A 72,089-nucleotide genomic window follows, 5' to 3' on the forward strand; every position below is an offset into this window, starting at 1 on the left:
CTCAATCGACCCACAAAGATTAGAAAAGAGCGTAGAAGCCCAGTTGACTTGAATACCCTTTGAAATAGTCGTCATATAGTTGAAGAGATCCTGACTATATAGATGAAAAGAACTTGCTCTTCCTTGCAGAGCCTTCGCAACGATGTCGTTCAAAAGAATAAAATGCGGCTTGAGAACCTTCTTACTCTCATTCAGCCTGATTTCTGAACCGTCGGTTGAGAAAACAGTCTTCATCTCCGTGATGGTTTCCGCTGGAAGATGAAGATTAAAAGTGTGGCCCTCCGATGGAAGTTCAAAGAACTCTGCATAAGCCGCTTCATCAAAAGAAATAACTGTTTCGTTCACAGTCGCAGAAATGGAATCACCAACCATGGTCGCTGACTTGAAGAACTCCCGAACTTCCTTCTCATGGAAAATAAAAGGACCGCCGAGATATTTTCCGAGGCCGAAATACTCCAAGGATCGGAACATATCAACCACTTCCTATTGATCGAAAGAATACACCGAGGGGAAATCTACTTAAGATTCCTAAGCTTCTTCATCTTCTCTTGCCATGAAATAAGCAACTTCGTCATCATCATTGTCACTGGATGATGAGTCAAAATCATTATAGTTCCATTTGTTCTTCCCGTCGCCTGCCAACAAAGCCTTTAGCTCCTTTTCGTCGTCCTTCTTCTTCTCATCACGCTTCGGCTTTCGACATTCCGATTTGTAATGACCTAAAATACCACAGTTAAAACACTTAACATTAGATTTAGATTTCTTATCGTCATTGGTATTTGAGGAGCTTGAGTTAGAGTTGCTCTTCTTCATGAATTTTCCAAACTTCTTCACGAAGAGAAACATAGCATCGTTGCTGAGCTGTTGGGCAGCTGTCTTCACATCAGGGGCAATTGGTGGCTCTTCTGCAGTCACCAAGGCTTTGGTAATGATGGTTGATGAGGGTTGATCTTCTTCAATCCTTGAGTTCAACTCGAACTCATAGGCCTTGAGATTAGCAAACAGATCGAAGAGCCCGATCTTGTTGAGGTCTTTGGATTCCCTCATTGTCATCGTCTTTATGTCCCACTCCCTTGGTAAAGCTTGCATAACCTTGATAGCAATCTCCCTATTGTTGTAGGTCTTGTCAAGAATGGATAAAGTGGAGATAAACTTGCTGAACCTTGCATCAAACTCATTCATTGTTTCTCTAGGACGCATTTTGAAGCTGTCGAACTGCTGAGTGGCAACCATAATTTTGTTCTCTTTGGTCTGCTCATTGCCCTCACACAGTTGAGTGACTCTGTCTTAGATCTCCTTGGTAGTTTCATACTCGATGATGTAGTTGAACATGTTGTCGTCAAGAGAACTATACAGAACGTCCAAAACCATGTTGTTGAGGTTATTCCTCCTCATATCTTCGCTGGTCCATTCGGATTTTTCCTTTTCGATTTTGCTGGGACCATCTGTGATAACACTCCACATGTCATCATGAAGAGAGGAAAGATGAGCACAGACTCTCTTTTTCCACACAATATCGTTTTCTTTTGAGAACGTAGGGATTGCAGTGGCACTGGCATCTTTGGATATGGTCGACATTCTTGGTGATAGCTTGAGAATAGAAACATAGCTCTGATACCAATGATAGGATCAGTGTAATCAATAGAGACGGGGGTCTAACTATTGATGACAACTTCTAGAAAATGGTTTAATAGAAATGATGTTAGGGATTAATATCACTTTCTATTCTCCACAAACCCTTGCAAACATTTGAAGTGATTCAAGTGCGGAACTGTTTTCTTAGGTTTGAAGCTATGAACCAATGAGAGAAGGAAAGACATAATGTAAATGACACAACAAGTTGTTTATGAATGTTCGGAGCAAAACCTTTCTACGTCACCCATTCTTCCAACCACTAGAAGGATTCACTAAACTTCTTTGAATCAAATACAATTTACTAGCTAACTAACTATTTAACAGAACATGCTTTGTTCAACTTACAATATGATTAAGAGTATTTCTCAGCTAGACAAATTTTGATTCTCTCTTGAATTTTAAGATGTACAAATCAGTAAGTGCAAGAGTATAAGATTGATAGTATGTAAGGCGTGTACAAACTTGTTAAAACTTGTCACTCGTACCTCAACCGTTGTTCTTGAGGATCTATATATATAGTCAGGACACCAACGGTCGAATCTTCTAGATGGACATGTGGCACGCGCCCATTGGTAAGCCTTCATAGTAAAAAAATACAGCAGGCTCTGTGCACTAGGATCGTGGCCGTACTAAACTGGTAGTGCACCGGATATTCTTCTGGAACTGTCCTTTACTAAACAATTAGTGGGAGGAATATTCGCGTACGTGGCGTTCATTCATTGGATACAAATATCTAGCATACCGGTCTGCACAGATGAGTGGAGTAGGAGTAGCGTACAACTAGTTGATTGTGGGTAGACGTATTCTAACTTCAAACAACTGCTGAAGCGAGGCATTAGACGTGCTCCATTGGACCACCAAGTCTAATAGAATTAGACTGCACGTCTAACTACGTATTTGTTAGACTGCACATCTAACTAACAACACGTCTAATTAGCCTATTTCAGTTTATGTCTAATTTAGAATATTTTGATGCACCTGCACAAAAACAATTAGACGATTAACTTCATTCTTAATCAAAATTTTACTAATACATCTTTAAAATAACGTTAGTCAAACTAATTTGACCCAATAACGCGGTTTTGGCTATAACAATAAATCTATATTTCGGTTATACCCGATTATAGATTTATTTTAATTATAAAATCTTAAGGGTTTGTTTGAAATTAAATTTTTCTTTCACCCTTTTGGTTTTAATTTTGAATTTTTTTAATACACACAATATTAAAATAAATATGACAAATATTTTGCTATTTTATATATATATTTTTAAGGTTAAATAAAAAAATTATCGGGATAAAATGGGTACCTCATTTCGTCATAAATTATTTATTTCAATCCATTGATTTTTCTAAAATTATTTTAAGATAAAATGAGTACAACATTAATCCCAAATAATTTTATTTTTTATTTTGACCATTTTCTTGTTGAAATAGATTTTAATTATCACAATAATTAATCTAATTAATTATTTTAATTCAGTTTTGGACTTGGGTTAATTATTTTGATTTTATTTATTCATAAATAAATTTAAAAAATTATTTTAATTTTATAAATTATGTGTGTAGATTTTTAGTACTTACGATTATGACAAAGGGAAATGATCACCAAAGTAGAGTGATCATTTCACTTGTTGAATGAGACCAAACGATCAAGAAATGACATTCCATCTTTGAAAAATCAAAGGAGAGCCAAAACGACGTCGTTTTTGGATGCGCGCACGGTCGCTAAGCGTTCCATCAGTGTACGCGTCTTCTTCCGCTGCAGCGGGCGACGCGGGCAAGTCTTGGGCATTGAATGAGGATCTAGAGCCTATCCAAAGGTTGTGGCTTCTACTGCAGCGCTTCTTCTAGATTTTCGCGACACCCGATTACTGATATAATTTTTATTTAACCTTTAAGGGTTTGTTTGAAGTTAATTTTTCATTCACACTTTTTGTTTTGTTTTTTAAATCATTTAAAATAAATATGACATATATTTTGTCAATTTTTTTAATATATTTTCAAGTTAAATAAATAATTTATTTAGGATAAAATGGATAAACATTTATCCTAAATTATTTATTTTAATCTCCTTTAATTTTTCTAAAAATAATTTGAGATAAAATGAGTACAAAATTTATCCCGAATTATTATATTATTTTCTTTGGCCATTTATTTAATTAATTATGGTTTAATTATTACAATAATTAATCTAATTAATTGTTTAATTAGATTTTGGCATTTGGTTTTAATTATTTTAATTTTATATATTAAAAAATACTCAAAATAATTATTTTTAAATTTTATAAATTGGGTAGGTAGATTTTTAGAAATAGTGCCCCTCTCGAATCAAGTTTGATTACAACAAACTGGTTTTGAAAACACATATTCGAGTATGACATTTAACACTAAGTCTTTCTTATCCAATTTATATTATTGACGGTGATAGGAAGATATAACATGTAGTGGGTTGATGTTGGAATGACATGGTGTTGTTGTGTATAGCATTCATCGAGGTGTTTCCAAGCATTGATCAAGGTTCTTTCTTTGGTGACTATACTAACAAAAATAATTTCTTGAATCCTGTTTCACATATCTCAACAAACTATCCATTAAATTCATAAAATAGAGATAGGAATTTATTGAAAAAATAAGTCCTATTAAGTATGAATATCAATAGATTATTCAAGATAGTTATGTATAAACAACTAAGATTGATGTCACTTAATGAGACATAAAAAAGAACATGAAAGTTATAGTAACTTTTCATGTGAGTTACTAACAATTAACATCTTAGGGTGATCATATGTACATGATCGTGGGACTATCAACATATAGGTTTGAGTGAAAGATAATGAGCTTGTCACAGTACTTACTAACAAGTAATGCTTAGGACAATCTTATACAACTGATTGTGGTACTATCTATTTATAAGTTTGTCGTGTGAGTTAACAAACTTGCCACGGAGGTTACAAATAGGTCATGCTTACGCTGATTATATATATATGATCATGGTACTATTAATAGATAGATTTATCTTGTTTGTGAATTAGGAAAAGTACCTATTTGAGAATTAGGGTTTTGATTGGATACCTATTGAGAGATAGAGTTTTGGATACCTATCGAGAGATAGGGGTTTTGATACCTATTATGGTATAGGGTTTTGGATACCTATTGATGTATATGGTTTTGATACATATCGAGGGATAGAGTTTTGGTGGATCATGTACGAATGATCTCTCATACTTATTGATATGTAAGGTTTTTGGATCTATTGATAGATAGGAGTTTTTGATGGAATCATGTACAAACGATGCCTCGTACCTATCGACATATAGGGTTTTAATGGATCATGTACAAATGATTTCTAATACTTATCGACATATAAGGTTTTTGGACCTATCAATAGATATGAGTTTTGACGAAATCGTGTACGAGCAATATCTCGTACTTATCAATAGATAGGGTTTTAATAGATCATGTACAAAGGATCTCTAGTATTATTCGACAAATAAGGTTTTTGTATCTATCGACAAATATGAGTTTTTGATGGAATCGTGTACAAACGATGTCTCGTTCCTATCAACAAATAGAGTTTTAATAAATCATGTACAAATGATCTCTAGTACTTAGCGACAAATAAAGTTCTTGGACCTATCGATGGACATGAGTTTTTGTCGGATCGTATAAAAACGATATCTCGTACCTATCGACATATAGGGTTTTAATTGATCATGTACGAATGATCTCTAGTACATATCGACATATAAGGTTTTTGGACCTATACACATATAGGATTTTGACGGAATCGTGTACCAACAATGTCTCGTACCTATCAATAGATAGTGTTTTAATGGATCATGTAAGAATGATCTCTAGTACCTATCGACATATAAGGTTTTTGGAGACTCAATTTGCTTATTTTCTTTTGCAGTATCGGTCTTGGCTATTGCCTTTTAAGATAATGTTTTAACATAACCTTTTTTCCCTTTCTTTTTCCAAAATGACATTCACAGCTAATTGAAATCCATCTATCAGTGGTTTCAAGTTTTATTCATGAATAAATGACTCATGTTTTTGGATAAAATGACACTTTTTTATTCCCCCATTTCCTATTGTGGTCTTATTTCGAGATTGATATGAACTTTGATTCTTCTAAATGAATCATGACGTTTTCGGATTCAAAATGTGTTCGGGTTAGGCTTTGAACACCTCTTCTTGTCCTTTGTGAAGATTTTTCTTTCATCAAGGAATCATATTTCTTTTCCCCCAATTTTTGAGATATCGGTTATAAATTCGATCGCGTGTATAACGATTATTCGAAATCATAACTCTCGAAGAAGATGGTCAAAACTTCGATGTTTTGACAAGAGTGCAATTGTTTTTAGTTTATTGGCCTTGAACCACATTTCTTAAAAAGTTACTCATCGTAAAATATTTTTTAGAGAGGTTTACCAGCATTCTACTTCGGGTATTCATTTGCCATTTTTTTTTTGACTCTGGTATATATCTGTAGAATTGGTATATCTTTGTCTTTGTCGTAGCAATCAAGACAATAGTCTAAATGAGTAACGGATGATGATTTCAATAATTCAACCTCTTTGAGCTGTTTTTTAGTTTTCAGGTGTATCTAGTAGAATTGGTATATTCTACTCTTTTCATAGTAATCAAGACTAGATTTTGAGTGAGCACGAATGGTGATTTCAATATCTCAACCAACCATAAAACATTTTTCTATTTTTTAGAGATTTTAGGGGTTTATTCCGGTTTTCTTTTTGGCATTTTTGTTTTTTTGTTTTTTTTCTTCCCAAAGCATCGAGTTTCAAACATCTATTTTCTTTAAAAAGGAGTCATGATGTGTCATTTCTCAATTTGTGACTCTTGGCCTTGCTTTGTGGGTTTTATTCCAGTTCTTTTTTTCAAAATCCTTTTATGGAAGGTTAATTTTTGGATAATTACTTACACACAAAAAAGAGCTTATGATCGATATCCTTTCAATCGGGGTAATTGTGAAATCCTCATTTTTATTTCTAAGAATATCACTCATTTGGAAGCGATGTTGTTTGCTTTTCCTCTACTTGTTTCCTAAAATATGTCACATATATTTTAGGCTCAAGAACATATAAACTATAGGTTTCGCAGTTTTGATTGCGTCTTGGATTCTTTAATATAGGGCCTGGGTAGCTTCACAGAGCTCCTAGGATAATTATGAACATCATCCTAAGGTGTCATTCGATCAGGATGATGATCCATTCAACCAAAATAGTTTTGAAGTGAAAATTGAGTTTTTGGTTTTAATGAAGTGTAAGGAGTTTGAAAATAAATTCCTTATGTTTCATATGATTGATTGGAACCAAAATATGAACACTAACTATTCGTTTTGACCAATTCAAGAACTTGAAATTTTCATAAAAAAATGAAAATTTTGATTTGATCAAACATGATCGGGATGGATCAAATATGATCTAAATAGGTTACCAACATCATTAGAAACATGTTGGGAAGCTTTTTGGGTTGCTTTTCTTGAGCAATAGCTCAAATTCAAATTCATGTTGGGTAGCTTTTTGGGAAGAATAGAAAACCCGATTTTGAATTTTTCAAATTCAAATCTGGAGATTTTTTATCAAAGATGGTTGTTGTTCTTATTCGCCTGACATCGTGAGGAAGACGAAAACGCGGGGAGAAATAGTGATGTTTCGGGCTTTCACGTTTGAGCATTAAAAGAGAGCCTAAACAACATCAATTTTGGATGTGCGCGTGAACACTGAGCGTTCAATTTGTGTTCTGTCAGCGCGCAGGCGTTTCGTTCGCGTTGGAGGAGACGACGTTAGAGCAATCGTTTGGTGATTCATTAATTCGCATACGCGTCTTCTTCCGTTGTAGTGGCTGACGCGGGCAATTCCTTGATGTTGGATGAGGATCTAGTGCCTATCCGAAGATTGTGGCTTCTGCTGTAGCACTTCTTCTAGATTTTGGCTACACCCGATTATTGATATATTTTCTTACATAACCTTAAGGGTTTGTTAGAAATTGATTTTTCATTCACCCTTTTGACTTTGTTTTTTAAATCCTTTAAAATATACGAAATATATAAAATAAATATGACATATATTTTTCCAATTTTATTTATTTATATTTTCAGGTTAAATAAATAATTTATTTGGGATAAAATGAATATAACATTTATCCTAAATTATTTATTTTAATCCACTTTGATTTTTTCTAAAATTAATTTGAGATAAAATGAGTACAATATTTATCCAAAATTATTTTATTTATTTTTTTTGGCCATTATTTTTAATTAATTAGGGTTTAATTAGGTTTGGGACTTTGGTTTTAATTATTTTGATTTTGTTAATAAAAAATACTCAAAATAATTGTTTTTTAAAATTTATAAATTGGATAGGTAGATTTTTAGTACTTACACTTGTGATTCGGTAATATTTATAAGTATTGATTGTCTTTATTGTATGGTTCAATGTGATACATCTTTTTTCTATGGTAAATTACATTTAGTTTTTATAAAAAATCTAGAATCAATAGTTACAGATATAATTCAAATATTTTTCCGACGTTTAGCCACCATATTTCTTACAATTTGCTCAAGCTTGAACTGTTTTCATTTTATCGGTGGACGTACACGAGATCTTATATTCAACGAGTTGTTAATCTCTTCGCAACTCTACTATCATCACCCTCCAATGAATGAATTTCATTAACATTCATTTGTCTATGTTTTGTTTCTTTCAACATCTCCTCTATAATCAATAAACTCTCGTCATTTTTTGACACAAAGTCTAAGACTTAATTCCACATAACACGCGTCATCATAAATATTGGTGATTTCTTGATACTTGTGATTAAAATCTTTGCTTAATCGGTTAAGAACATACTTGCCCAGAACTATATGTACTTTTAGTCGAAAAACAACATAAATCAACTGTGTACACAAAATTCCTCGAAACATAAAAAGACGACATAAACACTTCATCTTATAATGTGACTCGTTATAGTGCACCCAAAATATAATGTCTTTTCCATTTACATCTCCTTTCCCAAAAATTGTCTCGACCATTTTAAACACAATAGTAAACCCTTCTTGCATCACTAGTGAAGTGTTATATTACATCAAAAATCTAATTTCATCGTGAATATCTTATTGGTGTAGACATTTTGAAACCACTTCTCAATTGAATGAGCATTAATTACCGGAAATCAAGAATTGTAAGGCATAAAATCAAAAGATGTTTCCTTTTCAGTCTTGTTTTCCATGACACTATCATAATGTTCAATAAACTGTATCAAGGTTGTTTTGAAACGAACGTACCTACCAAAAATGTATTCATATTCTCACTTTTTGACTCGTTGACATCTTAATCCAAAATTTATCTTTCATAAAAGCTGACAATGATTTGACAAATTTCATATAAAGAATTCAACCCATCATTTCTCCTAAATTGAATCTTTCAATGAATTTATTCTAGTTACTCTCACATTAGTTAGAAGTCAATGAATTATACATAACAGTCTTCAACTTTTTCTTTATTAACTTATATTTGATATTAATATTAAACTTGGATGATTATTTTATCATGAAATGCCAAAAACATAAACGATAATGGGTGTTCGAAAATACTTCAAAAATGATAATTACTGTTATTTTACATTGATCAATAATAATATCTTGTGGAGCTCAACCTCCCATGTTTGTTGGTCATGATTTGAATAACCAAATAAAAGTTTCTAAATCTTTTTTTGAAATCAAACCACAACTAAGTAACACTGATTCACCATGATTATTTGCTCCAACAAACGGAACCAAAGGCATATCATATGCATTAGTTAAATAATTAGTATCAAATGTAATAACATCCGAAAAATACTCATACGGGAGCCCTACATCTTGCATTAGTACAAATATATTCATATTCGACTATCATAATCTACATCAATCATATAAAAGAAATTTGAATTTTTATTTAGCATACAAAAAAAATAATTATTTAATGTTTCCACATCACCACTCCTAAGTCTCAATCAACGTGCTTCAACCATATAATTTTGACACTTTCTCTCATCAAATGACAAATTTATAAGTCATCACCTTCAACAATAAGTGATTTAAAACTCTTACTCAATGTTAATTCTCGTTTGGTCATTCAACTCTTATTTTCTCTTTGTTTTGAAATCTAATACTTCGTTACACCTAAAGTATCTTGACGTCCTTGGACTTAATGGATGATTGTGTTCAAGTTGCATACTTGTAATTTCAAATAAGCCATCATTTTTAACTATGATATTAACATGTGTTGTACAATCCTTTATGCTAGAAGGTCTAGGATAAAATATGTTTTTCTTTACTAACAAGCTTATGTTGTTTAGAGCACCCAAAATATCATGGACTTCTTTTTTGAGAAAAGCATCCCAAACTGTCAAGTTTTAATTTGATTGGTTGTTGACAGATCACTCAAACCTTGCCCATCACTCTTATTTAATGGCAGGCTTGAGTTGTTTGTTTCTTGTTGCATGGTAGCTCCAAGTCTACACTAAAAAAAAGTATTTATGTGAAATATAGATGCACCTTAAATATAGAAGGAAATTCTTTATAATTATTAATGCACCCAAGTAATGAAAATGAAGGTAGAACATGCATAATGGAATGAATAAAAATCCATCATTTTTTCTTAGTGAAGTAGGTACACATTTTGATAATGAAAATAAACATATATTATGCATTTCTAGTCATGTAGTTTTCATAGTGTTTGTTCTTTCATTTCATCTACATTATTTTTTTCTAAATTCTTCTCAAATTCATGATTCTCTTTACTCAATCAAAGAAGAATCTCAACTAATATTGTTGAAGTTTATACCATGGTTGATAATGTATTAAAACACACTCAAAGCATTCATGAAAAATCGAAAAGAATTGAGGCTTATTGATTCATTATGGACAATATGAATTGAGGAAGAAAATTCATGACGATATGGATATATTAGTAATTTGAATTTTGAAGCTATTAAAATTGAGAAGAAGATTAAATTGAAAAGCTTGGAGATTCATTGTCTTTAAATACGATTCATTGTTTTTAAATATGAGAACTTTGTAGATTAAAGTAGAAAGTATTGAGTTTGCAACTGAAATTTAATTAGATAAACTTAAAGAGCTTCAAGATGTACAATATGTTGTTCTTAAAGATGTTCAATTTTTAAAATAAATTATTGTTTAATGCATTAAAAAAAAACTCAATTCCAAAATCCTATCAACAAAAAATAGTTGAATTTGGAAATAGACAGGAAGATAAACTTCTTCAAGGACAATAAAAGATCCACACATACTTTTCAAATCGGGCAGCACTAGCGGCGAGATCGGCTAAGGTGGATGATAGGTTCGGAACGGTGGAGGTCAAAGAAAAGGAAAAGAAGCGGTGGGCACGAGGAATATCGGAGAATCAAGGATGTTGTTGACGGGATATGAGAGGTCGAATGACAAAAGTTGTTGACGGAATAGGGAGTTTTGAGTGTTAAATTGCGAAGAACAAACCAAAGAGATGGAGACACAGAAAATTTTGAAAATATTTGACACGCCTGCCAGGACATTCCCTCAATATTACCGACATCATTTACCGCTCTTTATCATTTTCCAATTAAGTTCATTATTATTTAGAAGGAGTTCAATATTCTGGAGAAAATATTGATAGATAATAGATATATTAAAAAAATAAAGTTGCCTGATAACACCCTTATCTTACTAAGGGCTTGTTTGGATTGGGTTATTTGAATAACCTAGAAAGAGAAAAAGTAATGATGGTTGATGATTTTGAGAAAGTGATGATTATATTTGGTAAAATGACTTAAAGGGTATTGATATATATAAATAAAATAAAAAAATAACAATTTAAAGTAGATGGTATTTTAGTATTTTGGTTAATGAAATGAGTGATGTGAATAGTGAGAAGTAATTGATTGGAAAACTGATTTTGTATAGATTAAATAAAAAACCTTTGAAAAACAAGGCCTAAGAGTCTTAAAAAAATATATATATAATATGAAGTTGGAGGTTTGTTTTATCTAGGGCACATGTAGAGAAAGCAATTTTCAGGTTCCTTATTTTTGTATAGGCATCAATCATGTTTCATATATTAATAGTTATTAGCTACTTGTACTAGTATTGCTACAAATGTATATTTTAGCTAGCTTCTGGCTCTTAATTTATATATGGAAATTCTTTTTATAATTTCTAAGCCATCCATCCATCCATCTAATGGTATTGGGTCCTATTATCTATATTACTCCAAACAAGATTAATTAATTTGGTTTAATAGAGATTATATGGGGGTGAAAGAGGATATATTTTATTTTAAAAGTTTATATAAATAATTTTTAAATTCCTTTTTGCTATTAAGTATCTAAAAATAAAAATAAGAAAAATGAAAATAAAAAAGCAATTGTCCCTTTTAAAAAGGTGTCCTAGATAGAGATAGATTGTGATTGCAATATCTCTTTGTGTTCTCACTTGCATGATGGCTACGTATATTAATTAAGTAATTAATATATATAGCCTAGATCACACACTTGCATGCAATTATTATATTATTATACATTTTCAAATTAAGTATTCTTTATGGAATTTAAATTATCCAATTGTGTTTAAATATTTAATATTTTCCTAAACTTGAGTTACTTTAGAATGTTTGATTGATGTAGAATTTAGATTTATAATTCAAATAATTATTTATACTTTAAGAATTAATTTATCAATAGTAGTATTAAATTATTTAATTTCATTCTCTCTCTTTTTCTTCTCATTTCTCTCCTAATTTTTATATCATTTTATTTAATCATCAATTAATTATATAATTTATTAAATTAACTATTTATACACAAATATTATAATAATAATAATAAAGAATAAATTTAAATTCTCATTTTTTACACATAAAATATACAAATTTAAATATATATCTATTCACCTTATATGTATTTAATATTTAAATAATATTATATTATTTTTATAAATAATTAATTATAATTTTTTTTAGATAACATATCATAAACTAAATATTAAAAAATAAATAAATAAATAAACAGTTTAGAGATTTCCCCTTGAAATTATTTTAATTTAATTAAAATTTAAAATTATATATTAATAAAATTTTATAAAAACTATTATATTCATATAATTTATTTTAAAATAAAATATTTTTTAATTTAAATAATTTATTAATAATTAAAATTAAGTTAATACAAATTCAAATAATTTAAAATAAAAAATATTAAGTTTATAAATATATAATTAATTAACTAGTTATATAATATTAATGATTTATAAAAAAATATTTAAAAAATAAAATAATTAATAGTTTTAAAATATATATATAATTTGTCTAAGCCAGTTAATTATTAAATATTATTATTATAAATAAATAAATAAATAAAGTTGAATAAAACTAACCCAATACAAGCTAAAGCCGTATATTGTTGTAATATGTCATTATACATTAGGGTTTGTTTGATGTTTGGGGTGGGGATTAATGTGTTTTAAAAAAATTATTTGATATTGATTTTTTTAATTGGTTATTATTAAAATAGGAATTCACTGAAGTGACTTAATATCACATATTTCATTTTTACTTAAATTTTTTTTAAATTGAATTAGAGTTAGGCCGGATTGGATTTTTGAACAAATTTAAAGAGGGAAAAAGTAATGATTGGTGATAATTTTAAAGAGATGATGATTAGGGTATTGATATATATGAATAAAATAAAAAATAATAATTTAAAATAGAAGGTATTTTAGTATTTTAGGCCTTGTTTGGATTGGGGTTATTGTAATAACCTAGAGGGGGAAAATAAATAATGATTGATGATGATTTTGAGGAGATAAAAATATTTTTGATAAAATTACTTAAAGAGTATTGATATATAATAATAAAATAATAAAATAATAAATAGTAATTTAAAATAGAAAGTATTTTAGTATTTTGAGTAATGAATTGAGTGATGTGATTGATGAAAGGGGGTGAAAAGATGTTTGAATGGGTTGGGTTATTTAAATAACTCAAACCGAACAAGACCTTAGTTAATGAAATGAGTGATGTGATTGTTAAGAAGTAATTGATTGGAAAATTAATTTTGAATGAATTTTTAAAAAAAAAAAACTAAAAAGAACCGGGTCTTAATATTTGAGAATATATCTTCTTAAATAATAAAATAAATAAAATAAAAAATTCTAAAATATTTAAAACACATATAATAGAGTTTGTGTAATATGTTGATAGAATAACTTTAAGTATTAGTTTATCTAATCAATTATTTTCAAACACTTTTTACATTTAAAACATAACAATTATGTTATACTCATTTTATTTATTTTAATTTATTTCGTTTATTTTTAAGTACGTTTAATAGGATTCAATTTATACTCAATTTATTCATTTTAACTTATTCGTTAGAGAAGAAAAGTAATGAAAATTTTTAAATTTAAACGCAAAATATATTTGATTATAATATTTTTACTATGAAACAAATAAAAATTGAATCAAACTAAGCCTATAGTATTTAATTATATAATTTAGTAATGATCAGATGAAAGCTGGAAGAGAAGGTACTCGGGTCTACCTAACATATATAATAACAGAGTAAGGCTAGTTTGGTTTTAACAATTTGATTAAATAAATTAAAAAAAAACATGTAAATGAATTTTGTTAACTATAAAACCATATCAGACATACTTAAAAAAATCAGAATCAAACTAACCCTACAACCTTTTTAATAAGTGGGTCAAAGTTTTCATAATATTCCAATTTTAATATTTTTCTCTAACATATTAATATTGATTTGATTTATACCACATTTTGGTGATAATTAAAGACGTGAAATCACTCTCTTCCTTTTTAGAGAGAGAGACGTACTGTGAAAGTGACTGCTTGTTTACTCTCTCTCACACATTACACATTATTGTGTGTGAGAGATAAGAAGTAAGAAAAAAAAGTAATAGTACTGTACGTGAAACTTGGGAAAAAGCAGATTCCAAATTATATTATTCTCAGCGTTTTCCCCCACGCACTGTTTTCTTTTTTGTCTATTATTTTTACAAAGTTTATGGTTTAATTTTGTAAGAACTTTTAAATTCAGGGGCTAAAACAGAGAAAGTGAAACCCAATCCATTCTCCATATATATTCTTCTTCTTCCTCCATGGTCTGAAAACCAATACTTGGATCAAGAAAGAGAGAGAGAAGGAGATTAATGGAGTACTATAGTAGCAGTGATCAAGGGTTTTTGGAAGAATTAATGGCTTTGAAAACTCATGATCCTTTTTGGGAATCAACAACATTACACCCAAAACCTGATTTCATCTTCAACAATGAGAATGGATGGGGTGGTTTTGATTCTTTAAACCAAAACCCATTAATAACCAATAATCATCTACCTCATTTCTACAATCATGTTCAAACCAGTCTTCATCAAGATTTCTCATCCTCTTTCCCTCTAATTTATCATGATGATCATGACCATGACCATTCTATGAATTCACTCACCACCAAAACTGAAACCCATCCTTTGATTCCAACCCATGATTATGAATTGGCTGATCTCGATTATTACCCATTTTCCATGCCTGAAGATTTCGACCCATTCTGTAAAACTGAGCCGGTTCAAGCACCCCAACAACAGACTGATTTAGGGAGAAAGGGAAAAGTGAAGAAGATTGATGGGCAGCCATCAAAGAATCTCATGGCTGAGAGAAGAAGGAGAAAGCGTCTCAATGATCGTCTCTCCATGCTCAGATCGGTTGTTCCAAAGATCAGCAAGGTATGTCTGTCTGTCTGTCTTGCTGTCTTGTTGTTACAGTATTCTCAAGCGAAATTTGAACTCCTTTAAACTTTTTTTGTGGATGAGCAGATGGACAGGACATCTATACTTGGGGACACCATAGACTATATGAAGGAATTGATAGAGAGAATCAATAATTTGCAGGAGGAAATTGAAGTGGGTCCTGATGAACAACAACAACAGCAACAACAATTCAGCTGCATCTTCTCCAAGGACGAATTGAAGCCCAATGAAGCATCTTCCTCCTCTTCCTCTTCAACCTCTTTCATGATCAGGAATTCACCTAAGGTCAGTCAAAAACTACAACAGAAAACAGAAAAGAGCAAATTAGATTCATTCTTCTTTTTTCTTAAACCAGTCAGTCACATTTCTTAACAGTTTGATGTGGAGAGCAGCAGTAACAAGGAAACAAGAATTGAGATATGTTGTGCTCCAAAGCCAGGATTATTGCTGTCAACAGTCAAAACACTTGAAGCATTAGACCTTGAGATTCAACACTGTGTCATTAGCTGCTTCAATGACTTTGCATTCAAAGCTTCTTGCTCTCAGGTAAAGTCCATTTTACATTATTTTAATTAATTGGGTTTTTTTGGGAGAATTTCATTTTCATATATCCAATCATGTGCAATGAGAGCAGGAACTGGAGCAGAGTGGAATAATGAGCTCAGAAGACATCAAGCAAGCACTGTTCAGAAATGCAGGATATGGAGGAAGGTGCTTGTAATTCAGTTTTTATTTTTTGCCACTGTTGAGAGTAAGAGAATCAGGTCAGGTGAGGTCTGTAGAAGGAGGAGTCTGGTGCTCTTTTTTGGTTCAAAATGTACAACAATAAGTGGTTTGTAATATTTTTTTGGGTTAAAATCTAAATATATATATGTCAGATTCTCTCTAGGACCATTTTCTGCTATTTACCAGATTCAAGTGCGCACATGCCATTTTCTGCTATTTACCCCTTCTTCTTCACATGCTTCAACAGAACCAGAACCAGACTACTTGGCTAGAGTCTCTGGAGATACAAACACTCACAGAGATATTCTTCCCATTTACAGTATTTCCTATTCAACATGGAATTTCTTGGAATGCTCAGCCAAAAATAAATTCATCTTGCACAAAAAGACCAAACTACCCTACCTCTACTCTAATATATATAAATCCTATTTGACATTTTTTTAATCAAATAACCCAAGATCAAACAAGGCCTAACAAAGAGATAAATTAGGGTATGAATGCAAATGATGCAGATAGAACCAAGGCCAATATTTTAAAATAAAAGTCAAGTTGCTTTTTTCAAAGGTAGGCACTTTTCAGCCCCCCAAAAAAAAGACAAGTGAGTAAGCTGCTAATAAGCTACACTCTGATATAGCTCACATGATGATCCCCTCAAAAAGTTTTACCAAGAAGTTTGTGCCCTGACCCTCATAAAAAGAAAGCTTATTTGGCTTGTCCTGGAGCTTCAATTTCAAACCTCTTCCCCCAAAAAACCGTGTTCATTCTCATCATCATTAAACAAACAATAAAAACAAACAAACAAAACAATACAATTTTGTAATCTGTTTGTCTCAAACTCTCAATTAAGTTACAAGAATTGTCCTCTACCTATACATCTACCTCTTCTTATTCATATTTAATGTAAATGAGGAGGTAAATTAATTACCGGTGCAAGGATTTGGCTTTGTTTTATGAGTTTTGCTCCAGTTTGGCTCGAATCTTTTGTTCCAAAACAGATATCTCAGTCTCAAGATTGAACATTCTGTTCAATGCGTGCATATTATCCAATGTCTCGCTAAGAGTTATGTTGTCACTCCCATCGCATCTCAGATGTTGCATTGGACCATGAAGCAACTTGTTCACAATCCCTCTACTAAGATCATCCACAGCCTTCTTACTCTTCTTCGGTATATCCTCCCCAATTTTCGACAAGCATTTCTCCAACTCCCCAACCCTAATTCTCTCTGCATAAGCTCTCAATTTCTTAATTGTTGGTACTGTCTCCAACGAATCCCTCCAAGCTTCAAATTGCTTTAATTCTTCAGTAATTATCACCTGAGCTTCCATCGCTTTCCTCAACCTATCCTCTTTATTAGCCGCCACAACCTCTTTAAGGTCGTCCACATTATAAACGCGGCAGTTATCCACTTCACCCACGCACGATCCCACGTTTCTCGGGACCGATATATCTACGAATAGCCTAAGACCCCCCACTTCTTCACAAACTGGAGGAAAATCCTCAACATGCTCTTTCAAAAACAAGACTGTTTCCGAAGCAGTGCTTGTGAATATTACGTCTGCTTCTCGAGCACACGATAACATTTCGGTTAGGGGTTTGTAGATTATCTCGACGTCTTTTGTCATCTCGTCTCTGATGGCTGCGACTCGCTCTTCTGACCTGTTGACAACCACCATTTTATTGCATCCTTTTGCAATCAAGTGTTTAATGACCAGCTTTCCCATCTTTCCTGCACCCACAACCAGCATCCTGACACTTGAATGGCAGGACTGTGGGAGCTTCATTAAAGCTAACTCGACTGCAGCAGAGCTAACCGAGACTGCACCCGATGCAATGTTTGTCTCGGTTCTGACCCGTTTTCCAACTGTGATCGCGTGCTTGAATAGCCCACTGATATTCCTTCCGAAGCCCACAACTCCTTGTCCGACTTTAACTACTTGTTTGACCTGAGCTAGGATTTGACCTTCGCCCAGGACGAGTGAATCTAGCCCTGCCGATACTTCGAATATGTGATGTGTTGCGTCATTGTTGTATAGCAAGAACCGATGCTGACAAAGTTCTGAAACAGGAATGCCGCTTGTCTGCCAAGTGAAAAAATAGATTATTTGGGTTAAATGATTAAAGTATGTTTAGTAGTTGATATTTTAAAATGTTATAAAAGTAAAGTATACGTTTGGTTCAGGTGGAACTGGAATTAGAGATCCAAATCCAAATGATTTGTTGGTTTGTTGGATGATTTAGAATAAAGAATTGTAATTCTAATGGAATTGAATGTATATGATTTTTTAAAGTTTCAATTCCATCATTTTCACTTCAAAATTGCAATTCTATGGTTTCCTCAAACATAACAACTGAAATACACTTCAATGCCAATTCCAATAGATCACAACTTCATTTCTCGTCATCCAAACACAGCTAAATTTATGATTTGAATGATGATGGGATAAGTAAAATCTAAATAGCCCTTCATCTGCCTAAGTTTGTTTCTTCTTAGAATTGCCTAAGTTTGTTTCTTCTTAGGATTCCTGAAATAAAACCTAAGACTACTGTTGGATTGATGTTATTGGAATTGAAACTGAAACGGAATTACAATTTAATTCTTATGTTTGGAGAAATCATATAACTGTAATTCCAAAGTAAGAATGGTTGATTGAACCACTGGAATTGTAATTCCAAGTCAAACTCCTTATTTGAAGCGATGAAACAAACAATGAAATTGTAATTAAACACCCAATTCGAATTTCACCATAACCTAACATAGCCTAAATGGGAATGAATGAAAGAATGCATACCTTTGACATCCAATCAGTGACTTCTTTCACTCCACGATGTTGAGACAAGGCAACAACATAAATTTCCATCCTGTTGCAGGTACTAAGTACAGCAGCTTCCTCTATGTGATTCAAATTGCAAAGCTCGGCAATAGCTCGAGGCCATTCTGCTTCTGGAATAGCAAGCTTTTCCCGCATCTCAACTGGTGTTGTATGAATACTAAGACCAATGACAACAATACTGCTTCTTTCTTTAGTATATCCTGTTCAGGATTTAGGGTTTTAGCAACAAAGACTAACAACAAATGGAGGATAAAATTACTTTCCATTAGGGTTTTAACGAATGTAAATTGCTTGAATAGATGAAAGATCTCATCTTTATGTGGATACAAACAACTATTAAGGAATTGAAACTCACTGTCAACTGCAGAGGTCTTGAGCTGCTCGAGAGCAGATAGACTCGTTGAAGAAGGGAGTGATACAGAATCATCATCGGAAGCAGCCTCGCATCGGATCGGCAGACGACCGCGGCGGACGAGAGGTTTGGAAAACAAGCGAATTTGGGAAGAAATAGATGGCGATGGTCGCGACGGAGACGAGGATGCAACAGCAAAAGCAACAGCAACAGTAGAAGAATTGCTGGAAAGAATAGATTCAAGTTTGACACCCGCGAATGCAGTCGAAACAGCCATCGCTGCTGATGCTTACGATGATTAAACCGGTAACAACAACTCCTCCTCCTCCTCTTCCTCTTCCAGTAATCGATCAGTAGAGAATATAAAGAGAGATTCAAAAGCTTGTTGTGATTGGCGCACGTTTCAACATCATGGATCGATTATATATTTGTAAAGATAGCGAGAGAGATAAGGCGAGAAAGAGAAGGAGTTGAAGATGTGATGCAGATTGGTTTAAAGAGATTTTCATTTCATGGCCTCCACAAGCCCATAATCATAAGACTTGTCTTCCTAACTGCCCCATTTTATCATTTATTACACTTCTTATATAAATGTTATATATTAAATAAAGTTTTTATTTTAAGATTCATGTTTTTGATTTTATAGAAAGAAAAACAACTAATATACTTACAAGAATGAGCATCTACTACAATTTAATGTGCACAAATTCTTTTTTGTATTTTTGTTCTTGTAGTCATTTGACTAACTTAGAGTAATTTATTTACTATTAAAATAAATAATATAAACTAAACATTTTCCATATTTGGAAAGTAAAGAATAATATTTTTTAAATTATATCAAATTTACAATTCAACCCACTTATCTTTAAATATTGAATAATGGGATTAATAACCTAATATGTTTAAAATTAGGGTAGACAATCTTGGAACCGACATGAAAATAAACTTAGACCGAATACGAAAAATTCAGGTTAGGGTAATGTATTTCTTTGTTCGGGTCAAAATCAGGTCATTCTGATTAATAAACGGATCAAAGTTGAGTCGACTTGAAATGACACAAAGTAGACTCGATAACCCGTTTACAAGTTTTTTTGTTTGTTGAGTTTTGTGTTATTTTTTCCTATTCATTCACTCATTTTTTTTTTGTAAAACTTTTTATTAGCGAATTTGTGATTTAACTTCATTTTTGCTATGTGTTGATGTCATTTTAATTTGAAACAAAGAGATATGAATTAATTACATTAGATTTTATTTGAGTTAAGTTAGGTGAATTAGGTCAAACGGGTCAAGTTCGGGTCAATCATAAATAAATAGGTCAGGTTTATGTTAAAGATTTTGACCCAAATTACTAAATAGGTCATGTTAAGGTTAGTATCGTTCAACCCGTTAACCGACTAATTCAAATTTGTCAATCTGAAACTGACTCAAATTATCACCCTATTTAAAATATAGACAAATTTTATATTTATTTGTATAACTCAAAAAGTAATGACATTCACGTCAAATTAAGGCGTTATAAGACCATCTCTAATCCTATGTCATTCTCATATGGATAATGGGTTTCAACTCCATCCTATTAGCAAAGGCAAACTCAAATTCAGTTTTACAACATTTTCTCCCTTATAAAAAACATAAATATGTGTGGCTACTATTCATAAAAGCATGATTTTGTTTAAAATTTTAAAAGACCCTTAAAATTTAAACAAGTTTTAATTTAGATATTTAATTTTTATATAATTTATTTTAAACATTTAATTTGGTCTTTTAACTTTTAATTAAAGTGAAATTTTATATTTAGTTTTTTATATATAATTTATTTATATGTTTTATTCTTTTTATCCTATATTTTTACTAATATTGTTTACATGTCATAAATTTATAATAATAATCAATATTAATAAAAATAAAATAAAAAATAACTAATCATGTTTCATTTTATTTTAATAATGTTTGTTTTTTATATAATTTTTTTCTGGAACAGTGTAATTTGCGTTTATTTAATTATGTTAAATTTTTTTTTATGTATATAAATTATTGATATATAATTAATTTTATCATAATTTTTTATAATGAGTGTGGGTTTAAAAAAATATTGGAATTTAATTTGTAAAGTATATAAATATATAGGTAATTGAAAAAGTTAAAAAGTTGGTATATGATTGAATATTCTTAAATTTTTTTTTTTAGTTTTAAATGAGTTTTTGAATTAAAGATAAATTAATGTTTAATTAAATATTTATTCCATTTTGAGTTTGAAAATGAGTTTTTGAATTAAAGATGGTCTAGGAGAGAATCAAATCTTTAGTATTTTGTAAAGAAAAAAAAAACTCATTTAGACGTATATATTTGTATAACTATCTTAGTTAAACGTATGAACTAATACAAATTCACTTAAACATACATATTATTAAAAATTGGTTCATTTATTTAGTCTATATTAATAATGGTAGTTAATTGTTTTTTAAAATTTTAATATTTATTAGTTCAATATTTCTGACATTTTTTTTATTAATTAATTAATTTATTTATTTTATTATTTTTTTTTTCTTTTTGTCTATTTTTTTATTAATTAATTAATTAATTTTTTTTATTATTTCTTCTTTTGTTATTAAATTATTATTTTTTATTTTTTTATTATTTTATTCTTTCTATATAATCTAAATTATTTTAAAATTAGTTGATCTCTTTTTAGGACTAATACTTGAATATTATAATATATAAAGTAATTCAATGTTTTGATATTCTAATATTTTTATATTTTGTTCAAGTATTTTTATTAAATAACTACTTGTATAATTTTTTTTCAAGAAATTTTATTTATAATGGTGCAAAATATTCTTCCACAAGTTGAACACAGATTATGTACTCATCATATTTACTCAAATTTGAGTAAAAATCATATGGAAGGACAAATAAATATATTGTTCTATAAATTAACTAATTAAATATTATAGGAATATTGAACTACTTTATAAATTACAATATTCTTATTAGTTTCTAAAAGATACCAAAATAATTTAAAAATAATCTATGTTAATATAATAAGAAGCAAAATAGTAGAAAAAATAAAAATAATCAAATAAAAAAATAGTAAAATAAGATAATTGATTAATTAATAAATAAAAAAAGATATAAAAAATAGTAAAATGAAATAAATGAATTAATTAATTGATAAAAAAAAGGAGAGAAAAAATGAATATTAAATTAATAAATATTATTTTTTTTTTTAAAAAAAAATAACCATGGTTACTAACATATACTAGATGAACCAATTTTTAATATTATGTACGTTTAAATGACTTTTATTATCTCATATGTCTAACTGAGCTAGTTGTACAAGTACATATGTCTAGTTGCATTTTTTTTTCTTTTGAAAATCACCTTTTTCAAGTTGAGTTACAATAATAAATTCGTCAATTTACAATGGATTCCATCCACAAACATAAAATTGATGTTGACTCGTTATCATTTAACTATTGCATTTATCATATATATAAATCACTTCAAAATAAACTCTCTTAATATTTTTAATTTGTAATAAGTCTTTCAAAAATCAATTATGGTATGTTTGAATTAATGGAATTAGAATTGGCATTGGAATCCCAATTCCAATTCCAATTCCATGAGATTTGACATTGAATTACAATTCAATTCCTATGTTTATAAAAATTATAAAATTGTAATTCAATCTCAATTCTTATTTGGGAAAATTATAAAATTGTAATTCAATCTCAATTTCTATATTTGTAAAATAAAATATAATAAAAATAAAAATAATATATATTATCTATTTTATTAAAATATTATTTTGACAAACTAATTAAGATATTTTAAGGGTCAAAAGATTTTTTTAAGTTTCGATTTTCATTGAAAATATACAAATTTAATATAATAAAATTAAAAATATTGGTTCGACATTTTAACTTTCTAAATTCAAAAATAAAATATCGGTTCAAAATGTTAACTTCTTGAATATGTTTTCACGTTTTTGGCACGTTTAACACATTTTTAACATATTTAACACGTTTAACACGTTTTTGACATGTTTAACATGTTCAACACGTTTTTTACACGTTTAACACGTTTTTGGCATGTTTAAACATGTTTTTGACATGTTCAACACGTTTTCACACTTAAAACACATTCCCATACGTTTAACATATTTTTCACATTTTTGGCACGTTTAACACGTTTTTGACACTTTTAATACGTTTAACATGTTTTTCACACGTTTTGACAAGTTTAATACGTTTTTCATGGTTAACACATTTTTGACATGTTTAACATGCTTTTCACATGTTTAACACGTTTTTCACACGTATAATATGTTTTTTAAGCTTTTGACACGTTTAATACGTTTTTGGCATGTTTAACACGTGTTACACATTTTTGGCATGTTTAACACGTTTTTAACATGTTTAACACGTTTTTGGCACGTTTAACATATTTTAACAAGTGTAACACATTTTTGATACGTTTTATATATTTTTAGCACATTAAACATGTTTTTCACGTTTTTTACATTTTAACATGTTTAACACGTTTTGGCACATTTACTACGTTTTTGGCACTTTTAACACATTTGATAAGTTTTAACATGTTTTTGGCATGTTTAACAAAATTTTGGCATATTTAACACATTTTGGCACGTTTAACATGTTTTGACATGTTTAATAACACATTTAACACGTCTTGTCACTTTTAACACATTTTGGCACGTTTTATACGTTTTTGAAATGTTCAACACGTTTTGTCTCGTTTAACAAACTTGTGAAACATTTAAAATTTTCGGTCCGTTTAATTTATTTTTTCTTCGTCTAATATGTCTTTGACATTATTATACGTTTTTTGATCCGTTTAATATAATTTTGTTTTTTTGATATTATTTTAATATTTTAATTACTAAATTAGTTGAAGAAATAATATGTGAGATTAATATGAATTATTTAAATAATATTTAAATCATTCATACTAAATAAAGTCTTGAATATGGTAAGACCTGTTAATTTTCAAATATAAATTAATTCATTAAATGGACCGAAAATATTAAATGTGTCACAAGTGTGTTAAACGTGCCAAAAACGTGAAAAATATGTTAAATGTGTCAAAACGTATTAAACATGTAAAAAACATATTAAATGTGCCAAAAACGTGTTAAACATGCCAAAAACATGATAAACGTGTTTAATAAGTGAAAAATGTGTTAAATGTGTCAAAAATATGAAAACGTGCAAAAAAATATGACAAATGTGCTTAATGAGTGAAAAACGTATTAAACATATCAAAATGTGAAAATGTATTAAACATGTCAAAAACGTGTTAAACATGTCAAAAATGTGTTAAACATGCCAAATATGTGAAAAACGTGTTAAACATGACAAAAATGTGTCAAAATGTGAAAAACATGTGAGATATGTCAAAAACGTGTTAAACGTGCCAAAACGTATTAAACATGTCAAAAATGTGTTAAACGTGTCAAAGACATGAAAAATATGTTAAATGTGTAAAAAAACGTGTTAAACATGTCAAAAACATGAAAAATATGTTAAATATGTAAAAAACATGTTAAACGTGCCAAAAACGTAAAAACATGTTAAACATGTGAAAAATGTGTTAAAGTGACATAAACATGATAAACGTGTTAAAGTGACAAATAAATGTGTTTAATGTGTAAGAAGTTAAACATGTCAAAAACGTGTTAAACGTGTCAAAATGTGTTAAATATGACAAAAATGTGTTAAACGTGTCAAAAACGTGAAAACATGTTAAACATGTCAAAGTGTACCAAAAACGTGTTAAATGTGCTAAAAATGTGTTAAACGTGTTAAACGTATAAAAAACGTGAAAAATATGTTAAACGTGTTGAAAACGTAGAAAACATGTTAAACGTGTCTAAACGTACCAAAAACGTGTTAAATATGCCAAAAACATGAAAAACATATTAAACGTGAAAACATGTTAAACGTACCAAAAATGTGTTAAACGTGTTAAACGTGCCATAAACGTGTTAAACGTGCCATAAACGTGTTAAACATGTCAAGGACGTGTTAAACATGTCAAGGACGTGTCAAACGTGCCAAAAACGTGTTAAACATGTCAAGGACGTGTTAAACGTGCCTAAACGTGTTAAGCGTGTTAAAACGTATTAAACGTGTCAAAAATATGTGAAATGAATTAAAACGAGTTACATACTTATTAAAACTAAAAACGTATTAAACGAGTCAAAACATGTTAAATGAATAAAATATTTGTTAAATGAGTTAAAAACGTGTTGAATAAGTAAAAATAAATGGAATTACAATTCCGACCTAAAAAAATTGAAATGGAGAATTATAAAATTACACTATATTGAATTTTATTGAAATTCTAATTCCAATTCATAATATTAAAGTATCTACCAAACATAAGAATTTGAATTGAAACGTCCAATTCCAATTTCAATGTCAATTCTAGGGTTACCAAACACACCATTATAGTTGAAGTCTAACCCTATAATCTTCAAAGTAAACTTAATTAACTATAATGTGCGAATCATTGTGGAGAATGCATTTATCATCATGTTCTATTTTATTTTTCGTTTTACTTTGGAGAATTTTTACCAAGTACCGTTTATAAAATATTAAAAAAAAATTATGATACAATTATGTAAATGAATTTTTAATATAATATATTATAATATATTAAAAATTTATATTATTATAAAGAAATAAATTTAAACTCTTATAAAATATAAAATATATATATATATATATATATATATATTTGTGATGGTATATATTTAATTATATTTGGTACTGTCCAAGGTAGAATCAGGATAAGATCGGGATGGAAGACACAAATATCATTTCCGCCTCATCTCCATTCCTAGTCAACTACCGATCAATTCGAGACAAAAATCGCTCTTAACGGGACAATTCGAATAAAAATTTACAAAACGAATTATAATTATCATCCTTAAACTTAGAAGCTACACCCAATCCATTCTTTATAAGAATATATGTTAGAAGAAAAAATATCATAAAACTCCAGTCTTATTTCACCAAACCAACTATTGGCATATGATTTGAATCACTTGCATATAAAATTGAATTATCTATTTTTCCTAGTAATTAGTACACTATGTAGTGGAAAACGATTTAATATATTATTTTCCAAATAATTAAATTGGAACTGGAGCTTGAAATTTGAAAATAGAATATAATAAATTTTTACAGAAACAAATTTGGAAAAAAGAATATAATAAATTCTTATAGAAACACTTTTTGTATAAGATAATTCTAAAAAAATATTTAGTTATACATATTGTTCAATAATATTTTTTTGTTTACCTCACTAAGGTAGTTTTAAAAGATAAAAAACTCTTTAAAGGAAAAGGAGGTGGAAGTGATGTTTACTACTATATCAAAAATAGTATAGCTTTAAATGAATCCAAATCCAAGGTTAACCTTTTTTTACATGAAAATACAAGACAAATTTTAAAAAATAATTAATTATACATATATTTGTACAATGACCTTTTACTAATATATCAAAAATAGTATAACTTTGAATGAAACCACATACAATGCTAACCTTTTTTATTCCTAAAACCAACTTGCAAATTTAGGGTAATATCTTCTTCAATAATAGACATATGAATAGCTTTCCTAAAAGACAATAATAATATCTCAAGCCAACTCTCAAATTGAACCACACCATAATTATTATTCCATATTTGCAAAGTCCACTAAAATCTCACATGTTCAAGAATTTAAGAGCATATACATCTTATATTAAACAAATTTCCATTACTTTACAATAAATTTTAGTATGCCAAGTCTTCTAAACTTGGGAAAAAGGATCCATGAATACATACAATATAATGATAGAAAATCTAAAAAAATACTATATTTAGTCAAGATAGATGCTTACATTATTTTATTATTAAGTTAATTGTTTATAAACTAGGGTATATTTTTTAATTTAGTGTCACATAAATTCATAAATAAACTTACCCTAATAAGTTATAACGAAATGACATTTCTGTCACTACGAAGATTGAAGACCGCCTCTCTTTAGTGGGCTATTTGAGCCCTATTTTAACACGGAATGATTTTTTAATTTACTGTCACATAAATTCACAAATAAGTTTCCGCGTAATAAGTTTCTAACGAAATGACATTTCTGTCCCTACAAAGATTGAAGACCGCTCTCGTTAGTGGGCTATTTGAGCCCTATTTTAACACGGGATGACATATTCGAGCCTTCGAAAATTGTCCAATGAATTATTCAAACAACAACACGAGAGTTAGTGGACTATTCGAATCGAATTTCGAATATTATCTAATGGATTATTAATGGAGCCCAAGCAATGACCTAATTGAGCCCCATATTTTATTTTGATGTGAAAAATAAGGATAAATATGCATATACTTGAAAAATGTATAGTACTTATTGCAAAAAAAAACAATACCTTTCACCATTCTTGTTCTTGAGAGTTCAATTGGTTATGTAAAAACCCTCATCGGCTGGTTCCTTCTTCAAGCTCCAGAATCTGTAACTCCAACCGCGGTGGAGAGAGAAAGGGGGATAGCGAGTCGATACATGTGCGTTTCTCAACCCTAAGGATGAAATCCTCGTTTACTCTCACATCAAAACCCTAGAAAACACAAATCGTACTTTCTCATTGTATTCCCCTTATCTACAGTTGCAACAAGGGTTATTCTCGCCTGAATAAACATGTCTGGGCATGCGAGGGATCATGCTTTGTCTCTCCTCGCTGCAGCCAATAACCATGGCGATTTGGCGGTGAAACTCTCTTCTTTGAAGCAGGCTAAGAATATTTTGCTTTCAGTCGATCCGTCACTTGCTTCAGAACTTTTTCCTTATTTGCTCGAGCTTCAATATTCTCCGGAGAGACTCGTACGGAAATCCCTTGTTGAGTGAGTTTAAGCTACAATTTTATGCGTACCTCTTATGCTTTATTGTATAATTTCCCTAGTAGACACCATGCATTATTTATACGAAAATTAAGAATGTTTCTAGGTTAGAAATCTGTTGTTGTGTCATTCATTAATGAATTAGAGATTGAAAGGTGGTTCGTTTGATTACTCATCCTAGTAAGTTAGTGCTGAATCTTTTATTCCTAAGAGTACTTTATTTTTGTCTGCCTCTGGGGGAAACATGAACTTGTTCACCTAATAAATCTTCTAATGAAGAAGGTTTTATTTTTCTTTGATAAAATCGAAAATTATTTACTGAGACTAATTATAATCATCATGAACCATAAATTATCTGTTCACATTAGATAAAGTTGAGCTGTACTTTTCCCAATCTACCTAGGGGTTGTTTGTAAAAGGGTGATTTTGGATTTCTTAAATCATATTGTTTAGCCTCTAATTTGATTTATTATAGAATTTATGGTTTAAAACCAAACATTATCAAGGTTATGTTTTGATGTGCATAAAGAATTATAATTAAAATTTTATAAGAATTGGAATTGAATTACAATTCATTCTTATGTTTGGAGAAATGATAGAATTGCAATTCCTGAGTGGGTATGATGAAATTGGAACTTAAAAAAGTTATATACATTCAATTTCATCAGAAGTATAATTTTTATTTTGGAAAAAGTGAAGACACTTTTTCATTAATCCCCAGTTTTGCAGAAGCCTCACACACCTGGGTAGAAAACCAAACTAAATTAGTTCAAGTTATGTGTAGCAACTAGAAGGGGATGAGATAATGAATGCTAGAAGAGATGAGAAACGATTGTCCCAAGTCCTTAGATGAGGAGCTCAAAGAACTTTTTGTTATAGTTTAATATTGATAATCCAAATGGATATTAGAGATTAGGGTTTACAAGTGAAGAAGGGGATCGGATATGGGAGAAATGAGGTGAGACTAAGAAGAAGGGGATGTGATATGAGAGAAATGGGGTGAGACTAAGAAGAAGGGAATGAGACTCAAGAAAAGGAGTGGTGAGGGATACTACACACTCTTCTATTCATTTCATACATAATTGTGGCTACCTTAGGTTACAATTCATTTATATAGTGTATATTAACCTAAGGCTATAATCCTCTACATGCTAGTCTGTGGTCCTTCCATACACCCTTGATAACAAGTGACACTTTCATAGCAGAATATGAAAAAGATGAGAGATGAGAGTCTTTCTTTCAAGTTTCAACTATAAATTCATCATAATTATCTATCCCTTATATATATACTTCCACTTTCATATCTAAGTGGGCCTAAACTAATTACATAAAATGACCCATGGCCTCGTGGAATATAACATGTGACATTATGACAAGGGTTGTCATAAGTTACAATAGAAGGCATCCAGAAATCATAAATCATCAAAACAGAAAAGAGTGCAAAACAAGAAGAAACAATCTAGGAGATCCATTGGAATTATAATTCTTATTTCAATTCATTAGTTTATGTTATTAAACAAACAAAGGATTTGGACCCCCAATTCCAATTCTGTCCGAACCAAACATAGCCTAAGGTGTTTTTCTGAACATCATAAAATCATTTTAAAATGTACACAATCCATTTCCTCTCTTGCCAAACAAAGTGCGTTCTCAAAAAAGAAAAAAAACTTGTAGTGAATCAAGTAAATAATTCAATTATGGTGTTTAATTAGCTCAGTAGAAAAACACTAAGCCTTTTTTCAGTTGAATGCTGTGAATATAGTCATGGAACATAGCCCATGTATGAATTTTGTTGTATGAGAGTCATAGATAGTCTTTTTCATTTTCCATGTCCTTATTTACTCATCCAAACTTTGAATGTAAAAATGGTTCTGAGGTTCTTACCAATGTCAATGCTAGAAAGAAAAGAAGAGTTAACCCCAATAAAATGGAAGAGATATAACAATAATAAGGATAGAGATCTAAATATGATTTTAAGCATTTTTGTGAACATCATTCTAGCCAACCTGATCATTCATGGATTGTTTACTAATATGATATATTTATTAAAATAGATTTGTCTTTCTTCATTCAAAATTTAGTAGTTATTTTTGTATGAAACTGAGAAGTGCCTCATCATAGTTGGTGCGTTTTTGGTTGCGAAGCAAACTTATACTGTCTAAGTATGCCTTATCATTCAAACATCTGCAACCTTTAAAGTCATGTACTTTTTTTTTTTTGTATATATCTAGATTTTCCATGTTTTGTTGAATGGAAATGCTTTTTATAGTTATAGTGTTTTCTTTCTTGAATATATGCATCACATTACATCATCTTTGCTATGGGATATTTCTTTTTGTCATAATCATCTTTTCTTTTATTTGCACATAACCTTCTTCATTGACTTGATGGTGCTTGAAAAAAGTCCCTATCAACTTGACCTAGAGCCCAGGTTCTTGGTTTCTATAAGTTTCTTTATTTGTATAACCTTGTTGTTTTTGATGGTGCTCGGGAAGAAATTCACATGGATTTTCTGCTAGAGTTTCATGAGATTGCGAAACAATCTTTTGTCTGTTACTTTCATCAATTTTTGTGAAAAAAGCAGATCCTATTATCACCCAAATATTTTTTTACTGTTCATGGAGATAATATTCCTACTCCGTAATAAGGTCCACACATCTTCAAATTATATGTCTTTTCATCCACTTTGTTAATTTATCATGTTTATTTATGTGAAATTCCCCACTTCCATCTCTCCTCGTCTTTCTAGGGACTTAGAGGTCATAGTTAAGAGTCTTGTTAAAATACATGCACTATGTACTCTGGCATTAGGACCTGTAGGCTGTAGGTATAAATTCCTTGCATTGGTGTACTCCCATCCTTTAATTGTCCAACCTCATTCTAATATTTTGACCTTGTGGGCAGAGTTGTGGAGGAGGTCAATATGAAGGCAATGGCACACTCATCAATATTAGTTCGAGCCTTATTATCATTTTTAAAGGACAACGATCCCACTGTTGTTCGGCAAGCTATTGTTAGTGGCACTAACATCTTCTGCAATGTTTTAGAAGAGTTATGGTTGCAGGTTTGTGCCTCAATATATTTTTGTGATACCTCCCTTTGGGCTCTATTTGTTTCTATTCCAACATTTAGGTCTGCCTATTCACTTATGATATTGTTTGATGGTTTAAAACATTTATTTGGTACTACATTTTGGGATATTTTTCAACTCATTTTATGTTCAAAACCTGGTTTTGTATTACTGAAAAGTGACCCTGTATTATGTTTAACATTTGTTAGTTAATGTGCTATTATGCTTACAATCACTTGAAAATGACTATATATAAGTGAATGAAAATGAACCCACTCAGGGTAGCTCAAGTGGTATCTTGAACTTAGAGGTTGAGGTCTCCAGTTCAATTACAATTGAAAGCACCTTCATTGAGGGGGTAGGGGGTGCTGGGATGTTGCGCTAGCCTCTTCCAAGGGAAAAATCCTGGTCTAAAAATAAAGAAAAAGGCATAAAAATGAATGATGAATATATCTATATTTTTTATAGATCATCCAACCTCTAAAAAATGCTTGTTTTTAACCCTCCATTGGAGAAGAGCCTTGTCTTAGCAATGAGAGGTCTGGCTCGTCACAGCTTGTTACTTATAAACGGATATCTTAACAAGCGACTAATGCCTATGCTTTATCTTTCCATGGAATAAGTTCATAGCTGCTTTTGCTGATCTATATTTGTCATGCTAATTGTTCCTTCCTATGGCCACATCTGTACTTTTGATCCTAACAAGCAGGTGCCTGCACGAGCTGCTTCTTTTCTAAGTTCTTTTTATTGTTGTGTTGCTTTTTAGCTGTACTTTTTATTAACTAGGTTTTGTATTTCTAATCTACAGCTTAATCGGCGTGGCTTTGTTGAGAGGTGGCTTGAAGAACTTTGGACATGGATGATTAAGTTTAAGGATGCTATTTTTAGTCTATTGTGGGAGGTATCACTTCTTCTTCTTTTATTTGTTTGTTTCTTTCTGTTGTCTAGGTTTAGCGTTTCTTAAGAAGTATTGTTTCACAAAAAAAGTTGCTTGCTATTGGTAAACATGCCTTCATGATGAATGTTTATATATCAGTTGAGCCAAAGCCCGTGGGATGTTTTATATCTCACCATGCACTTTGGATTTGGATGGGATTCAGACTCGAATATGTGATTTTGAAGCTTCTCCTATATACTGGACATGTGCATCAATTTTTTAGCTGATAACTTGAAGTTGTCATCTTACATAATCTATGCAGATGTATGGGAGATTTTACCTGCTCTTCAACTCTATGAAACACATGATACTGTTGATAGTGATATTAAATAAAATTTTCAGCAATTTGGGTCAGCTGCTTTTTGCCATACAAGTTGTGAATTGTTTGCAAATTCCTTGATGTTCTGGAATCTGTTAATGTTGTATATAATATAATATGCTGTACTTCACTTTTAGGTTAAATTTTACCTTCGATATTTGAGTAATCAGTTTCTTGGGTTTCACAATGTAGGGAAATTTTGTTGGTACAAAGTTGCTGGCACTAAAACACATGGAGACATATATTTTATTTTTCACACCAGAAACCATTGATTCAAAAAAGTCAACTCTAGAAGGTAATTGATTTCAACATCAAATAAGAGGTTTATGTTTTTATGTTGCTTTTGGTTGGTCAATGTGTTTGAGCACATTTTTTGATGGGCAACTTTTCTATCTGCCATTCTTCTGCAGCAACAAAAAGAAGACAAATTTTTAATATTTCATGGATGATGGGTGGCCATCGACATTCTATTTTGGATCCAGCTGCTCTCACATCAGATGCAAGTAAATTTGTTGGGATATTATTAGATATGATGCAATCAGCCAGCAGGCTCCCTGGTCCCTTGGCAATATTTGTTTCTAATTGGTGGGTTGCCCTTTTCCTTTCTGTTGATCTCTTGAATAATTATCTGTGTTTGCTGATGTTTTTATGGCCTTGACTTCTATATAAAACTGAAATAGAAATATTTTATTTCCTCAGTAAGCAGTAAAAATCCATTAACCAATGCTAAGTGGTGATAGTCGAAAACTACTTTTTGACATCACTGTCTTGAAATTTTCAGTATAACTTATCTCAAACTCGTGGCCTCCGAAATGGAGGCTGGTATGTAGAGCATATATTAGCAGTTATCCTTTTTGATTGATTGATTGATGTGTGGATATTGGTTCTGCATCCATTGGGTCTTTTTGTTTTTTTCACTCTCATTTACTGGTCTCCATGGAATACAGAGACTAATGCTTTAGAGTATAGTTTTCTTAGATCACTTGAGATAATCCCATTTTTAGGCCAGTTATAGTCTAGTGTCTCTCTTTCTTTGCTCTCACTTGAGATAATCATCAATCATGTGCTTAACTGTATCCTATATTGTCAGGTATCTTATCTACATTTATCTGACCCAGTTTTGCTAAATGCATTTTCTTTTTCCCATCATAAAATTTCGGAGTGCACGACAGCTTGAGAATAGGCTGCAGCACAAGTTTTGTTGTCTGTTTGTGGTATTATTTGCAGCAGGCTGGCAGGTGTACTTGGGAAATTCTTGGCATTGCTGAATCGTGGTTCAGATAAATGGGAGATAGGAGATATCTGGGCACTGCTGAATTGATGCCAACACCATTAGACAGTAGTAATATTGACTAAACAAATTTGTGCTATGTAAACTATCTGAGGGACCATTTACTTGGTTGTCATGTAGTTGTAGTTTGCTAGTGCTTCATTACAGTTGTATTGTTTAACTTCACAGACACGCTTGCACATTTATTCTGGAAGTTAATTGAATCTTTTTTGTTTTGCAATCCAATATCCAAGTAGGTCACAAATAATTTTCTATTTCCTTTGAATCTTCTGCAATATAATCTGACCATCCTCCAATTTAGTCTTTTTAAAAAGAAACTCCTCATCACAGATTAGCAAGCAGGTCGCTGACATCTCACAATGACAAAAAGGGATTCTGTAACTGGCTAATTTAGTTGAGGAATAGTTACAAACAATCATTTCCATAGTTGATTCACATACGCTCTCTCTTTCACTCAGTTTCAACACTCCTTTTAATGTCGCTGAGACTCCGCAGTTTGCTGCTGTTGTTTAAGACGCCAAATTTGCATACGAGAGGTAGTGTTTATGAATCGATTGAATGACAGGGACGAAAGAGAAGGTGTATCATATATAAAGAATCCGTCCCAACCATGGTAACAGCCTAACAGGGATATGACATTTGTACAAGAAGTAATGTTATTTTGTGAAGATAAGTTAACACACTTCAATGAGTATCATATGTGATGGCTTCTTGTCATGAAGTACCTTTTTAGGACTTGGTTAAATCGAGTAAGGGATGATTATTAAGGAAATAAGACTTGTATGATCCCATTCGCATTTTTTTCTGTTAGATGAGAGAATGAATAGGCAAGCCTATTAAGGATGATTGATTTTTGTTAACATTACTAGCATTAGAACATTGATCTTGGTCTTTGCATTGCTTTTAACTCATGTTTGTCCACCTTCTACTCCAAGTAGGTTATCTACTACTATGTTTAATAGTCGAGTGTCATATAAAGCTTTAGAAGTACTGCAGCTTCTCTTAACATTTGCACAAATGAAGAAACACATATCTGATATTCATTTGAGCATTGTTGTTTTTGTAGAAGTATTTTGTTCATCAAATGTGGACATTCTGTAGAGATAGAACAGATATTAAAGAAACTTGATTGTATATATAACTGTTCCTTGCATATATTCCGATGCTTGTATTGGTGGATCTTAAAATTTTTCCCTGCTGCCTTTTCCACTCATTGATCCTTACTATTCTCCTGGATTTGTTGTTGATATCAACAGTACCTTAGAAAGAATTGCATCGAATAGGCCTTAGGATAACTTGTTTACAAGTAGATTTAATGTGGAGGTTTATAAGGGATCTCTTTTTACATTTACGTAGATAGTCACATAAGAGCAGGAAGTTGCTGTTCTTTGCTAGTTCAATTGTCTTTTGTCAATGTTATATAGGCCCTACTTAAATGAGTGCTATTCAGATGCATGGTCATATGATGCTGCGAGGAGTCAAGGGTAGGCAATATCTGTTCTTGGTAGAATGTTGGTCAAGTGCTTAGTTGAACAATGATTTTGATAATGATGAGCATGCAAGTAACTCATCTGTGTAGGGGATTATATCGAATCCGACAGAACAAGAAAAACAAAATTATAACTCATCTGGATCAATGAATATCATCATGTCTCTTAGTACATAATCCTAAGAGAATTCTTGTGATTTTACTATGCCTAATCTCATCCCAGAACTAGAATTTATGTACAATTTCATGTAAAAGCACTACACCGATCTACAACATGTTATGTGTTCCAAACATGGACTTTAAAGAAATTGAAATTCTGAACATCTTTACTCCTACTCCCTTCTCTTCTTGATGGATCATCAGATGCATGCTTAAAGGTAGAATCCCATTCTCTTGATACACTTGGAAATTTGCAGAGCAAGAAATTGACGTTCCAAACTAGTATGAAGGAAGACTTTATTTTATGAATGTGAGAATAATGCCTATCAAACCCATCCTGGATAGCTCATATGACAATAGGCTTGGACTAAGGGGCTTGCCACCCTGAAGTTTGAGGTTCAATTCTGTTTGAAAGTACCTGGACTAAAGTGAGGTGTCATGACGGTGCTTTGCTTTACTAGCCTCCCCGAGGATTAGTAGGTGTGCTTAAGCTGACCCCGGACACCCAGTCTTAACAAGAAAAAATAAAAATAAAAAAGAATCATTCCTATAAAAACAGTCTCAGCATTTTGTTCCCTTAATTCTACCTCCTGAATAATTATATTTTACCAATTGTAGTCGTAGCGCGGGACAACAATATGGTTTTAGTCACCGCATACAAGGACACATATAATTTTGGTTTATTTGCTTTGAATCTGTTGTTTTTGTTCTATATCCATGTTGTAGTTGTCTTTCAGCTATTAGACACTTTCTCTAGCCTGTATTGTTTACGACCATATTGATTTATGATTCCTCTAACACCTAGATATTTCAGTCTTGCAAGTATAGGAAGAAAGAGGCCACTGCACTATAATGCTATACTGTCTAGAATGCTTGAGCTCAATCAGAACCTTGAAACAGTGAAAGGAGGTCATATTGCCAGTTTCCAGTATTCTCTTCGATCTGCTTTTCTGGGATTTCTTAGATGTACTTATCCTCCTATTTTAGAGGTATATTTGATTCATTGATCTACATTTAAATCCCTTCTCAGTTTTTAAAGATTCAGATATAGAAAGAGAATCATTCCCTGTAAAATATGCATTTTATCCTTTCCTCACAATTTGCATGTTCGTCCTGTCAGTCTAGAGATAGATTGATCAGAGCACTACGAGGGATGAATGCTGGGGAAGCTGCAGATCAAGTTATTCGACAAGTTGAGAAAATAATGAGAAATAATGAGCGTGCTTCACGAGATACCAGACTGGCAAAGGTAATTCACCTGCTTTTGGTTTATTATTGGTGTAAATATTTTGGGCTTTAGCATTCAAGATCATTTCATCTGGTTTTATGGCTCCATATTAGTCATTCTTGTCTACTCTTTAATGTATGTTTCAGGAAGATCAGTTAACAAACCAGCTGCTTCCCGGAGGGGATGTTGTAAGGAAACGCCCTTTGCCAATGGAAAATGAAGAATCTGATCGTGTTAGTGGTGTAGATTTGAAAAAAATTCGTCACAATCTTAACACACAAGTGGTGCTGCCTCGTCAAACAAATGGATGTATGCAGGATTCTGTTTCTAATGGAGTATCTCAGAATATCCCGACAATGGGAACTGCTATGAATCTTGTTGAGCAAATGATTTCCATGATAGGAGCTTTAATAGCTGAAGGAGATAGAGGTGCTGACTCTCTTGAACTGTTAGTATCACAACTGCCTCCTGAGGTCATGGCTGATATGATCATGGCAAACATGAAGTACTTGCCTAATGTTTCTCCTCCATTATCAAGAAATTACACCACGCCATTAACTCAGCATGGTATCCAAAGTTTTTCTGTCTTGGCCTCGACACCTATTGGGTCCACAAATCCTTTGTCAGCTCAAATAGTAGCACCTCCTTCATCTGCCATTAGCACATCATCCTCAGGCATAACACATTCAGTGAATATCACAACAGAGCCTAAACGTGATCCACGAAGGGTAAACTCATAAGCTACATTTAAGCCTTTTCGTTGTGCCCTTATATAGTTTTTATTTTGCATTGTATTAACATTGTATTAACATTTTACTAATATATTATGTATTTCATTTAGCTGGTTAATGATATCTGGCATTCAAGTGTTCTTTACAAAATAAAAATTCAGTAACTATTACAGGAACCCCGTCGTCTTGATCCACGACGTGCAGCTGCAGCCGCAGCAGCACCTGCTGAAATCCTACCAAAACCTATTAAGGATGTCATCACTTCAATCAAATGGGACTCCACTCCATCAGTCCCAGTGGTTATTGATGCTGAAATTTCTTCATTGCCTCCGGATCTCAAGGTAGTAGAAGTTGATGTACCGATTATAGAAAATACTGTAGTTTTCGGAGGTGACCAGTCAATTCCAAATGCTGAAACTTCGAGTGAACTCATCAAGGAGATTGTGCCTGTTCTGGGTCCTAATGTTGATTCATTTGCATTACCCCATGTTGATGAAACTGACGAGGAAGTAATGCAGCAAACTTCATCAGACATGGTGGCAGAAGATGATTCTCTTGATATGTCTCTGATGCAACCTAATCTCACATCTCTCTCTGATACAAGTATGAGTGTTGCTGAAGAACCTCAGCGTGATTTGCCGCCGCTTCCACCATATGTAGAGTTAACAGAAGAAGAGCAAAAAAATATTCAGTCATTGGCTGTTGAACGTATTCTCAGGTCATATACTGGTTTACAGGGAACAAATTGTTCTCAAACAGGCTTGGCGTTGCTTGGTCGATTGGTTGCACAGGTAGGGTTTATTTTTGAGTTCTTGTTTAATTAGAACTATTTGGCTGCATGCATGATGGATGTTTAAATCATGTTTTGTTCCTACCAAATCCCCATGATATCTATCTTCTTTTGCATTTTTTACTCGTGAATTAAAACTGTGTTTTCCTGATGATTGTTTGTAGGACAAATTGAATAACTATTCTATTTGACTTTTACATGGCCTTGAAGTGGGTTTCTCAACTCATTATTCATGTGAGAAGATAGGTCATTTGTATGTTTAGCTTCACTAATCTCGTCTTGAAAATGAAATGCATAATGAATCCTAGAAGTATTGCATAACTGCCTACTAACTGTCTAATCTGCTTTTCTTGGATTCCTTTTACTGTGATTTATTGAGGTATCCTCTAAGATGTGCCCAGAAGACACCACCCCGGATTTGGCAAGACTTGTTTTACATTATTGTATTTCTGTAATCTTTTGACAGGCTTTCATTGGATGTTAAAATAAAGCTATATGTATCGCTACGATTGTACTCATGCACCCATTTGGTTGACATGGATTACTCTCTTTGATTGTTTTGTTTTTAATAAGAATTATACTAAAAATAACAAGGGACACATCAGTTTTATATGTCTGTCCAGAATTGAGTTGTTTATTAGGCATCTTAACTTGTGAATGCTTTGAAAAAGTCTCTGATCTTGCAGATTGGTACTCAAGATGAGATTATCATTCTGATGCAAAAGCATGTTGTCTCAGATTACCAAAGCCAAAAGGTATTTGCTTTATTGCAGCTTCCTATCTTAATTTGCATTATATTAAAGATATAGCATGGTCACATATAACAGCTGTAACATAAAATCCAACTTAAAATCTTGTAGTGGAAAGATCTTTGGTTGACTAAATTGAATCATCACTTAGCAGCTAATTTGTACTACTGTGTATATACTGGTAATGACATTATTTGTTGTTGCTTGTTCAAATTGGTTTTGATCCATTTTTCTTAGGAATATGGATGGAATTCTTAATAATCCAATAAGTTTTGAATACTTGCCAAAATGAGAGTTTCATTTGGTGGTCAACTTTAATTTGTAGAGGTTATCAAATATGGCAACAAACAATTGATGTTTAGTTATTTCATTATATCACATATCTTGCATGCTTACATGATCTTTTGTCTACGGGCACGTGAATAAGATTATGGAGCAGTAGAACATTGACTGAAGAAACTAAGTTTTAATAAGAATGTGTGGCTTTCACTGTGCAATTCATTTGCTTTATCTCTGAAGAAAGACAAGCTTTCATCAATGTTCTTGCTGGAGTTAATAGACTTTAAAATTCTATATCATGTTTTCTTTGGATTTTTTTAGTAATAATTAATGGATTTTTTTTTTGTCTTCAGGGACGTGATCTTGGCATACATATCCTTTACCATCTTCACACACTCACTGTTTCTGACCCATCTGAACAGTCCTCATTTGCTGGTGAAATCTATGAGAAATTCCTGCTTGGATTGGTGGGCTTTTTATTTATTTTTCATTATTAAGATTGGTGGGATCTTTTAAAGATGGCTCTTGGTAGTATGTTAAAATTCTACTTATGTATGCTTTCTTGTATTGCAGGCAAAATCACTGTTGGATACTCTTCCAGCAAATGATAAGTCGTTTAGTCGGCTTCTGGGTGAAGTTCCATTTTTGTCTGACAGCTCATTAAAACTGTTGGACGATTTATGCTCATCAAGTTATCAATCAAGTTCTCTTCACGAAGGCGACCGAGTAACCCAGGGTTTGGGTGCTGTTTGGAGTTTGATTTTGGGCCGTCCACCCAATCGCCAAGCTTGCCTGAATATTGCTCTAAAGGTAGTGTGGAAATAGTCAAACTATATTTATTTTATTCCCTAATTTATTTCTATATATATATATTAGAATAAATTAGTTCAGATATTCTAGGGATTCAGATTTACCCTCGTTGAGGAAATTAGAATATAATAGTTGAGATATTTTAGGGATTCTAATTTATTTTGATTAAGGAAAATCAACTCCACACTTGTATAAATTGGTATCCTGTTATGAGAATAATATATCAAAAGAATATATTTTTCTCTCCGTCTAAGAATTCCATGCAGATTTTCTACTTCTGGACATGAAACTGCAATAGAAGGAAATCTCATGATTTGGTTTGAATTATATATGGATAAAACATAATCTGGAAGCCTGAAGTGTCATATTAAATGCAAACATAAATTATCTTCTTAACTAGCTTACTTGCAAATATGGTTTTGAAGGTCGAGAGAAATACCTGAGTAAACTAATTCTTCTTACCCCATTTTAGAAGGCTTAAAATTGAAAATTCTGAGCTAATATTTAAGAATATAACATTACTTGTAATATTTAAGAATATCATTATCTGTAAGGTTGGGAGAAATACCTGAGTAAACTAATTCTTCTTACCCCATTTTAGAAGGCTTAAAATTGAAAATTCTGAGCTAATATTTAAGAATATAACATTACCTGTATGCAAATAGTAACTGGCGTTCCTTTTGTATATTTCATTTTTATCTGGTAGCTTGAGGAGCATGTGTCCACTAAATGATTTCTAGAAAAGGTAGATAGATACGTAGGAAATGTTCTTGTGACATGCAAACCGGTCAAGGGAAGTATGCTTAAACCCCAGTTGAATTCCTTTTTGTTTGTAGGTAATTTTTCCTTTGGATATGATTCTTATTGCTGTAATTTTTTATGACAGTGTACAGTGCATTCCCAAGATGACATTAGGACCAAAGCTATACGTCTGGTATGGAGATTTTTCATATATACACCTGAACTGAATTTTCATTTTTCTGGCAGAAGAGAATATTTATTTTCATGAATGTGAACTCACTGTTACTACAACTCTTAGTCGATATCCTCTTGAAACATAATAAATGTCCAAATTTATTTCTTCTGTTGTTGAACAGGTGACGAACAAACTCTATGTGCTAAGCTACATATCAGAGAATATTGAGAGATTTGCAACAGACATGTTCTTATCAGCTATTGATCAGCGCACTTCTGTTTCGGAGTCTTGTAAAGAAATTTGTCCTGAGAATAAGCCAGATAGGGAGGTATGTACTTATTCCTTGTTACATCTCTATACTTGTAGTTTCTTCTTCTTGCGCTGTGATAACTCAGAGTTCTGAATCTTTGCGCCTTCTCATAAAATCTGGTTACCGTTCATAGATTTTAGTTTCTCAGGCCTTGGGTTTTATCCCCCATATTCTGTTTTGTGCAGATTTGCTTGAGTTTTGTGCATACGAGTTGAATTGTTTTGAATGAGACTGATGTAGTCTTTACTTGTTTCGAAAAGAAAAATTCATAAAACCTTCAGAAAATGCAAAGATCGCATTGCCCACAATTATTAGTGTAGTTTTGACTTGATGAAAATGTGAAATAATGAAACATAAATGTTTTTGGGTGTTTGAATTCTGATGATGGGTTCTTTAAGTAGTTGTATGTTCATTTACTTTTTTATGAACATCAAGCATTTGCCTACTATGTTTAGCATTTGCTTTTATTTCTGATATTAGATTCCAAGTTTAGGTGGACTGACAACACCATCCTTTGGGGTGTGGATAGAAAAAACATGTTATTTACTTGTTTGCTCAAATATTTCAGCAAGGGGGGAAGGTAACATCAGTTAGTGGTTCACAATTTTCTGAACCTGGAAAGTCAGTGAAGGGTGAACAAGCAGGCCCCGAAAGTGAATCTTCAGATTCATTTGCTGAAGCCCATCGCCTTATTTCTTTATTCTTTGCTTTATGCACAAAGGTTTGTGCATTACTCATTATATCTGAACTATTTATCTTTCCAACCCTTGTTGAGATTATTTTGTACCATTTTCTTGTTCATCTGCAGAAACCTAGTCTTATTCAACTTTTATTTAAGAATTATGCACAGGCTACAAGGGCTGTTAAGCAGGTATGTACACAAGTATGATCAGTTTAGACTCTGGAGTTATTACTTTTGGTTGATATTGTTCTTGCATTTAGATCTTCCTGTGTTATATCTCATTTGATATGGCATTTGGTGAAATAGGAATACCAGTATTGCCTATTTTGTCATACCTTATAAAAATCTAAATGTCAGATGTACCAGTAGAAGAGTAATTTTTCTTTGTGTATATGACAAGCCTTTTCAACCTAGTTGTCTTAACAAGTAAATAGCCCTTACTGGTCATTATATTTTATAGCAAAAGGCATAAACTACCAAGAGCACATTTTGGTTTCTTAATTTTAGCTATGCTGCAACACATTTTTTTTTGACATCCTTGGAGGGTTTCATTATGGTGCAGGTTGTCCATCGCCATATTCCTGTTCTTGTAAGAACACTGGGTTCATCATGTTCTGAGTTGCTACACATAGTATCTGACCCCCCTGAAGGAAGCGAAAATCTGCTGATCCAAGTATGCTTTTAATTCCTTGGACTTCTGAGAAGAAAAGGATATCCACAACCTATTATCTACATCATTATATTGCTTGGATTATTGAAACCTTTTTTTATATATATTTTATAGGTGCTGCAGATCCTATCTGAAGGATCAAAACCTTCTCCTGATCTCATTAACACTGTAAAACAGTTATATGAAACTAAAATCAAGGTTTTTTTCTGGTGAACTTACTTTGTTCCTCCTTCTGGATTCTATTATTACTGATCTATTTTCTTTGCAGGATGCTTCTATTCTCATCCCAGTTCTGTCATCCTTTTCAAAGGAGGAGGTGATTGTCGTGTTTTTTCCCCAAGATTTCTTTAGTTGCAGTTTCATTGTTCTTTTATGGCTTGTTTGTTTGAAGATTGGGGATATTTAGAATGTGTCATTGGTATGCCTGTAAAAGCTTACATATTGTTATATTAATTAAAATCATTTTTGGTGTCAGGTTTTGCCAATTATCCCATGTCTTGTGGACCTTCCACTAGAAAAGTTCCAAACAGCTCTTGCTCATATATTACAGGTGATGTCATCTTCTTATTTAAGGTCAATGCCATTGAGTTTTTCTTTGGCTTGTTTTCACAAAGGATTGTATCTTAGATTATGTGTTTATAGTTATCTAGCTAAACATCGTTAGGTACACATGTTGTCGGTGCAATTTGTTATTATTGAATTGCACGTCCATCGGAGATTGACTCTCTATTCTCTTCTATTTGCTATTATTGTAAAAATTTCATTGTCTTTTATTGACTTCTCTTTCAAGGATTCTTGGCATTACCTAAAAATATTTTAATAGACATTCCTAACTGTTGATAACATTTTGCATCAGGGTTCTGCCCATACTGGTCCAGCTCTGACACCAGCCGAAGTGTTAGTTGCAATCCATGATATAACGCCCGAGAAAGATAGCCTCGCACTTAAGAAGGTAGGTATTTGTTTTGGCTCTTATTTATTGGATACGATGAAAATCTGCACAGAAGCCCTTCACCTCATGTGATTTTTATGTTGAATGACGTTACTTTACCCTTTTTCTGTTAAGCACTCTGTATCTTTAATTAGTTGCTCCAGTCAATCTTTTATTGATACAACTGGGTCCTTTGAGGATTGTTTCTTATGTAAGTATTTTTTTTTTATCATATCTCAGATTACAGATGCTTGTACAGCTTGTTTTGAACAACGTACGGTTTTCACGCAGCAGGTTTTGGCAAAAGCCTTGAATCAAATGGTGCGTAAGATCATCATAGATAGGAATGGAGCACTTTTGTACATTTTGTCAAAAGCTTATGTTGGTTTGAAAATCTTATTTTCAGGTTGAGCAAAGTCCTCTACCTTTGCTTTTTATGAGAACAATTATTCAGGCCATTAATGCCTTTCCTACTCTGGTAACTAACTATTTATTGCATTTTTTTAGATTAATTAGAAATCAGTATCCGGCTTCAAAGAGAGGATCCAAATACTATTAGAATGATAGTGAGTTTTACTTATATGAGTAATGGGGTTTTCCAACAGGTTGATTTTATCATGGAAATACTGTCGAAGCTCGTCACTAGACAGGTATTGTTAACTGAGGATTGTTGTGACTGAGTTTCATGGGTGTATTGGTATGAAGGAATGATTTATATATTTTGCACACATTGTAGATTTGGAGGTTACCAAAATTATGGGTGGGATTCCTTAAGTGTGTGTCTCAGACTCAGCCTCACTCTTTTCCAGTATTACTACAGGTACTACTTACTATTAATTACTACAAGAAGTGAGATGGTTTTTGAATGATTTTGTAATATTCTTATGATTTAACTTATTTGCAGTTACCTGTTGCTCCACTGGAAAATGCTCTGAACAAATATTCAAATTTGAGAGGCCCCCTTGTGTCATATGCCAACCAGCCTGGTGTGAGAAGCTCAATTCCCAGGCATGCCACCCTCAATTCAACCTATATATATACCTTTTCAATTATTTATTTATTTATTTGAAATTATGGATATTTTGATTTCAGACCAACTCTAGTCCTACTTGGACTTTCAAACGAATCACAGGCGGCAGCCGAAACATCTTCTTCGGTTCATGGGACAGCCACAACATGAGACGACAAGATTGGCCTGCCCCTAAAGAGTCAATAATCCAGATCTTGGAATTGAATTGAATTGTTTGTATTTTATAGATAGATAAATTTAGATAGCTCTCAAGAGTTGTATTATATGCCTTTGGGGGTTGGGTGGGTGGAGGGGATGGTTTTGTTGTCTAGGTATTAGTGAGTTATTGATGTTGATTTTGCATAGTTTAAATCAATTACCTTTTTTACATACATTCCTTCACCTTCACCTTGACATAAAAAACCCATATATGCTCCTCTTTTTTACATGTTTTTAATGTTAGTTCTAGTTTTAACCGTGTCGAGTTATTTCTTAAACATAAATGAATAAGCAAAACCAAGTATGTCTGAAATCGATGACAATGGGAATTAACAATGCTCTCTGTTACTAGTTACTACAACTACTTGAAAGAATAGAAATATTTTCAATCATGAAAAATGATCAAACCACAAAATTAAGTGATGATGATGCTGAGTGATCGCTCTCCAAGATGCGAATCGTCAAAGAATCGAGAGATAGACGTCTGTCTCTGATCGTGTATAAAACCCAATCATAACCAGTTCCATCCAATAAACTGCTGCTGCCCTGTTTCCTGGTGCTCTTTTGAAATTACAACACTCACTATTAAACTGTTGTTGCTTTACTTAAACAGGGATGATCATATCAAGATTTTTCCATAATTGCCACCCTTTAGGATAGCCAAACCCTTGTCCTGGATCCAAATGAAGATGCCAATTCATTATCCTCCAGCAACCACCAGCCAAACCCTCCATTTGTCTCTCGTCTTCAACCAATTGCTCTATAAATGTCGTCTCCTAAAAGAAACAAAACAACAAAAAAACACTTAAACTTACCTTTCAAAGGGGGAATCCAAGAGATGACTCAGTGTACCTGGAAACCCTCTTTCACCGTGTCAAGTTGGCGAATCGGTTTTGAATTGGGACGTTTCCATTTCTTTGGATCATCCCATAATATCGTGCTATTGAATGCAAACCCCGACATATCAACATGGAATCTACGCAGTCTTCTGCTTTTTTCATTTGTATGCCATCCAATCACTTTACTTACATTGCTGCATACAGGACCTTCCAACATCGCCTTGTTCTTCCCTTCTTCAAGCATTGCAACAGGCCATGTACCAAACCGGCTACACAATTTCACAAACAAACACAAATCTCAACAACTAAACCCTCATCAAAGTTTTGCTAAAACTAATAATTTGAAGATTGAATCAAACAAAGTAAATGGTGGATTTGATTACCTTATTCCTCTTAGCCTCTCAAACAACTCGAGTGAATAGATATTATCATCGTCTGCGAAATAAACAATCCCATCAAGTTTGTGTAGCTGAATATGATCGAGAGCTTTATTCCTCTGATGAACACCTCTATCCTTTATGTTTGTCGAATTTTGAACGGAAACTAAGTGTCTATACATAACACCGCTGTGCCTAAGTATCTCAGCAGTTTCCATTGATTGAGAATTCATCTCAACGACAATCCAAACAAGTGGAGGTGGAACTAGTCTAAGAACCTGAATCAATCTATTCAAGAAATACGCCTGCATTGCCCTATTATAAGTAGGAGTGATAACAATCAACTGTTTCCTTGGAATGAAATCATATCTATCATTCACTGCTTTTAACCTTCCATCAACAGCCAATTCCACCTTATCCACTACAAAATTCTCAGGATGAGAGACTGTTACCCTATCAACAATCAACTCCTTGATGCCCGTCGTCGTTTCCAGGGTCGGAGGGCGGATGTTTCCGAAGGAGAAATCATGCTTTTGAATTTGAACATCATCATCGTCGACTTGACCAAAAGGCATGACGCCGAATAGAAACCCTAGGAAGAAGAACAAGAAGCAAGCGTAGAATGATCTTTTCCATTTGTGGTGAGGTTTTCGAGAAGTCCGGCGGAGAAAGTCTCCGTCAAGAAAGCGGCGGAGAGAGAGGAAAAAGGTGGATGGTTGAGAGGAGGATGAGAATTTGGGCGATGGAGGCAGGGAAAAGGAAGCATTGTGATTGTGATTGTGATAAGGAGATAAAGTTCTTCGGATCGAAGCCATTGAAGAAAAGAAATTAGAAGAATGTAGATGATTGAGATGGATATGATATCAATGATTCATTGAATTGATTCATTGAATTGATTATTGATCAGCTCAAGAACTGGATTCACCGGAGAAAGAGAGAGAAAAGCGGTTGACTGCGATCTAGAGCGGGTATTTTTGGTTTTACCGCCGACCGGCAGTTTGTAGACCGCCAGCCTGGGATGGGATGGGATGGGATGCCGCAAAACCTAACCAAATCATTTCGATCTAATTTTATTTTTTTATTATTATTATTTCAATTTTGAAAAGAAATTAATAATGTTAACCGATTCTTTCCGGACGATTTTGCCCATGTCGCGAGACGTAACCGGCATTCGCGAGATGTACCCGACATTTGTGAGATGATTTTTCGTCTCGCGAATGCCGGTTGCGTCTCGCAACGGGGGCATTTTTGTAAAAAAAAATAATATGCGCTTGCACTTTTTGCAAATACACTAATCTCTAGTATCATTTGTTCCAATTTTCCTAGTATGGTTGAGAACAAATTGTCTATGTTTTAAATGTTAAAATTTTAATAATTTGAGATTTTTTTTTTTTCAAATGAACGAAGTTTGTCATAAAGACGAGACAAACGAATAATTACAATTTCGATAGTTTAAATCTCATATAACATAATTTAAAGTTCAACATTAATGTTTTTTTTATTTATTAAAAAAAATACGAATATAAGTTCAATCGGTCTTTTACCGAAACAACCGTTTAAACCATCTGGTGGAATTTTCAAAATCTTTGTTAGCTAGTTGGTGGTTGAACGTTTGATGGATGGATTAGTTTAATAGTTAAAAATATAAATATATAATACAACCAACTAAATAATAAAAAATTAACATTTTTATAAATAAAATAATAATAAATTAGGTAAGTTTATTTTTAGATTATTAAAAGTATAAAATAATAAGTTATAATATTAATTAAATCAAAATAAATTAAAAAGAGAATGAAAAAAAAAATCAAATATATTGATCATTTGATATTTAATTATTTAAATTGCCAACTATCTGTTTGTATATTTGTTGAAAATTTTCAATTTTTGTTTACACACATTAATAATTTATCTTCGAAAATAGAACTAATAACTTTTAATTTCTTAAACTATGAAAATTAATGTACATTTATTTAAATATAAAATAATACTACAAATAAAAATGAAAGATTTTGCATCATATCACATGATAATCTAATCTTGTTAAGTTTGTGTTAATTACATTTAATCTCCCACAATTATATATATATATATATATATATATATATATATATATATATATTTCAATTAATTAAAATTATAAATAAATATTTGATATTATATAATTATATTCTAATAACTCATATTATATACTTATAAAAAGAAGAAGAAAAGTGAGAACTTAATTAGTGGAGATTGATAAGGGGTAAAAGTGTAATAATGAAGTCTAAGTCTATGGTAGATTTAAGATAGATGTAATATTTGAGACAGCCAAACCCATTACATAAATGAGGGACATCCACTGCATTTTCATTTAATTTTGTTTATTTCCTAATTTGTCCCCAGCACATTTGATCACAACCCAAACCCATTACATAAATGAGGGACATCCACTGCATTTTCATTTAATTTTGTTTATTTCCAAATTTGTCCCCAGCACATTTGATCACAACCGTCGATTACATTTCATTTTACTTGTTGGTCCAATTTAATCAATTTTTGGGTTGACATTGATAGGAAATATTATGTTAACAAGTATCATCTAAAAACAGTTGTACCCATAAACTCCACAATTATATCTCCAAAGAAAGGAAAAGAGAAGAAGGGTAAAGGCACTCAACAAAATGGAGTTGGTGATATTTCAATGGGTTTTTATTTTGATCTAAATAAATTAACCAAATCATGATAAAATTTGAACTTAATAATAAAATATTAAAAAAAAAACTTTTAATTTAAAATACATTTTACCCACTATTCACAATTAAAATTTGAGCTCATTTTTATAAAATAAACTAGATAAAGAAATCAATCAAGCGCAACAACTGCCCAAACTCCTTAAACAAAACGAGGCCTAGACATAGCAACTGTCCAGACCTCCATCTTCTAAACAGGGCCAAGTTCCCAATATGAGTGTTTATCGGTTCGATTTTTGGGTTGTTCGAGTTCCTCGGTTCGATTAATTTAGATTTATTTTAGCCAATTTGAAATCGAACCGAATTCAAATAAATTATATTAAAATCAAACCGAATTCGATATTTCGGTTTGAATTCAAATCGAATTCATATTTTTTAAAATTTTATTACCAAATCAATTTTAAATTCGAATTAGAGATATTTTATCTACTAAAAGTCTAAAATTATAAAAAATAGTAAAAATCACACCAACTATTCTTAGTGACTTACCGATCATCAATGTCCGACAGTTGAACGATAAAAGTAAAACAATGTTGGCGACTATCAAGATATTATTGATGAGATATCTTGATAGGTGAAGATATTTAGAGAATCTTAGAGTTATAATTTTTAGGTGGGAAACTGAAAAGACTAGGACGACTGGAATATGGACGGCTAGAGGAAGGGGAAAAGAAAGGTGGGATTAGAGTTTTATTGGACTGTATAAGAATATTATTGATATAGTAGGAGACCCATGATAATTTAATATATAATTATTTAATTAAATGTAATAAATTATATATGATATAATTAAAATAAATAATAAAAAATAATTCGGTTTTCGGTTTGGTTTTCGAGTTTAAACTCAAATTTAAAAATCAAATCAAATATTGTATTTGAATTCGAATCGGTTTAGAATTCGATTCGAAAACCAAAAATGAAATTCGAATTCGGTTTATTCAAATTCGATCGGATATTCAGACCAAATATTAAACACCCATACTTCTCAAGAGTCAGGCATATGCTTGCTTTTGTCTAGACCTGAAGAAGGAACCGAAAAGGTAAAGAGAGAGAAATGAGATGGGGGATCCTCTTCTATTTTTTTCGAAGATTGAGGGCAGAACCTCCTTTTGGGTGTTTCCTTTGGTGACTGGAGGTAGGGACAATGGTGAAGGAATTATGTCCTTTAATTCAATGTGCAATGACTAAATGTGAATAGGACAATTAAGAAAATTAATTTAATCCAATTATTTTAGGAGTCGTAGTGCTTTGCTAGAAGCCAACTATGATTAATAGGGTAATACCTACAGCTATTATAATTGGGTCCTACGAGGTCACACATATAGGGTTTACCAATAGATGAAATGAGAATGATTATATTACTAATATATTAGATATTAATAATATATATTATTCCTTTTATTTTGAAATAAAAGAGTAACTTTGTGGATAAACAATATATTAGATATTGTTAAAGACGTTTAAGCAAGAAAGAAATAAATATATATATTGAGGATATATTTATGAAAGATAAAATTATAACATATTTTATTGTCATAAATATGTTACGGTTTATCAAAAAGGAAGGTGGAAGGTTTCTTACATGACAATTAAAAGGGAAATAAATTTTCCTAGGTGAGAAGGGCATTTAAAAGGATGATTATTCGATAATCAATGACACACACAAAAACTTCCCCATCCCCCTTTTTCTATAGCTGGAGAGAAGTTCTTTAGAACAAAGGGTGCTCTTGATTCTGAAAGCAAGCAATCAGATTGTTTCCTTTGGTTATCCTACGATCTAGCAATCGACGGTAACCGGATCTATTGGAACTCGTGTGGACCAAATAGAGGAGCAACAAGTGGGGCTCTGATCCTGATCCAATCAACCAGATCTGTCAAATTCACGCATCAAAGGTATACCATTTCAAGCTGTATGTTTATTCTATCAGTTATGCTTTTATATCAATGATTAGGTATTTTAGATTAGATCTAAAATTTCTGCACATATACCTAATCAAAAACAACAAATGGAAGATCGAACGATCTCAGGAAGAGAGAAGGGCAACCCGCGGAAGGCGTGCACTTTCCCTTTTCAGCTTCGTCTGCTTCTTTATATATCCCTAATGTCTCATAAACGAAGGCCATGAGCTCTTTGGAAAGATTCAATCTCCGGTCTTTTGATTGTCTAGGACAAGCCCACAGTAGCCTATATTTACCCGGGATGAATCAAGGGGGGCATAGAAGGCTTAAAAAGATGAGAAAATAAATTTAGCAACCGTCGATGAAGAGCTCTGTTCTGATTGCTGGAGCTAGGCTGTTTTCCAGAATTGATCAGAGTGTCTTCACTCTTACAGTATAATTTGTACATTTATTTTTTTAGCCTCATTTCTCTCTCACAAGTACTAGTATTTTATTTTATTTCATTACGTTTTAGATTTATGACCATGACATAAACGCATGTTCTAGGAATAAAATGATACAAAACTATACACATGTTTAGGTTTGTATTACCTTTAGACGCATGTCCTAGGATTAAATAAATAATAGAATAATATTATTTTAAATGGCCAAAAGTTTATAGTGGAGACTATAAAGTGATAGGCATGTGCGACATAGAACAAAAGCCCTTTCTCATGTATAACTAAGCACTGAACCTAGAACAAAATTTCTAAAATGCATTTGAACACGCAAAATATTTTTCTTTCCTAATTTCTCGAATAGTAAATTAGGTGTCGACTCTAAAATGTCAAAACTAGTCTAAATTGATGTTTTTAAATACATTATAGTCAAGCCTCTCATTTTGATTCCTCGCCTCACCCAAGACTTGAGAGGAGGTGAGTGGGGTGCGACTATCGAGTAATGAAAACCCCTTCTCGGGAAGGTTGATTTTTGGAATTACAACTATTTGACGACTCTATTGGGGAGTAGTAGATGCTGAACTTGAAATAAAATTTTGGCCATTCTTAAAAATAATGTTTTTACACCTTTCAACCAAAAAATATAAAAGGTAAAAATTCAAAAAAAACAAAAGTAATAAATAAAAGCGAAAAATAGTACATCACTCAATTTCGTCTTTCTACTTTCTACGTGCATTTGTTCTAATCTTGGGCTCATTGCCATAATGTTTTGAGGTAGTACACGATGTGTATTACGCGTCATCATTTGCACGCCTATAATATTATGTGTAATGATTTGCCAATGAAGAATGATGATCTGTTCCAAATTTGACCAATGATGCAAGAGGATGTACTTAGGTACGCGGGATCAATCCTTCTCCCCGACAATGAGGTCCCTTTGAGGGGGGTATTCATCGTGGGGATGAGGGGAAATTCCTAATTGAGACGATGCTTCCTCTTAGTTGGCGATTTTTTTATACTTTCCGACGGGATGAGTGGACTCTCTCTTATGAAATATCCATTAAAACAAAATCTCAATTACGATTCCCAAAACCTAACCGTTCATCATTCTTGAGTGGTCAAGGCACATCAAAAGTCTTTATGTGCCTACAATATTTATGTAAATACGTGCATGAATTATAGCTAAAATAAGTGCTCACAAGTACATTATACCCTTTTAAAAAAACATTGCATGTCTTTAGTGTTTTTTTTTGTAGAGGTTTATGATCAACACCACGACACTAGCCATTAGGATTTCTCATCGCAAGTGTTGTGGGATTCACCATGAGATGTTCAAACTATACAAGATAGTGCCCTTTAATGAAATGACTTAGTCATAAAGGTCATGATCGACCACAAGCCATATGCCTTTTAATATTCCGAGCGGAACAACACGAAGACAAAGACAATCTCGATAAGAAAGAGATTTAACCTTTGTGGCTAAGTTTCTACAAGAAGTATACCAAAGCAAATGAAGAAGACAAAAGACCAAATGACGAGAAAATGAGGAGCTCGAAGAAGACTTAGTTTTCTTTTTCTATCCATTAAACGTAAATCCTTTCTTATAATTTTTAAGACATTGTGTGCATTTGTAAGGCGAGAATGAGGGATGAAGCTTTGTAACGATTCTTATGATTATGACGAACCCACAATTTTAAATACTTTCATTTAAATAAAAACGACGAGTTGGAAAGTGTGCGCCTATTTCTCTTAGGAACGTGTATATGCATAAATGACGACACGGGTCGTCATACGATTGATGTGATTTATCTTCTTAACCATCTTTCTAAGATCCACATGTTCTTCACAACGAACTAAGAATGAGATCCACTAATTGAAAGTATCACAAAAACCACATAAATGATTATGCTTCATGCACATAATATTTGCATTCCATGTAGGCATTGAAGGGTCATCACTCCATAATACACGCTCATGACATTTTGGCTTTCCCTTACCTCGAGATGAGGACGATCATGTTATCTAGACGAAGTCATTTCTCGATCCACACAACGATCGTGAGATATGCAAAGACGAGAATGAAAATTGTTTACTCAAAGTCCTATACGTTGGTATGCTCAACGTAATGGATATAAGCCCATTTATCCTTTTAAAGAATATTTGAATTTATTCAAACAAAATGAGTTACTAGAAAATCTAACCACGTGTCAATAGAACAATTCATTATGAATACACAAGTATGCGAAAAATGCTAACTCGATGTAAAGTCGAGAGATGATGCACTCCATTGATGGGAGGCTTATTATAGTTTGATGGAGCCGTGACATGCTACCATATGTAAATGATGACATCTCGAAGCAACTCAAGTATTCGAAGATGCTAAGGACAAATATATAATTTAGGATGATCATGCATGTTCGTTAACTTCCATTTCACAACATGGTTTCTTGATCATAAATCACAAACTTCATATCCCAAATGAAGATCAAATACAAAAACGAGAAAAAACATCACTCCTCAAATGTCTTATACGTTTGGTACGCTAAAGAAACTTAAAGAGACCTCGTTAAAACCTTTTGAAGAATATTTGATTTCATTCGAACAAAAAGGGTAACTAGAACAGTCAACCATGCAAATGGAGTAATGTATTGTGGATAAGCAAGCATGTGAGAAATGCTAACTCGGTATAAAATCGAGAAATGATGCACTCCATCAATGCCATGCCTATTATAGTTTTGACGTGGCCCTAACAAATTATTTATACGACATCTCAGAGCGGCTCGAGCAAATGACGGTGTCCGATATAAATCTGAAGTCAATAATACTTGTGTTCGTTCATTGGTCTCCAACTAATACATTATATCTCAATCTAAGAAATAACTCCAGGTCCTAAGACTACAATTATAACTTAGACTCCAGAACAATTCTTATGGAAATAAATCACAACGTCTATTTGAAAAAATGAGTTAAACATTCATGGTAAATCACGGAAGACGATGAAGTACCTCCCTAAAAACCTAAACACAAAATTAGGACATGATCTCTTGATCATAAGCATTGGCTTTAGGTCCCAAGAACGATTCTTGTGGAAGAAGAATCTCAATGTCTACTCGATCTAGTGAGTCAAACATTTAAGGTAAATCACAGAAGACAATGAATGATCTATCAGAAAACTTGAGGACACAATTTTTTCACAAACATGATTGATGGTACACTTGGATGTCTAAAAATACAGTGAATGAAGAATCAGGAAATAATCGACCCTTCGTAGGAATTCATTTGCATATGCATGCATTAACATCATTTGCATTAAAAACATTTACATCAAAAAATGTAAGAAAATGAATAATGATAACAACATAAACAAAAATAAAATCATATTTCTTTATACTAAGGAACTTAAAAAATAAAATGAATGAAAAACAACCGCAACAACAAAAAAAAAGAATGAAATTCTAATCTTCATTTATGAGGTATCTTCTAATAAGATAAAATCTTAGTTCATACACTATGACATTCTCAAGAGAAAAATGAAAACACTAACATAATGAAAAAAAAGATTCAAATGATCAAGAACTATGTCAATGACCTGATTCTTTGCTAAAAGATACGTAGGCAGCCTATTCATTAGGTTCGGTCATAATCATCATTTCTCTTTGTAAAAAAAATAAGACGACATTTCTCATAAAAAACAATTTCCTATGTCAAGACTAAGGGCATTCTTCGGAAAACACGAATAAAATGTCTAATCCTAAAAAATATAAAACGATTCAATGTAAGACGTCTATCATCAATAATGCATTCTAAATCATCCAAAAAAAATAAACATAAAAATTAAAAAAAGATGTGATGTAAGACATATATCCTCGATAACGTGTTGTTAGCCATCTTAAAATGAAAAAGGCAATGGTCATAAACGTAAGCCGTTTACCGCAAGTAACGCATTCTAAACCATTCCAAAATAAATAAAAAAGAAACCTAGTTCATACTACGGGAACTCCAAAAATTAAAAACAAAACAAAAAATAAAACTATAGTTCACACTAGGGGCATTTCCAAAATAAAATCCACGCTTTTATACATTGAACTACGTTTCGACATGATTCCTCTATCAAGAGGATACATAGGCATTCTATCTCGAGTTCTGATTGTAACCATTCATTTTCCAAAAAATAATGTGAGGAAAGTTGCCAAGATCCCTCTCTTAAAAAGGAAGAAAAAATAATAAAAAAGATATTAGTAAATAAGTACGAGTCGAGATGAGAGTGCCCATTCGAAGATCGTTTAAAAAAATACGATAATTTCCTAGACGTTTTGAGCAAAGGATATCTAATAGCATCATTTCGTGTACTCATGACTAATTATAAAAAAAAGGGAAGCTCGTAGAAAAAAAATCAAAGGCTAAGCTCAAACAACGTGAATAAATAACACTGTTTTACTTTCTAAAAGAAAAAAATGTTTCGAAAAAAATGGAAGATCACATGAAACTCGAGGTTTGAAAATAATAGTAATAAGTGAGTCAAAGTAGTCATCAAGGTTAAGGCATTGAAATCACAATTGCGTGTTCATCTAGACTCGTGTCTTGATTGTCTAAAAACAAGAACACGAGTGTATCACAACTGTCAGATATACCATTGCTGCTAATAAAGACAAAAAAAGAGCTTCCCTCATTATTGAGATATTGAAATCATCACATATTGCTCATTTATACTCTCATTCTGATTACTAAAAGTAAGATCACATGTGCACAAATTCTATCAAATATACCAGGTCGTCACAAAACAATTTTTAAACAATTTTTTTTTATATAATTGTAAGCACTAAAATTTTATGTATCCAATTTACAAATTTTAAAATGATTATTTTGAATAAATAAATTCAAAATAATTAAAACCAAGACCAAAACATGATTAAAAGATTAATTGGTTTAATTATTGTGTTAATTAAACCCAAATTAATTAAGAATAATGATCAAGAAAAATAAATAAAATAATTTGGGATATTTATCATACTCATTTTATCTCAAATTAATTTTAAAAAAAATCAAAGGGATTAAAAATAAATAATTTAAGATAAATGTTGTATCCATTTTATCCTAAATATTATTTATTAAACTCAAAATATACAAATTAAAATAAATTTACAAAATAAATGTCATATTTATTAAAAATATTTTGTATATTTTATGGATAAAAAATAAAGCCAAAGGGATAAAAATAAATCAATTTCAAACAAAGCCTTAGGCTGAAATTAAAACATGATCCTGTGTGGCCGAAATCCGGATGGATCGCTACAACAGAAGCCAAAGCCTTCGGATGAACGCTGAATCATCATACAACGTCCATGAGCCATCCGTGTAGCCCGCTATAACGGAAGAAAAGCGCTTCCGTGCAACACTAGATCAGAAAACGAACACCTCAACTCTATTAGCTAAAATACGACGGAACACCTGATCATGGACAGAACTCAGATGGAATGTCAATGGAGCGTCCCGTGTTTGAATTTACGTCCGAAACGACATTGTATCACCTTGTATCGTCATCATCCTCGCGATGACGAACCGATAAGAATGACAACCATCTTTGATTTTTCAAAGATGGAATTTTGTCATTTCTCCACCTTTTGACTTCGTTGAAAAATTGAAATGATCATCCTACGCCGACGATCATTTCACCCACATTTAGGCACATCATTGCCGCCTATATTAGCAACTAGCCGAAGAACAACCAAAATGCCATCAATGGCTATTTGACTTATCTCGATCTACTTGCTTCACAAACCGACTTCGCAAGGCTATAAATAACCTCCATTGAGCAAACCGAAGGCAAGAGATCCACTCTCAAACCCTCAATCAAACTTTTTAAATAATCCATAATTAAAGCTTCAAGCTTTCTGGTTTTTTGGAATTTTCGGGTAAAGCCTTAAGGCTCTGATCTAGGCATTCAAAGCTTCCCTAAGAGCTAAGAATTATTCTCCAATTCCCAGTAAACTTCCAATCACCCTCCAATTCAATCTTCTAGTTTGAAGTTGAAATTTGTATATTTCAGTTTTCACGGTTTCATATACTACCTGGTTGTTGGATTTCTTGATTGGAAAATGTTTCTAGGATCATGTACAAGCTTTCTGTTGAAGTAAAACCCAATCAATAAATCTTAATCAAAACCCCATAAATTTGAATTTCTTAAGCTATTACTCAAGAACATCAACCCAGAAAGCCTCCTTACACGTTTCTAATGATGTTGGGAATCTATTTGGACCTGTTCCAATCCATCCCAATCATGTTTGATCAAGAACTAATTTTTTATAAAAAATAAATTTTAGTTCTTGAATTGGTCAAAACGAACCGATAGTGTTCATGTTTTGGTTCTATTCAACCATATGAAGCATAAGGAAACTATTGACAAGTTCCTTACGCTTAATCAAAGCCCAAAACTAGAAACCCATTTTTTGTATATAAACTATTTGGTTTGAATGGAACCCTTTCCCGATTGAATGATACATCAAGACGATGTTAAAAATGATCCTAAGAACTATTGGAAGCTTCCCATTCCCCTAGATCAAATGATCCAGTCCTCAAACGAAAACATCAAAAACTGTAGTTTTAATGTTCTTGAGGACCAAAGAACTTAGCCATAGTTTAGCTAGGACCGACAAAAGTTAGCCCAAGGCCAACTTAGGACTTAGTGTTCTTTGCACTTAGGACCGACAAAATTATCCTAAGGGTAACCTAGGACCGAGAATTCTCGCACCTGACCGAGAATTCCCAAACCTTGACGAGAACTTCAACACCCCGACCGAAGATTTTAGCACCTTAACCGAGGGACATCTACACCCGACCAAGGATTTTAGCACTTCGACTGAGAGGCTTTTGCACCCCGACCGAGAATCCCCAAATCCTAATCGAGGGGGTTCAGACCTAGGACCAAGGATTTTAACCCTGACCGATAAAAATCGCATCTAAAACCGAGGGCACCAGTCCATGGTCTGTTTGGTTTCATTTTTAATATTTCAAATTTATTTTTATAATTTTGGGATCCTAAACTATTTTAAAGATAAAATAAATAGAAAATGATTTCAAAATATTTTAAGAATATTTCATAAAAAAAATATTTTGATAAGGGCTCATTTGGGATTTATTTTTAAACCTTAATACTTTTAAAACTGATATTCTTCAGATACATTTCTCTTCAATCATCATCATTAGATACAAGTACCAACATTTAATATTGTTGTAACAATTTTAAATACATAAGAAATATGTGAATGCTTAGAACCGAAAGAATAATTGGTTAAAATAAAAACGTTATACAACAAATTTTCCAATAGCCAAGATTTTATAAAGTATTTTTAAACGGGTATAGATGATGTAGCGCGAAAGTCCTTTCCCGAGTATGACAAAACTATGAACCAAAACGAAACTCTAGTTAAAAATATGTTAGTACACGTATGCCTTTTTATTGATTTTAAAAATAATCTTTTAAATTAATTATTTTTAATTAATTTAAATAAAGATTTCTTTAATCAAATTTTTATTTGATTATCTCAAATCTAAAAGATTATTTGAAATTTGATAAAAAAATTAATTATTATTATATTTAATTTCAAAATTCCAAGACTCGTTTAAATTTTATTTTAAATAATGTTTTTTTAAAAGATTTCTGACCCGCAAACCAATGTTGAAATTTCTTGAATCTCAAGTTTTTCCATGACAAGGGTTTTTCGGAGGTTACAACTTCTAGGAACTCTACTAGGGATTACATTGTTTAACTCAAAAATATAAACTTGGCTTTTGAAAAATGTTTGTATCACATTTTCAACTTATTAGGCGCATCCTAGAAGGTACGACACCTAAGGGATGCATAAGCTTTATCCTAATAACTATTTAGGCCTACAAAGGGTACACAACCCTAAATATTACTTTCAGAAGTACACGATTGGAATCAGTTCTTCTACAAATTATGTGCAAAGATTGTCGATGATGAAAGAAAACTTGTTACAAATTGAGTGATGTTGTAAGACAAAAAACTAGAATGCATGAGATTGCCACTTCTGAGCAAAGAAAAGACGGGCATTGCACTAGTATTCCACCAATTATGCTTGGATTGCAAACAAACTTTATTAACGATCTTTCGATAGTCAAAACATGCTCTACATAGATGGTCCAAAATCCAAAAGGTACATGCATGGACATGCGACCCACACATGAACGGAATGACTTTAGCCAAGAAAATACTCCACTTAGGATATTTTATGCAAAACTTAGAGCAAAAATGTGTGATCTATGTAAGGGCTGTCATTAGTGCCAAATCTATGATAACCTAAAACATACTCTTGCCTCGCTCCTCTACAATATGACATCCCATTGACCCTTTTCTACTTGGGGCATTAATGTCATTAAGAAAATCTACCCCCATGCTTCAAATTGACTCAAGTTTATACTCATAACCATAGACTACTTCACCAAATGGGTTGACGCAGCCTCTTAGAAATTCTTGAAACCATCTCAAGTGGCGAAATTCATCTGCACTAGAATCATCGCTAGATATGGAGTCCCTCACGCCCTGATTTTAGACAATGGTCGACAATTCCAAGGAAATATATTGCAGCTTGTTAGGATCGGATACAACGATAGAGACTAGGGTCTAACTAAGTTGAACGCTTAAACACTTCGAATTTGATATTAACTCTGTTAGAAGTTAATATCCGTTTCTATTCTTCGCAAGTCGTCACAAACTCTTGAACGAAGTCAAGTGCGGAAATGTTTGTTTAGACTTGAAGCAGAAGATAAGGGATTGGAAGATACGGAAAATAAATAACACAATACAAAAAGGTTGTTTATGGATGTTCGGAGTAAACTCTCCTACGTCACCCCTTCTTTTCGACCTCGAGAAGGATATTCTTCTCAACCTTGGGAAGAATATTCACTAGAAGACTTTGATTTGAATACAACGCATATACAAACCCAGTCGGACAACCATGACTTAGACACTGTCTGTTTTCGAACTCCTAATACACAACACTTGTTGAATAGTTATTATCTATTCAACTTACAAACAATCACACATATGTAAGAATTAATATAATGCTTTGTATGAACTGTCTCTCATACGAAAAAAACTAATGAAAAATCTTGAATATATATTTGTAGAGAGAGAGTTTTTTTATTAGCAAGAGAGCCCAGATCATCAAGTCTGATTTATGTTTTATTTTAATCTTCTTATATATCCAAAGCACAACAACAATCATATCTTCTTTAATGGACACTTGTCCTCCTTCCGTTGGATGAGTGCCAGGATAGTACATTAGAGAATATGCTCTTTTGATCTTGTCTGTACTGTATGATAATGTGCCAAATATTCATTAATGGAATCGAAATGTACATCTCATGAAGTTTGAAATACATTGGTAGGTGACAGTCTACAGTAGATTTAGCTCAGCTGCTATGATAGACTGCCATTGACAAAAGTTTGCTCAAAAATAGAAACAAGTACTGGAAACGGTTAAAGCTGACTTCTGTAAATATAGGAAGCCGAACTTGAACATAATAACGGACAATACCGGTCTTGAACAATTTCAGTATTTTCTCAAACCGTTCGGTTTTACAGAATTTCGGTATTTTCTCAAACCGGATGCGCCTACGTGGCAGTTTTGGTATTTGCTCAGCTTCCCTGAAATAAATAAAAACTGAGAGTACTTACCACTGTACTACAACACCTTGTTGTTATCTTTAAATATATTAATATACTTGATATGACTTAACAATTATATATATATAATTGAACTTAGTTTTATCCATTCATTATCAAAACCTCTTCATAAATTATAATCTAACAATTTATCCTTTTTGATTATTTAAAATAAATATTCAAAACCTGGTAATTTTATAATCGTTGGCTAATTATCCTAAGTTATTAGCTAATTTAATCTAACAATTTCTCCCTTTTTGATTATTTAAACTAAATTATCAAACCATTAGATTTTATAATTAAATCAATTTAAGTATTATCGTAATCTAACAATCCTAAAATATTTCTAAGGTAAGAAAACTTAGACTCGGAAAATGGCTTTGTGAGAATGTTAGCCACTTCATGATTGTTGCCTTCATATGCTATGTCTGTCAGCAGTCGACTGTCCATATGTCATGCATACCCTTCCACGCTACAACCCTGTTTTATCTGCGTTCATAGACAATAACAAATATGGTACCCATTTTTCTTTGGGTTCGTGGCTTATTAGTCCATTGGGAATTCATACTTTGATTATTTTGATGGATTTCTCATTGTGTATGTATAGTGTATTTGGCAGATTGCTCTCTGCCTGCTGATGATTTCTTAACTTTAAAATATAAAGTTTGATAAAAAAAAAAGTTATTGACTTTCTGTCAATTTTTTCTTTGCCATACCAGCTAACTGCCATTCTTTCAGGATTCAGCCAGAAAGGATTCAGCCATCTTGAAGTTAGCTTTACATAAATCATCTCATCATTTGAAGTCAAATCATCACAGTTTGGATTAGTTCCTTTATCAGTTAAAGTACCCCTGACAAAACTTATTGTCTTAAGCTTGTCTTTTATCGGGTTTAACTTTTCACAAGACTTGTCTGGGCTGGCATTGTCAAATTCTCTAAACTAGATTTTCATCCGGCAGACCTCAGCATACTTATATGATGTCTGACTGCATCTTTAGACCTTGTCTAGGAACTAACCACATAAGTCAAACGTAGGTTTTCAAACGAAAGTGTTTGAATCTTTTCCTTGAGCTTCTCATTCTTAGATGAGAGCTCAACTATTTTTGTTTTCAACAACTTTTTGTTCAGAAATTTGAGATGAATAAGAGTTATCAGTTTCATATTTAATTTTATCTCATTGAAAGAGTCTGACAACTTCTTGTACTCAATGACCATGTCATTAAGTGCATCAGTTAAGTCATCTCTTGTTAATTATTCAGAAGAGAAGTTAAATACCTCAGATTCTTCTTCTACCATGAAGCAGGTAACAACTTCATCATTACTATCGCTAGATGAAGAGATGTTTGAATCGCTTTCGGCCCATTTTCCCTTACTTTCAGCAGCCATAAGAGCCTTCTGCTCTTTCTGGTTCTCCTTTATTTGGTTGTTACTCTCACACAGTTGAATCAACTTCTTCCAAATTTCTTTAATAGAGGAGCATGACTTGATCTTTCTGAACATATTTTTGCCCAGTGCCTTGTACAGAATATCTCTGGCGACATTAACCATGTTGTTCATCTTCTTATCTTCAGTCGTCCATTTGCATCTTGGCTTCTCAATCTTTATCGGGCCATCAGTGATAACATACCACATGTCGTCATCTTGTGAGGCTAGATGCACCTCCATGCAAATCTTCCAACCAACATAATCTTCAATGCAGAACATGGGGGGCTTTTTGATGAAAGACATGATGATATCTGATTACTTGAGAATAAAAAACAACTTGCTCTGATACCACGTGTTAGGATTGGGTACAACGATAGAAACTAGGGTCTAACTACGTTGAACGCTTATACACTTCGAATTTGATATTAACTCTATTAGAAGTTAATATCCGTTTCTATTCTTCTCAAATCGTCACAAACTTTTGAACGAAGTCAAGTGCGGAAGTGTTTATTTAGACTTGAAGCGGTAGATAAGGGATTAGAAGATACGGAAAATAAATAACACAAGACACAAAGATTGTTTATGAATGTTCAGAGTAAACTCTCCTACGTCACCCCTTCTTCTCGACCTCAAGAGGATATTCTTCTTAACCTTTGGAAGAATATTCACTAGAAGACTTTGGTTTGAATACAACGCTTATACAAACCCAGTCGGACAACCAAGACTTAGACACTATTTGTTTCCGAACTCCTAGTACACAACACTTGTTGAAAATATACTATCTATTCAACTTACAAACAATCACACAGATGTAAGAATTAATACAATACTTTGTATGAACAGTCTCTAACACGAAAAACGCTAAGGCAAAAGCTTGAATATATATTTGTAGAGAGAGAGTTTTTTTATTAGCAAAAGAGGCTAGATCATCACGTCTAATTTATGTTTTCCTTTAATCTTCTTATATATCCAAAGCACAATAACAGTCATATCTTCTTCAATGGACACTTATCCTCCTTCCGTTGGATGAGTGCCAAGATAGTACATCGGAGAATATGCTCTTTAGATATTGTCTGTACTGGATGATAATGTGCCAAATATTCATTAATGGAATCGAAACGTACATATCATGAAGTTTGAAATACTTTGGTAGGTGACAATTTACAGTAGGTTTAGCTCAGCTGCTATGATAGACTTCCATTGACAAAAGCTTGCTCAAAAAATAGAAACAAGTACTGAAAATGGTTAAAGCTGACTTTTGTAAATATCGGAAGCGGATGCTTGTTCAAATATAGAAACGAGTACCGGACTTGAACATGATACCGGGCAATACTGGTCTTGAACAATTTTGGTATTTTCTCAAACCGGATGCGCCTATGTGGCAGTTTCAGTATTTTGGAGCGCTTCCGGTTTTTATAATGCTGGATGCGCCTACGTAGCAGTTGCATCTGGTGAGATTCGAACCATGGTCACCAAGGTGACAGACAAGAGTACTTACCACTATAATACAATACCTTATTGTTATCTATACTTGATATTACTTAACAATTATATATATATATATATAATTTAACTTATATATATAACTGAACTTAGTTTTATTCATTCATTATCAAAACCTTTTCATAAATTATAATCTAACACAACTATTCGATGAGTTTAAAATTGAGCATCATAAGTAATCTCCCTACAAACCCCAAACTAATGGTGCGGTCGAAGCGGCACAGAAAAACGTGATTAGGATCATCAAAAAGATGACCAACACATATAAAGACTGGCATGCGAAACTGACATATGCCTTATGGGTTAACGTACAACCGATCAAACCTCGACGAATGAAAACCCATACTCACTAGTTTACGGTATGGATGACGTGCAACCAATCGAAATTGAGATCCCAATTCTAAGAATACTCTTGGAAATCCATGTAATTGAAGAATAATGTCTTAAATCTCATTATGATCAACTAACGTTAATGGAGGACAAAAGGTTAAACGCTCTATATAAAACCCAAGCCTACCAAAACGAATATCAAACACCTTCAACATAAAAGTGAAACCCAAAAACCTCAAAGAAGGTGATTTTGTTCTTAAACGAACCAGGGAACTCATAGATCCTAGGGGCAAATTTTACCCCCAATGGGAAGGACCCTTCCTAATCAAGAAAATCCTCTTCAGAGGAGTTATCCGTCTATGTACTATAGAAGGTGAAGAAATCATTGCACCAAGCAATCTTGACGCGCTTAAAATATATTTTGTATAATATCAAAAATACGCGCATAACGGCTTTAAGCTCAACCTTGAAAGAAGATTATTTCAATAGAATCCAACCACAAATTTTGTAAAACTTGCACCATGGACAGATGAATCATGTCCGAACTACAATAGACCCTGATTCTTCTTAGTATAAAAATAAAAGAGAGAGCGACGATACGTAAGCAACCTACATCTTTAAGAAAAGAAGAAAATCTTGATCCCAATCTTAAAAAATAGATGCAACGGATTTTAGAAAACAAATAGGGGCAAAGCAAAGAGCATCGCTTCCGACCAAGTGATATTCTCAAAAATAAAATTGAGGATTTCTTAATGACCCCGATTTAAGGGATATCAGTCATAAGGTCTTTTCGTCATAAACAATTATTCAAAGAGTAACCCTCCAAAGAAGGTTTTTAAGAAAAAGAACCAGAATAAATCCATACAAAAGCAAGGTCGAGAGACACAAATCGAGGAAGAACACTCATCACTCCTTTGTTAGAGAAAAGAGAGGTTTAAGACTTGATGCTTTGGGATGAAAAAGAAAAAAAATAAAAATGTCAAAAAGAGAACCGGAATAAACCCTAAAAATCTATGAAAAAATAGAAAAATGTTTATGTGTTGGTTTAGATATTGAAATCACCATTCGTACTCAGACTCTAGTCTTGATTGCTACGATAAGAACAAAATGTATCGATTTTAACAGACCCAAAACCCAAAAATGGCTCAAAGAGGTTGAGATATTGAAATCACCATTCGTTGCTCACTCAAACTCTAGTCTTGATTGCTACGGAAAGGGAAAGAATATATCGATTCTACTAGATATACCTAGAGTCAAGAAAATAAAAAAAATGGCAAACAAAAACCAAAAGTAGAAAGTTGATAAACCTCTTTACGTAATGTTTCAAGATGAGTTAACTTTCAAAAAAATATAGTTTAAGGCCAAGCAAATAAACACAATTGTACCATATCAAAACATTATAGTTTTGACCATCTTCATTGAGAGTTATGATTTCGGATAATCATTTATACACGAGATCAAATTTATAGTCGATATCTCGAAAATCGGGGAAAAAAAATCTAATTCCTTTACAAGAATCACAAAGGACAAAAAAAGATGTTTAGAGCCAAACCTCGAACACGTTACAAATCTAAAATGTCATGATTCATTAAAGGGATCAAGGTTCATACCAATCTAAAAAAAATGATAGGGCTGGAGAATAAAAAATATATATGTCCCTTTAACCAAAAACATGAGTCACTTGTTCATAAATAAAGCTTGAAACTACCGATTAACAGATTTCAACTAACTATGAATGTCATTTGTGGAAAGAAAAAGGGAAAAAAATATGTTGAAATATTCCCTTAAAAGGCAAAGGCCAAGACCGATACTGCAAAAGTCAAGCAAGCAAAATTGAGTCTTTAAAACGTTATATGTCGATAAGTACCGCGATCATTCGTACATGATCTACCAAAACACTATATGTCGATAAGTCCAAAAACCTTATATGTCGATAAGTACCGAAATCATCCGTACATGATCTGACAAAAACCCCTATCTTTCGATAGGTACAAGACATCGTTTTTACACGATTCAACCAAAAACCCTTTTTGTCGATATGTTTAAAACCTTATCTATCGATAAGTATAGCGATCATTCGAACATGATCCGTCAAAACCCTATTTGTCGATAGGTCCAAAACTTTATATGTCGATAAGTACAACGATCATTCATACATGATCCATTAAAACCCTATATGTCGATAGGTCTAAAACCTTATGTGTCGATAAGTATCGCAATCAATCGAACATTGTAGACACTCTATTTTTATACCCGGAATTAAAATGAGTCTGTAGTTCAATATGATGTTCATACTTGAATATTGGACTGGAAGAGAAAAATTTTAAAAATCACTTTTTGAAATTGGCTTGAGTGACCCACGAATAGTGGTCCAAAAACTAATTTTCAATAATACTCGAGCTTCATATGTTCAAAATGACCGCCTTGAAAATCATGAACTTTAAGTATAATATTGTTGTTGGACAAAATCTACTGAACAACCAGTTCAGAGCTCAATTGTGTGTCCAAACATCATTTTTTCAAAAAGAGTCAAAATTCGAAAAATCTGAAACGTTTAGATTGACCAGTACTAAAAATATTGAATTAGCAATTTTGTGTAGAAGACCTTCAAAAGGGCAAAAACGTTAAAACTTAGTTGAACCAGGAGAGTTAAGAGCGGGTCAACAGAAGTCAACAAACTAGGTGGCACTCCAAAGAATTCAAAAAAATGTGCACGCTAACGTCCTGATGACGCTATGCGCGGGATTATTTGGAACATTTAGGTTATTTTTTTGCTGAAGAATCTTGAAGGCAACTTTGAAAAATCACCCAAGTCACTATACAACTAGAATTAGTTGTGCTTAGATGTTTTGGAAAGCTTGAAAAGTCCTCTATAATGTTCGTTTGTATCCGGAATAACATCAAGGCTCTTAACCCCCTTCAAATCGGCGATGGAAAATGATGCGACCAAGAAAGGATGAAACTAGACATGTCCTCGGTATTTAATTCATAACTAATGTTGTAGTGATTAGTTTTTAGATTGTGACATACGGTTGGAAATCTAAGACATAGACCGTTCGAATGACATTAGTCATGTGTCTCCATTCAACGATTAAGGTAGTCAATTTAGTCCGACAACTTGATGCATGCTCCTCCACTTTATTCCTGAAGGGAACTAAAGCATGGGGGACTTTGAAAATTCATATCTTTTGATTGTTTCAACCATTTTAAGAAAACGGGATACTATTAGAAAGACCTTTGAGTTAGCTTCCATTTGATACCAAGTATCACTCATGGTTTGACATACAACCATGTTGTTCACTTTAAAACCCTCGACACCCCATAATATATGTCGATAAGTACCGCGATCATTCGTACATGATCTGTCAAAACCCTATATGTTGATAGGTCCAAAACCTTATATATCGATAAGTACCACGATCATTCGAATATGATCAATCAAAACCCTATATGTCGATAGGTCCTAAACCTTATATGTCGATAAGTACCGCGATCATTCGTACATGATCCACAAAACTCTATCTGTTGATAGGTTCAAAATCGTATATGTCAATAAGTACCGCGATCATTTGTACATTATCCACAAAATCCTATCTGTCGATAGTTCCAAAACCTTATATGTCAATAAGTCCTAAGATCATTCATACATGATCCGCCAAACCCTATATGTCGATAAGTCCAAAACATTATATGTTGATAAGTCCCATGATCATTCGTACATTATATGCCAAACCCTATATGTCGATAGGTCTAAGAAACTTTATATGTCGATAAGTCCCACGATCATTTGTACATGATCTGCCAAAACCCTATCCCTCGATGAGTATCCAAACTCTATCCCTTAATAGGTATATCCAACCAAAAATCATATATCTCGATATGTATCCAAACCTTATCTCTCGATAGGTATTCAAATCGTATCCCTCGATAGGTATCCAAACTTTACCCCTCCATAGGTATCCAACCAAAAATCATATCCCTCGATAGGTATCCAAACTCTATCTATCGATAGTTATCCAAACACTATCCCTCGATAGGTACCTGAACTCTATCTCTCGATAAGTATCCCATCCAAACTCTATATCTCGATAGGTATCAAAACATTATCCCTTGATAAGCACCAAGGATTATATGTACATGATCCAATCAAAACTCTATCTCTTGATAGGCACAAAACCTTATCTTTTGATAAGTACTCACGATCATATACACATGATCCGAATAAAACCCCTATTTACCAATGGGTACATAAACATCGATTTTCACAATTTACAACAACAAGAAACTTATCTATTGATATTACCACGATCATTTATATATGATCGCTCTAAGCATTACTTATTAGTAATTTTCGTGAGGAAGTTTGTTAACTCTCACGTAAACCTTTCTGTTGATAATATGTTGATCATTTTTACATGATCACTAAATGTTACTTGTTAGTAACCTTCGTGAGTAGGTTTGTTAACTCTCACGTAAACCTATTTGTTGATAGTCTTACGATCATGTATATATGATCGTTTCTAAAATATTACTTTGTTAGTAACTCACATGAAAAATTTATCAAAATTTGCATGTCCCCTTTATGTCTCGTCAAGAGACATTAATCATAGTCATTTGTATATGACTATCTCAAAGACTGTTAATCAAATACTATCCAACGATAGTGAAAATTACAACTAACTTGAATAATCTGTTGATATTCATGCTTAATAGAAGTTTATTTTTTAAAATGCATATGGTCATCTTTATACCGTTATCCCATAAATTTTACAGATACTTTGTTAAGATCTATGTAACAGGATTTAAGAAATGGTCATTGTTAGGATAATCACCAAGGAAAGATCCATGATCCCTGATCAATGCTTGTAAAACCTTACGAATGCTACACACAACAATACAAGGTCACTTCAACATCATCTCACTACAAGTTTTATCTTTCTATCACCCTCAATAATATAAATTGGATGAGAAAAACTTAGTGTTAGATGTCATACTTGAATCTGCGTTTTCAAAAAATTAGTTTGTTATAATCAAACTTGATTTCAGAGGGGCACTCTATAAGCACTAAAATTTTACATACCCAATTTATAAATATTGAAATGATTATTTTGAATAAATAAATTGAAAATAATTAAAAACAAGGCTAGAACATGTTTAAAAGATTAATTGGTTTAATTATTGTGATAATTAACACAAATTAATTAAGAATAATGGCCAATAAAAATAAATAAAATAATTTGGGATTTGATTATACTCATTTTATCTAAAATTAATTTAAAGAAAATCAAAGGGATTAAAAATAAATAATTTAGGATAAATGGTGTATCCATGTTATCCCAAATATTATTTATTAAACCCAAAATATACAAAATAAATATCATATTTATTAAAAATATTTTGTATATTTTATGGATAAAAAATAAAGCCAAATGGATAAAAGAAAAATCAATTTTCAAACAAACCCTTATACTGAAATTAAAACATGAGAAATGATTGGGGAAGGGAATGACATGGTGCAATCTAATTGACTGAAAAAATAAAATAATTTCTCTCTCTTCTCTCTTTCCTCACACTTTTTCCTTTTTCCAACCAATGAGGTGATGCTACGTCATTCTCTATCTCATTCTCTCCCTCAAATTTCCTCGTTTATCACTCCTCTTAAAACATAAAATTGTGTGGCCAAAATCCGGATGAATAGCTGCAGTAGAAACCACAGCCTTCAGATAAGCGTTGAATCATCATCAAACACCCATGAACCATTTGCGTACCCCGCTGCAATGGAAGAAAAGTTCTTCCATGCAGCACCAGATACGCAAACAGATGTCTCAGCGTTGTTAGCTGAAACATGACAGAACGCACGATCGCGGATGAAACTTAGACGAAACACCAATGGAGCGTCATGCATTCAAATTTACACCTGAAACAAAGTCGTTTCACCTTGTGCCATCGTCTTCCTTGCGATGACGAAAAGATAAGAACGACAACAATTTTTTATTTTTCAAAGATAAAACTTTGTTGTTTCTCCACTTTTTGACTCCATTCAAAAGCTGAAATGATCACCCTAGTTCAGTGATCATTTCCCCTACATTTAGGCCCATCATTGCTGCATATATCGGTAACTGACTAGAGAGCAGCCAAAATTCCATCAATGGTTATTTGACTTATCCCGATCCACTTGCTTCATAACCAACTTCGGGAGGCTATAAATAACCTCCCTTAAGCAAACTGAAGGCAAGAGATCCATTCTCAAGTCCACAATCAAACTTTAATGAAAAATCCTTCATTAAAGCTTCAAGGTTTCTAGAGTTTTGGAATTTGCGGGTAAAGCCTTAAGGCTCTAATCTCAAAAACTTCCCTAAGAGTTAAGGAGTGTTTTCCAACTCTTAGTAAGTTTCCAATCACCCTCTAATTTAATCTTCCAATTAGAAGTTAATTTTTATATTTCAGCTATCATAGTTTCACATATTGCTTGGTTGTTGGATTTCTTGATTGGAAAACGATCCTATGATCATTTATAAACTTTCTGCTGAAGCAAAAATCAACAAATATCTAAGTCAAAAACCCCCAAATTTGAAATTGGAAAATTTTAAAATTGTGTTTTATTTTCTTGCATTATTGCTCAAAAACAACAATCTAGAAAGCTTCTCAACATTATTTTAATGATATTTGGAACCTATTTGGACCATTTCCAATCCATCCCGGTCATGTTTGATCAAAAACTAAAAGTTTTATAAAAAAATAAAAATATCAGTTCTTGAATTGGTAGAAACGAACTGCTAGTGTTCATGTTTTGGTTTCATTCAACCATATGACGCATAATGAAGTTATTGAAAAGCTCATTACACTTCGTTAAAGTCCAAAAACAAGAAACTCGTTTTTTGTATCAAAACTGTTTGGTTTGAATGGAACCCCTCCCGATCGAATGATATATTAGGACGATATTCAAAATGATCTTGGGAACTATTGGAAGCTTCTCATTCCCTAGGATCAAAGGATCCGGACTTCAAACGAAAACTTCAAAACCTACAGTTTTGATGTTTTTTAGGACTGATGAACTTAGCTCTGGTTTATCCAAGATCGAAGGACATTAGTGCCCAAGACCGACAAAAGTTAGCTCATGGCTAACCCATAACCGAGGAAAATTAGCCCAAGGCTAACCTAGGACTGAATTTTCTTCTCACTTAGGACAAAAAAATAGCCTAAGGCTAACCTAGGACCAATAATTCTCACACCCGACGAAAAATTCCAGAACCTCGACCGAGAACTTTAGCACCCCGACCGAGGAACATCTGCAAACCAAGGATTTTAGCAGCTCGACCGAGGGGCTCCAGCACCCCGACTGAGAATCCTCCAACCCCGGCCGAGGGACATCCGCAAACCAAGGATTTTAGCACCTCGACCGATAAAAATTGCACTTAGGACCAGCGACACTAGTCCTAGGGTCTTTTTGGTTTCATTTTTAATATTTCAAAATTATTTTTATAATATTGGGATCCTAAACATTTTCTAAAAATCCCAAAAATATAGAAAATGATTTTAAAATATTTTATAAAAATAATATTTTGATAAGAGATCATTTGGGGATTTATTTTTAATCCTAATGCCTTTAAAACTGATATTTTTTATGTACATTCCTCTTCGATCATCGCTATCAGCTACATGTACCATCATTTAAATAGTGTTATTACAATTTTAAATACACAAAAATATTTGCATGCTTAAAACCGGAATAATAATTTGTTAAAATAAAAACATAATACAACCAATTTTTCAAAAGCCAAGATTTTATAGAGTAGAGACCGTTTTCTAAACGGGTACGGGGGATGTAGCGCGAAAGCCCTTTTCTAAGTATCACCAAACTACGAACTAAAATGAAACTCTAGTTAATAATACATTTGTATGCGTATGCTTTTTTATTAATTTTAAAATTAAAAATCAATTGGCGACTCTATATCAAATAAATAATATTTTTATTTAATTATTTTTAATTAA

The 72,089-nt window shown here is 32.4% G+C and overlaps 4 protein-coding genes across 7 annotated transcripts; 2 read left to right on the plus strand and 2 right to left on the minus strand.

Annotated features, from left to right (window-relative positions):
- The first annotated feature begins 14,835 nt into the window (after window positions 1-14,835).
- LOC124932168 (transcription factor bHLH93-like) lies at window positions 14,836-16,536 on the plus strand. Its single transcript, XM_047472783.1, has 4 exons — window positions 14,836-15,429; window positions 15,520-15,738; window positions 15,829-15,999; window positions 16,088-16,536. The coding sequence occupies exons 1-4, from the start codon at window positions 14,863-14,865 to the stop codon at window positions 16,172-16,174; spliced, it is 1,044 nt and encodes a 347-aa protein (XP_047328739.1). The 5' UTR covers window positions 14,836-14,862; the 3' UTR covers window positions 16,175-16,536.
- Window positions 16,537-16,962: 426 nt separating this feature from the next.
- LOC124929137 (glutamyl-tRNA reductase 1, chloroplastic-like) lies at window positions 16,963-19,765 on the minus strand. The gene is made up of 3 exons (XM_047469417.1): window positions 19,367-19,765; window positions 18,970-19,211; window positions 16,963-18,258 (listed from the first exon to the last, which is right to left on the minus strand). The coding sequence occupies exons 1-3, from the start codon at window positions 19,638-19,640 to the stop codon at window positions 17,128-17,130; spliced, it is 1,647 nt and encodes a 548-aa protein (XP_047325373.1). The 5' UTR covers window positions 19,641-19,765; the 3' UTR covers window positions 16,963-17,127.
- An 8,041-nt stretch (window positions 19,766-27,806) lies between these two features.
- LOC124929488 lies at window positions 27,807-45,043 on the plus strand. 4 transcript variants are annotated; one of them, XM_047469862.1, is made up of 28 exons: window positions 27,809-27,948; window positions 28,050-28,284; window positions 31,186-31,345; window positions 32,160-32,252; window positions 32,800-32,902; window positions 33,018-33,192; window positions 36,361-36,535; window positions 36,667-36,795; window positions 36,921-37,502; window positions 37,679-38,296; window positions 38,982-39,050; window positions 39,677-39,790; window positions 39,897-40,133; window positions 41,020-41,067; window positions 41,231-41,377; window positions 41,928-42,080; window positions 42,168-42,230; window positions 42,604-42,714; window positions 42,826-42,909; window positions 42,980-43,027; window positions 43,187-43,261; window positions 43,568-43,663; window positions 43,883-43,963; window positions 44,049-44,120; window positions 44,248-44,292; window positions 44,379-44,462; window positions 44,547-44,650; window positions 44,735-45,043. In XM_047469862.1, the coding sequence occupies exons 2-28, from the start codon at window positions 28,082-28,084 to the stop codon at window positions 44,820-44,822; spliced, it is 3,957 nt and encodes a 1,318-aa protein (XP_047325818.1). In that variant the 5' UTR covers window positions 27,809-27,948; window positions 28,050-28,081; the 3' UTR covers window positions 44,823-45,043. The 4 variants fall into 4 exon arrangements, with proteins under 4 accessions (XP_047325816.1, XP_047325820.1, XP_047325819.1 ...); XM_047469860.1 differs by having other exon boundaries at window positions 27,807-28,284; XM_047469864.1 differs by lacking the exons at window positions 36,361-36,535; window positions 36,667-36,795; window positions 36,921-37,502; ... (17 more) ...; window positions 44,547-44,650; window positions 44,735-45,043 and adding an exon at window positions 33,698-34,123 and having other exon boundaries at window positions 27,807-28,284.
- Window positions 45,044-45,158: 115 nt separating this feature from the next.
- Window positions 45,159-47,092, minus strand: LOC124929489 (probable beta-1,4-xylosyltransferase IRX9H). The gene is made up of 3 exons (XM_047469865.1): window positions 46,093-47,092; window positions 45,723-45,978; window positions 45,159-45,646 (listed from the first exon to the last, which is right to left on the minus strand). Exons 1-3 carry the CDS (start codon window positions 46,899-46,901, stop codon window positions 45,476-45,478), a joined length of 1,236 nt encoding a protein of 411 aa, XP_047325821.1. The 5' UTR covers window positions 46,902-47,092; the 3' UTR covers window positions 45,159-45,475.
- Between the last annotated feature and the right edge of the window lie 24,997 nt (window positions 47,093-72,089).

The sequence above is a fragment of the Impatiens glandulifera genome, chromosome 3, assembly GCF_907164915.1.
Source record: "Impatiens glandulifera chromosome 3, dImpGla2.1, whole genome shotgun sequence".
NCBI lineage: Eukaryota > Viridiplantae > Streptophyta > Magnoliopsida > Ericales > Balsaminaceae > Impatiens > Impatiens glandulifera.

What these genes read in the sequence shown, in the direction of transcription:
- LOC124932168 (XM_047472783.1), top strand. Translation starts at nt 14,863, where the DNA reads ATGGAGTACTATAGTAGCAGTGATCAAGGGTTTTTGGAAGAATTAATG. An exon ending in TTGTTCCAAAGATCAGCAAG is followed by an intron (nt 15,430 to 15,519) that starts GTATGTCTGTCT and finishes GTGGATGAGCAG; the next exon opens with ATGGACAGGACATCTATACT. An exon ending in TGATCAGGAATTCACCTAAG is followed by an intron (nt 15,739 to 15,828) that starts GTCAGTCAAAAA and finishes ATTTCTTAACAG; the next exon opens with TTTGATGTGGAGAGCAGCAG.
- LOC124929137 (XM_047469417.1), bottom strand. Translation starts at nt 19,640, where the DNA reads ATGGCTGTTTCGACTGCATTCGCGGGTGTCAAACTTGAATCTATTCTT. An exon ending in CAAGACCTCTGCAGTTGACA is followed by an intron (nt 19,212 to 19,366) that starts GTGAGTTTCAAT and finishes AATCCTGAACAG; the next exon opens with GATATACTAAAGAAAGAAGC. An exon ending in TCACTGATTGGATGTCAAAG is followed by an intron (nt 18,259 to 18,969) that starts GTATGCATTCTT and finishes TTCACTTGGCAG; the next exon opens with ACAAGCGGCATTCCTGTTTC.
- LOC124929488 (XM_047469860.1), top strand. Translation starts at nt 28,082, where the DNA reads ATGTCTGGGCATGCGAGGGATCATGCTTTGTCTCTCCTCGCTGCAGCC. An exon ending in GTACGGAAATCCCTTGTTGA is followed by an intron (nt 28,285 to 31,185) that starts GTGAGTTTAAGC and finishes CCTTGTGGGCAG; the next exon opens with AGTTGTGGAGGAGGTCAATA. An exon ending in GAGATACCAGACTGGCAAAG is followed by an intron (nt 36,796 to 36,920) that starts GTAATTCACCTG and finishes TGTATGTTTCAG; the next exon opens with GAAGATCAGTTAACAAACCA.
- LOC124929489 (XM_047469865.1), bottom strand. Translation starts at nt 46,901, where the DNA reads ATGGCTTCGATCCGAAGAACTTTATCTCCTTATCACAATCACAATCAC. An exon ending in GAGAGGCTAAGAGGAATAAG is followed by an intron (nt 45,979 to 46,092) that starts GTAATCAAATCC and finishes GAAATTGTGTAG; the next exon opens with CCGGTTTGGTACATGGCCTG. An exon ending in CGGTGAAAGAGGGTTTCCAG is followed by an intron (nt 45,647 to 45,722) that starts GTACACTGAGTC and finishes TGTTTCTTTTAG; the next exon opens with GAGACGACATTTATAGAGCA.